We start from the raw sequence: 71,261 nt of genomic DNA, 5'->3' as shown, positions 1-71,261 counted from the left end.
CTTGTTTGTGTGTGGAACCGTCAACACGTGCCTGTGTGTTTGTGCGTTTCCACGAATGCAAAGTCCCGTAAGAGGAGGTCACGTTGCAGACAGGAAGGAGCTGATGAAATCTTTATTTTCCAAACAGTGCACTGACAAAGCAAATAATTTGCCTGTTGAGAGTATTTGTTCTCAGAAGATATAGTGGAGACGGTGGGACTGAAACCAAACAAGAAAATAAATAGTCAAAATGTTTTCAGAACTAGAAGTCTTAGAGTCCTGGAGCTGGTAACTGAAATGCTGCGGCAGTTGTGCATGGTTTCTGCTGGCTGACCAAGAAATTAACCCTCAGGAAAAATAAGCATTTATTGACATATATTGAAAAATATATTATAATATATATATATAAAAAAACCATGTTAATAGTCCACATATAATTTAACACTAACAACAACAGAGCAGCTGTGCTAAATCAATTCTTACGTGCCAAACTAGCTGCTAGGCATAAATTATGTAAATGTGTGACATGGTGACGTAGTGTGATGTCATGGAATTAAAGGCTGGACTACTGGCGAGGCGTTTAAGGAGCAGTGTATTCTGTGGGAGACTTTGACCATTTTAACTTTCAAGATCTTTTACATGAACAAGAACATATAAACACTGAAGGAAAAGAAAAAACACGAAAAAGCTTTATAGGTTTCCTTCGAACTAGAATGACACCGCCATCAAGGCTCTACAGTCCCTTTTTGTACACATACATATAGATCCATACTTTATTCCCTGAGAAAATCATGAAAATGTCCACAAAACCCCCCCCCAATAAAACTCCTTATCTCGCAATGTTAAAGAAATTGAGAAAAAAATCCTGAATCTGTCCCTTTATCTGGATCCGCACCAAAGTTAATGGGGTCTATTTTGGGCCGAGACCCATCCTCCATCCAAGTTTGCGGAAATCCATTATGTAGTATTTGTGTTATCCTGCTGTAAACCAACCAACAAAAAACGGACACGGATGAAAACATAACCTCTTTGCCAGTAGGATGAAAAGTATCACAATTTTCTGCGTGCTGGTGCCTTCTTTATTTTTTTCTCCACTGCCCCTCAAACGTCCTTCATATCCGTGTAACATGTAATTACCGGGTGATAATATCGACATAACACTGTTCAAATGGCACACACAGTGAAAAAAAAGAGAATGCTAATATATTAGATCTACATTTATGGAAAATATATCTCCGTTGCATGAGGTAAGATAAAGATACCTTGAAAACATGACTCTTCTCTAGAGAATGACACCATGTTTGATGAACTTTCTTCTATTGATATTTACTGAACTCTAACCATATTTGAACAGAGACACTGTTTTGGCTCATATCAGGCACGTGTCAGTGTTTACGCCAAACACCAGACTGAAAGCCATGTGAGGATAGGGGATATTATAGTGCTATTATTTAGTAAACACCAACTATCGTGACACATTTCCCACGCTGAGCTCTTATCACTCTGGACAGAGGAGATATAAAAGCTTCCAAAGAACCAGAAAGTGTTGCTATGACCTCTCCCAGCTGTGACATTTAGACTTTCAAGTGATAAGAACACAGAGCCAAAAAACATAAGAATAATGTGCTCAGGAATATGTATGCCCTATATAGCCATAAGTCTGATATTTGGCATGCAGACTGATACGTGGTTTAAAGCCCTGAGCTGTGAGATAAACCCCTGAGATTGGGCTTAAAGGGGCTCTGCTCTCAGTGGTGTGACATGCCCCTTGTTTGCCCTCATTGGCCCGGCAGGGGTGTGTAATCTCTGTCCAGCCCTCCTTCCCAATACTTCTCATGGGAGTCGGGGGACCAATGTGAAAGAGGGATGTCCATCAAATGTTTTTTTTTATGTATAATCTATGTTCAGACTAAGATTGTTAAATTCGAGCACATCTTTTTCTCTCAGCTTCAGCCTCTCAGTGTTTTCACAGCAGGAAACTGAGCTCCAGAGAAGATAAACTTTTAAAAGCCAGCAGTGCTGTAGCAGCAAAAGTTAAGGCTCAGCGACCAACACTATGTCATGACTTTAAAATAATCACCTCAGTCAGTTTGGAATGATCTCATCATGTGATAATATCAGATGACTTTTCAATCATAACTCACATTACCAGCCACTTGTTATCACAGTTAGCACCGCTGAAGTATCATCAAATACCTATTTTCTGCTTGTTCAGTTGCCTGACAACAAAAACAGGATAAGAGCCAAAACAGGATAAGAAGGGATTTAGGAATTTTGTGTGTGTGTGTCTGTGTGTTTTGGCTGTGTGGACTGGCTAGAAACACCTGTCGTGTTCTCAGTTTAACTGCATTTTCAGATTCAGATTTATGCTTCAACATATTAAGCTGACATACAACGGCTCAGATCATCTAAAGATAAACGTGTTATACCTCCCATTATTGCCTCTTCCTGGCAGCGTTTCACTGCCTCCATGAGAGTTCCCTGTATTTTATGTCTTTGTAGTGTTTTCAGATGAATTACACAATGGAAATGCACCTGTGAAAGGAGTCGGTCATGGTTACAAAACCTACAGAGAATGCTGCTCTCTGTAGAGCATCTGCTCGGCTTTACAAAGTTTTGTATTGGGGAGGTCGCTGGCACAAACAAGATCGGCAACTTTCCCTTCCGGCTGCACACCTCTGTGGTCGTCTGCTTGTTTACACACTCCAAACCCCATTCACAAAAAATGGCGCTGTCACAACCTGCCTTTAAAACCCAAAATGGCGCTGCTGTTACCATAGTTACACAACGTAAAGAGGCGAGTCAATACTGACTACACGATTCTATTAACAGTTTATGTTGACGACCCTGCAAACATGTTTTGGGGAATTGACCACCACGGCAGTAAGTTTCAGTTCATTGTTTAGCTTTCCGAAACCGCGACTAACTGAACTCTCACCGCTCTCATAGCATTGTTTAAGGCTGCAGCAGATGGCTGCTGCAGCACATCTGAGGGCATCCCAGAGCTGTTTTTATTACACGCTCACATGATCACACTGACACACAGGCCTCTTTGCCCTTATCTTTACTGCTGGAAGGGGCTCCCTCTGTTCTATAAGAGAACAAAGTCCACCAGTTTCACCGTAATAACCCTTCAAAGAGAGAGGGAGTGTGTGTGTGTGTGTGTGTGTGTGTGTGTGAGAGTGCTTGACTTCCAGTAAATGCCCTCACAGCTTTTCGCAGCAGCAGCCATGGTAAGCAGGTGTCCTTTGTTAGGCCTAATCCTCACAAACCTCTTTCAAAACCGGCCTTATATTTACTTTTCTCCCTCTCACTGAGAGACTCTGACGTCAGTGCTGCAGAGTTACTGACAAGGCTGAAGTGTGTGTTCCACAGCAATTCATCCTGGGGACAGTTTTTACAGCCTCTGTTTCACTAACTCAAGATTTATGAGAATGTCTCTCCTCAACTTCTCTCCTTCTTCTTCTTCTCGATTTTCCAGGCTTTTTTTTTTCCCAAACTCACCTCCCACCTCCTTATCTGTTCCCTCTGCCCCCTCTCGTCTGCTTCCCTCCCCCACTTGTATCCTCCTTTATCTCCCTTCTTGAAACGCCCCATTTCTCCCCCGACCTCAGCTTGTCTTGCCCGGAGTTACACCATTGTGCCCATCATTTACTTCTTCTACATCCCCTAGTTATGTCATCCCCTCTGTCTGCAGCCCCAGGGGCTTCTGTCAGTCATCAGGCCATAAAGCAGCACTCATCACCCGACCCTTCCCACTTTCCATCAGCATGTAGACACTTACATAGTGTCACTATGCTGTTTTCCTGACCTCCTGTCTTTAGTAGTAGGTAGTAAGTTGCAGTAGTTGCATGTCTATTTCCAGGTGAAACTATGAGACAGCATTTGCATTAGCCGGCGTGTCTTAAATAGGCCACCGGCTTTATATAACGCAGCAGCCTCATCCAGCAGCTTGTCGGGTCTGTTTATCTTACTATATTTATGTTACTGGGTGTTTCTAGTGTCTGATTGATTCACTCTCTAGTCAGTGGGGTCTGCAAGCAGCTGCAAGTGCTCTTATTAGATAAATGTCTGAGCAAAGACTGTTCAATAAATTTAGATGATAAACCACTGAGGACATTTAAAATTATGAGTACAGCACGTCTGCTTTTTTTCTGCAGAAGATTGTGGGTTGTGTGTCTCTGTCACTCTATTGTTCAGTGGAGTGTGTGTGTGTGTGTGTTTGTGTGTGGATGAATAGTACATTGCAGTGAAGTTTAGGGTGGGTTATGTAACTGGGGGGGTGGAAGAACAGAGTAATGCATAAGGGCAGACATACGCCGCGCTGTCTTTCCATGCTGCGACATGTCGGGATGAGAGAATGCCACTTCTTGTTTATCTGCACTCCGCAACACATCAATAAGGCTCTTTGACAGACACACAGATACACTGTATGTCATCCGTCAACCTGCCGCTCACTCCCACCAGCTGACCCCTAATGCCCCCTGAAGGCATTATTTTCCATCCCACCTCCACGAAACAAAACAAAACATCCATTCACAAACCAGAACACACTGAGAATAATATTTTCATAGACAGCACCCCACCCATGTTTCTTAAATAACATGTTCTGTTTTTCAAGCTTCAATACTTGATTGCCATGTCAACACAGCTGATAAGATATTGCAGCTTACCATTCATACAAATGTACAGTGTGTACAATTATCTGAATACACCTATCTCAGTCCAGCCCACAGTAAATGGTTTTAGGCTGTTTTGAAAGGTTGCAGCCTGAATTGTTGATCTATATCTTATCAATGAGCTACAGGAGTTTGAACACACTAAGTTATATATTTTTCTCACCTGATTTTAATGCAATAATAAGCCCGTAGATGACCTGTAACTGCCTCTGTTAGCTGGAAAACACAATGGGTCCACATCAAACCCAAATTTAATAACAAAATCACTAAAAATGGACACTTAACACATGTTTTTCTGAAGAAATATCCAGACGACAAAAAAACAAAACAAACAAAATTCAAGCATACATAATATCATAAAGTCTCACTCTCTTCCTTTTGCTTTGTGCTTCTACCTACCTCCCTTTAAAGTACCTGCTGGCTCAACTACTACAAGTGCTTGTTCAAGTATGGAACAGCCTCAGGATATCTTCCAGTTTCTCGTCCACTATTATATGTCTGTTGTCATGACAGTCAGCAGCATGCTCATGGTTTGTATCCTTTTAGACACCAGATTATGAATCATTTAGCTACAATAAGACACATTGTTGTTCACACAGACCCAGGTGGAAGAGCAGACAGATGTCCTGATGACAGCACTGTTTAAACAGATGTCAGGTGTCACTTGGACTCAGGTTTTCCACGGCTAGCAGCTCAACTGTAACTCACTCGCTGACAATGTGATACTATGACAACAATCAGGTTAGTGTGGCATTTGATATACTACAATGTAAAAACTGATTTTATGCATGGCATTGTGCTGTGGGGTCATAAAATATCAAGTGACAGGCTGTGTGAGCACGCACTCACGCATGTTTTTTGAGTAGCGTGATATGTATCTCTGCCTTAAATCCGTCTGGATTTTGCTGCTTGAGTGTGCCACATTTACACTGTGTGTGTTTGTGTGTGTGTGTGTGCTTAGATGAGCTGATTTCAGCATGGAGATTGGCCAGCCAGTCTAGAGTGATTCTATCTATAGACCCACTGAGACATCTGCAGCAGCTGGCCAACGCAGTCACCGGGCTCATTTTAGGCAACAGTCGGCCACACAGAATGGCAGGATTGCCAAATGAGAGAGAAGGAATAGACGGAATAAGTGTGTTCTTCTCAGTGAATGACAGGGGAGATATGAGATTCACGGAGAAGGATAACCTACTATTAAGGCGAACTGGGAAATGAGTGTTTGATGAGACACAGAATGAGCTGCGTTATAGTTAAACAAACTGAGAGGCTGTCCACAATGACAGGAGGTCTGTTAACCTGTTTGTTAAAAAAATGCACTGCAATACATAAAAGGTATCTAAATTAAAGAGAGCTGAAGCAGTGCAGTGGGCAGACATGACAGACTGTATTTGAAATCACATTTACATACTACTAATTTGAAACAACAGTTTGAATGAAGGTAGAGACCTATGAATTACGTTTTTGGCAACATTTTTAAAGTAATAAACCTTAAGATTTTATTCTCTTACAAGTGTGTTTGAATATGTCAGGAAACACTCGCTGAGCAGCTTCTTTGTCAGAAAAACAACAGAAGAGCCACTTGTGTTGTTTACAGTGCAGCCAAACAAAATCACATTGTTTTAATAAGTCAGTTGATAATAATTGCCGTTGCCATCTGACTTCATCCTGCACACTGTCAGTAGTTTTCCATCCAGAAGCAAGATGCTCAAAAAGGAGTCGGCTCCCCTTCCTGAGGAATTGGAGGTGTGCAGCCAGTCGCCTGTAATACCTCAACCAACAGCTCATTGTTGCTGATCTCTAATCTATTAATGTCTTTTAACATGTCCTGTTCTGACTGTGATATGTTGCATTTTTATTGTACCTTTTGGCACATGCAAGCAAAGACAAATTCCTGCCTATCACGTATTTCTATTCTTTTCTATTCTAACTCCCTCCAATGTTTTAAACTGCTGTTTTAAAATGCACAAAAAAACTTGAAAGACTGAATTTTAAAGGATCGTGGACAGCACTAATCCCGGAACAGAATGGTGGACCCCGCCATGACGGAAAAACATATTAAAGAGAGATAAATATAGATTGTAAATACACTGAATGGCTGCTTTTGCAAAACTGCTCATCATAGTAACCAATAGTAATTAAAAGGGATTTGATTTCATGAAACTCTTAAGGATTCTAACTTCTAACTAAAAATGTATACTGAATATATAGCATAGTTCTCATTGACAACATATTTCATTTGTTTTTCCTACTAAGTATGCTCTTTCAATACAACATTGACTGATAGCAATAGAGCATATTGTGTTAGGTTAAAGCTCTCAAAGTACTTGGTGAAAGATTATAACCTTGATTAAATATTAAAAAAGTGCCTTGAACCCTGTGATGTGACGTGTTTACTAATCTACACGAACCATAATCTTTTCCTGGCCACGTCCCTATGAATTGTGTGCAGTACAAAAGCTTAGCAATCATGTTTTCCAAGCAGCACATTTGTTTCTCTCAAAATATCATTGGATATAAAAAAATCTGATAAACCTCTCATATACACTGCAAGAACATACAACCTAAATGTCAATCCAGTAAAGTCATCAGTCATCACTTCAAACTTACCACAACTACGCCCAAGGAGGGAGATAATTGGCAGAGAAGACAGAACGAGAAGGAAAGAGAAAGATAGCGAACACTAAAAATTTAAAAGATGGATAGATGTTGTGATCTCAAAGAATGTCCTGAATGATGTATGATTACAGAGCAGCATGTTGTTCATGCTGGGTTGATGAAGGCAGAGTTGTGTATGAGCTGTGGCACTGACTGGCCTGAGGGACCTTTTCCCTGCTCTGCACTCAAGCAACTAACAGGCATCCACTGTGTGTGACAGCAGAGAAACAGGCTGTAAAGCTGCACCATGTACACACTGCTCATGTATGAGCTGCTGAAGTGAAAATATATTTGAGAAGGAATGTGGGTTTGTAGGTTTACAGCCACAGCCTCAGTCCATCTGGGAAATTGAGTGTCAGATTACTGTGGCTGCTGGCTCGCTAATCTAGCTCATTGAGTTTTCATGTGTACTTGGCTGTTTTCATGTGAAGAAAAAATTTTACACGTGAAAATAAAATTATTTCCATCATGTGAAATCAAAATAATGTCACATCTAAATTACACATTTTCACAAGTTATATACTTTTTTTTACATGTGGCCTTTCTCCACATGTGGATGGCAGGTGAAATCACCCGACATTTGAGTTGCACATTTTCAAACATTTTCACATGCGATTGTCTGTTTTCACACGTGAATTTAAATCTCAACATGTGACAAAGAAATAATGTCATGTGGACATTCCCACAAGTGATTGGCTTTTTTCACATGTGAATGAAAATTTTCCTCATGTGAAATTTACATTCACACATGTGTATTATATACAGTCATACAAGACTGGCATATGTGGATTTGAATTTCCAGATGTGTAAACAAAACATGGTATGAAATCACATGACATTTGCTTTTATGCATATGAATTCTACGGAAGCCCTAAAGGGCCATGCATTCATACATTTTATTTCCTCCGTTTTCCCGTGATAACAAGTTAATTTCATTTGTTTTCTCGAGATCTCGAGTTATTATCTCGAAATAACAACTGCCGTTTTCCCGAGATAATTTTATTGAGATCTCGAGATAACGAAACTTTGTTTTCTCGAGATAACGATATAATTTTCTTGAGATCTCGAGATAACGAAACTTTGTTTTCTCGAGATAACGATATAATTAATTCAAGATCTCGTCATTAACTACATAGCTGGTCAGCTATGTAGTTAATGAAGAAATTGAATGAAGAAATTGTGGAAGGGCTCGGTCCTCCTCACATTCAGTAGCAGACTGGATGTGAAAATAAGTTTCTATGTCAGTGTACCAGATTTACGTTGAACACACATGGCCCAGTCTTTCTTGAGCACACAGAAGCACCCATGAGCACACACATCACGCTCATTCATTCACATTTATCCACACACACACACACACACACTCACAGAGGCATGCACTGGTTGACAGAGAGAATGGTTGTTCCTCCAAGTCCTGCCTTGCTCGCAGCTCTGAGACGCCATGGGTCTATATTTCAAAGGCCAAGGTCAGAGCGGCACGCATTCACCAGGAAGTTACACAGTAATGAGACCAATTAGGAGGCTGCCGCAAGGAGGTATTCAATCTCTCTCTCTGTCTCTGTCTCCATCCCTCTCTCAAATCCCACCAGGAATAAAAGCCTCACTTTGTCCTCGGAAATGATCCACATTTTTACGAAAACCTTAAAAACAATAAATACGGCCTCTCCTTGAATTTAGCTGTCGGCTGCAGCTGTCACATGACTCTTTTCCCACAGCCGGGCAAAATGGCACCGCTTTCGATTCACCCTCTCATTTCTACTCACATCTCACTCCCTCACTGTCTGCTCTGCGCCGTCTCTCCCTCCCTCTGTCTCTCTCAGACCCTCTGTATCTCATTTTGTCCTTCCCTCCCTCCCTTCTTGTCTCTATGTGGTTCACTCCCATCAGCCCAGTGTCCCATATGAGCGATCACACACACACAAACACAGGTTTGATTTCCACAGAGGCCAGCATGTGTCCATTAACAACCATGTGTGCTGTTCAACCTTGACTGAGACAATGAACCTCTGTGCTCATTTTATCATCCAGTGGTGAAAAAAGTAAAATATTGGCAGAAAAGGAGTACAATATTATCAGCAAAAAGTATTTCATATTAAAGGATCTATTATACAGTGGAGTAGGCCCTGCTGTGGTTATGTTGCAGTGCTTACAAAAGCCTATTTGATCATCATTCCTAATGCATTAACATTTAAAAGGGCGCTTCATCGATTGTAGTTGTTCAAATATCTTCTGTGGCTCTGGCTTGCTCTCTTTTTTTATAGAGGGACTGCATAACTGTGGTATTTTAAATATGTGGGTATATACGAGGCACTGTAGGGTTTGAATGGGAGATGCTACTGCGTGGAGGATCCAGATTATTTGAAGCTTGAAGCATATCAGGGACAGAAAGTCAGGACATCTCAGACTCTTCTGCTTTAATTATAAACTTTTTTTATTTCAATCTGTCTTCTGTGACCATGTTGTGAAAGTAGAATATTAAATGCTTTATTGGCAGAAACAGGCTGAGCATAAACACAAAAGACCATCTATGCATTTACATCAGGGAGAGTGTCATCGAAAACATTGTGGAAATCTACAGTAGGTTAAATACAGTAACCCAGACGTGGAAGGTAACTGTTGAGGCTTTTAGTTCAAGTTCAAGCATGAAGACAACTGTCAGCCTATTTCATCATCACATTGAAGCTTCACCCCTCAACTGTTATTCCAGCGACTTCACTGGTTTCCTATCATCCAACAATCATATTTGCTTATGAATATTGATCCACCATATTCATTTAGTCTCTCTTTGCTGTCATTGTGGCACCCCCTCTTCACCAAGGCGTCATCAACTGGGTGGATCTCTGCTATTTTAAGGCTCTATCCTTACACATCTATCTAATTGATGGGGTCAACACCAACGTCTTCATCAAGCTTCTGCATTCATGTTTACTTGTGCCTTTGCTGACTGAAGTAGCTCTAACTGTAAAATACTATACAGAAGTAAATGTAGTGAAGGAGCAGTGTAAAGTGGTGTACAGTTGAAATAAAGTACAAGCAGGTCAGCAAAGTACTTCAGGACAGTACTTGAGTAAATGTACTTCACAACTTACACTCATTTGGATGGTTAGCTGCTGAACATTAAAAATCTGAATGTTTGCAAACTGAAAGAAAGAAATACTGAACACAGTGAACTTTGAAGAAGTTTCACAATGAGAACTGTTTCCATTTGCCAGAACAACACATCATATTAAACTGTAAGTACTTAGACTCAGTGAAATCCTGCAGCAGGTCTTTGTTCTCATTCTTCTGTTGGTGAAAGCAGCTTTGTTGCTGACACACACCAGACGTCATGACCCCGTTCCCAACGCGTCCAAACCCTCTCCCTGTTCTTAACAACTCAGCTCTTCCTGATGTTTTGTTGGCTGACGCTGTGCAGACCAACAAAGGAAAGAATCACCGGTCCAAACTGAAAAGGAATCGGACAAAAACACCTCCATCAAAAGCATCAAAGCCATTTTCTGAAATGAATAGAGAAGCTTAGATGGTGGTTTGACTACCTTTCAGGGCTGCACTAAGGAGAAAAGCCTAAGCTAAATACAGCGACAAAAGTAAATGAATGATGTGGATTCACATTGCTCAGTGGCATCACAAAGTGAGTTTGTTCTTATAAACTTTACCGGCAGTGACTGGATACATTTATTATGTCAAGAGGTGAATGGGAAAGAAGAGTTTGAGGAGGACACGGAGAAGATGAATGTGGCTTAATGTTTTAATACACAAAGAGGATAATGTGAGGGAAAAAGTCATACTTAATCAATGCTGGATTAAGGAGCATAAAGTATGATTAAAACCCCTTTTCCACATGACACAGTGTTTTAAGTGCATGCAAGGCAGTTAGTCATTAGTTTCCATTCATGTCAGTATGGCAGGAAAATCAACTTGCAGTTGCTTGGGATCAGTAATCCATCACAGTTAACATCATGTCTGTCTGTTGTCAAAGATATGTTATCATTGCCTGGTAGTACAGTGGAGCAGAGACTTCACATCCATCACCTTCAACTGTTGAACTAACGGTGACAGAACTACAAAATAAAAGGACATATGAGGTTTCTCTGGGATAGGTTACCTAACAAAACTAACTGCAGTGATGTAATGTCACTAAGTGCATTTACTCAAATACTGTACTTAAGTACAACTTTAACGCATTTGTACTTTACTTGAGTATTTCCATTTTCTGCTACTTTGAAAACTTTAGTTACTAGTTATTTTACAGACTGCATGTTGCATCAGACCCAGAGTAGCATGTTTTTCAATTAATCTGTTTTATCGGCAATCAGATTAGAAAAAAAACAAAAACAAAACATAGTCAGAACAAATGCTGAATATTGGATCCAATAATCGACCATGTCCCATAGTATGCACAGTATATACATATACTGTATATAGTTTACTTTTACTTGTACTTTGGATACTTAAATACCTTTAATAGCGGATACTTTAAGACTTTTACTGTCACCAAATTAATATTTACATCCGTCAAAGAGGTTGTTGTTTCCGTTTCTGTGTCCGTTTATTAGTTTTTCAGCAGGATTACACAAAAACTACAGAACGGATTTCCACAAAACTTGGATGGAGGATGGGTCTCAGCCCAGAATAGTTTTTTTTTTACATTCTTCAACATTGAGAGATAGGGAGTTTTTTGACTTTTTCATTAATGTCTCGGGAAATAATGCATAGATCTTGATGAAAAAAAATCTGCTGTATTTAGGTTGATAGTATCTATGAGTAAGTACAATTTGATGAGGATCCTAGATCTGGTCAGTTTAAATTATGGTTAAGCAGTTATAGGTGGTTTACTGTAAAATTTAGAGTGAAACAGGGCTATCAAGTTTGATTTTGGATAAGGCTTGATGAAGGGGACCGTTGGGCCTGAGTGGAGGTATGTGCTCTCCTGAGTGCCATACGAGTTAAACCTGATCCCTTCACTTCTACTCAAGTATGACTTTTTACCCATATGTTACTTGAGTTTTGTCTCACTCAAGTAGCATGGAAATTAACTGTAACCAGTGGTTGACTGAAAGATCAGAGAAACTTAGACACGACAAACTAAATATAACTGATAGTAAATAAACTACAACAGGACATAAACACAGATTGTTCCTTTAACGCTTATCTTAACCTTTTGCATCTTGTTGTCAGGTCTTGCCAGTCTCAGATCAGTTTGGTCCAGACACTTAGTCTGGACAGTGTCTGGGGTCAAGGCCCTCCTACAGAGCTCCTCTCGTAGGTCACATCCTGTCCGAAGGGGGAGAAATCAGGGGCTCTTCTTACCGTGGGAGGTGAGAGGCTGGAGGTCAGAGGTCAGGGCTGCTTTCTCAGGTTTCAAAGCTTGCTGGGGGCTGAGGTCGCTGGGTCACAGCTCTAGTTAGGGCCACTGTGTCTTTGTGGATCGCAGTAATGGCTTCCGCAATTAAACACTAAAAATGGAAGCGTTTATATCCTCTGGTGAATGAAGGGGAACAGCGATGATCATCAGGCTGTTTCGGCCAATCATGTGATCCGTCTCTGGGTGCTCGTTACCTGCTGCGTGGTGGAGCTGCAACTGTGTGTTGTTACTGTGGGATTACTGAGCAATCAATCACTGGGGGCAGCTTTGCTTTTGACTTCAGTGGACAAACACAGCCTCAGTGTGAGCTCACTGTCGGGAATTAGACTACTAGGAGTGTGTGCGTGTGTGTGTTGGTGGTTTTGGAAGATGGATTGGTAAATACTCATGTAGTTTATAGAGGAGTTCGACTGGGAAGTATAGGACAACAAAAAGGAGGGGAAAAAAACTTGAAGAAACTTTGAGATGGAAAGTGAAAAAAGAGGAATAAAAGAAAGGGACTGGGAGGGCGGAGAGAGGAGAAGGTAAAGGTCATTCTGCTGGCCGGGGCCCGAAGAATAAGTCATTGTTTTTTGTATTTGATCGGCAAAGTGAATGCTGATATTCAGAAGTGGGATAAAGGGCAACTCTAGAATGAGAGCAGAGTGGGGGTTGGAAATGGGAGTGAGTGTGGGTGTGGAAGAAACAAAAGAAGACAAGAGAAAGACTGCCAAGAGTGAGGAAGATAAAGAGGGTGAGAGAGAGTGCACAAGAGAGCACAAATCAAGGAACCTGTAACAAACTGTGCAAAATAAAAGGCAGGGAAGAACTACAATGTCGTCAGAGGTACAAGTTGAACCCTGTTGTTTTCCATTGAGCTGTAAAATCGCTCCACTGTACAGGGACGGGGAAGTGGAGCGCTTCTGCAGGTGTTATCTCAGTTACTGATAAAGAGCTTTATGCGCAGCGTGGCGTGAGGCGAGGAGCTGGGCTTCACAGGGATAGAGGGACATGCTTACATAACTGGCCTCGTAACTGCCAACAGCTGGCTTGGTCCTGGCTTCCAGCACTAAAGCCTCTATGGGTCCAGATCCAGATTTCATGCGTTCATCAGTAAGTACATTAGAGACGAGAGGAGAACAGAGAGTCCCCTGGACATGAGAGGTTCTGTTTCCTGTCAAGATGCATCTTCTCAGTCCGAGCGGGAGAGCATATGTGTTGATCAAGTGCCAAGAACCACACTCACTTCAATACGCTGACCCACTTGTTCATTTCAAACAGTTTGAGATGAACGATGAGGCACTGTAACACACCCCAGCTTCAGGCACTGACCGGTTATTAAAACGTATCACCATGAAGTAAACTGTATATCTTCGATGCATCGTTGCGAGATGACGAAATGAGGATATAGGGAGAAGTGGAACATTAAACCTGCTAGATTTATGGCAATAAGTGTTTCTACTAAATCTTCAGTTTCTACAGCAAACATTTCCAAAAGTCCTCGAAATTAAATGACAAAATATGCGATTTATAGTTGTTTTCCAGAGGCATTTAATGATCTGATGTCTCTGATCATCTGCCTTCCAAAAGTGCAACAAATCACTGTTGCACATATAAAAGTGTCTTCTGATCAGACTCTGCTGTGGTTAAGGTTTGGTTAGGTTTGAGCATAATGACTTGGTTCGGGTGAGGGAAACCTTATGGTGTGGGTTAAAATGACTACTTAGTAAAAAGGTAAAGGACCTTTTATCATCATGAATCTACAGCCATGGGAGAGAATCTGTGAGGATGCTAACATGCCTCAGTGACAATGCTAACATGCTGACGTGTTGCAATCAATTTGAACTGTCAAGTCGGAACTTCCCAGTCAGTAGTTTCAACAGGAATGTCCCCTGAAGTTGTGTTAGTTTGCCAAAAAGGCGAGGGCCCAGATGCAGACACAACGGCAGGCAGCTTATGAAACAAAAGCGAACTTTAATAACATGAAGTCCAAAAATCAAAATCCAAAGTGCAAGCAACAAAAAGGGCAACAAGGAGAATCCAAGTACACTAAAGAGTTAAACAAGCCTTGGGAAACAAATCAGAAACACTGGGAACAGACGAGGATCAGGGAACAGACACAGGAGACGCAGAATGAAAACAGATGAACTGAAAAAGACTGAAGGAAAAAGACAGACTTAAATACACAAGGGCTGATTTCCCTTCAGATTTTCATTATCCACTGTCTTTTCAGTTGCTGATCAATAAGGAAGCAGTGGAATTATAACAATTTGTTTATAGGATCTGCAACCTGGAACGCAGCTGTACACATCTGAGCTGCTCTGCTGGCGCTAGAGGAAAAGTCACGGGATCACTAAAGTCATTGGGGATCATCCTCTGGGGACCATCGATGTCATGACAATCCATCAAACAGTTGGTGAGATATTTCAGTCCGGACCAAAGAGTGACCAACACGCTGACATCGCCCACTCATTGTCTAGCGCCGACAGCGTGGCTAAAAATACCTGCCTGCTTGAGGAACAATAGTGGCCGCCGTCAAAAACAAACAATGTTGATTGTCCTCCCATGTTAAATACAGACGTTTTGTTGACCCATCCCTCGACCTGACCTCCACCCTCTGCGGACTTTGCGTGTCTATAATAATGTCACACTATTTCCTCCTTTGCTCCAGACGGAGCCAAGAGTCTTATTCCTACAGCCACTCGCTGGCTTTATCGCTTGCGCATTTGCTGAAACAACAACGCTTTCCTTCTGGGAAGGGCAGTCTCAACATTTCTCTAGAATTGATGACCACAAACTCATTTGATCTTGCATGTGTGCAGCAAAGTTATCTATGTTTACTTTTGCAGCAAGGAACACTTTGGTCCATCGGTCCTGTTGAGCTGGTCAGGCCCCTAATGAGTCACAGCGTTGGGTAAATAATCAGCTTCCACCTCTGACATTATCAGTGGGCACGAAAACCTGTGGACTGACTTCATTTGTTTACTCTGGGAATAAAATCACACTTTTGTTGATAATGTCAAATCTGCACGGATGTTTGGAAACACCGTGTCAGGGTGTGAGATCAATATTAAAACCAGTGAGTCACCCGTACGTTATCTGAGGTGTCTTTGTCCCGTGTCACTCAGTCAAACCGAAGGCTGTGGGATTTGCAGTCCAAACAGTGGTAAACCACGGGAGGACATCAAGGCCGGGAAAAACAAGGCATAAATGTGTGTGTACGCATATGGATACACACACACACCCACCCTGTACCCTTATCTGTACCATGTGAGGGATCAAAGCACCACGAGCTGACAGCGATCAAACAGAGAATGAGGGAACGCCAACAAAATAAACTGATGAAGAGAGAGAGCAAGTGAACGAGGCAACAAAAAGAAAGGGGAAGCACAGGGTGAAGAGATATAAACAAGTGCAAAGGGGAAAGAGAGGGGGAGAGAGAAGATATTCACATATGTCCCAGAGTAAATGAGGTCACTACACCCATGAGCCATTTCTACACAGAGAACAACGTATGTCCCCAGAGGCCAATCAGATAACATCAGGCTGCAGCTGTGAGCCAATCGCAATCTCTGTCCGTGACATCAGACGTACAGTTGGATTCAAACCAGGGAATATGATCTACTGAGGAAACGTTACAAAGGTCTCTTGGAAATCAAAACCTTATTGAATTAGACCCTAAAGTCTTTGCTCATGTGCTCCAGTTTCTTCTGCAATATCACTTTCCGGAGTCAGGGAAGGACTACTTTTCATGCCCCAGATACAATTTGGCTCCAAACACCGGAACCGAGTACAGTGCAGGCAACTTGAGACGCTCTGCAAACAGCAGATGTTCTCCTTATCAAGAAGCACACAGCATCTGGTTAGTGTCTGAACTCTGGATAATATAGATCCGAAACGTTTACAGCTGAACCTCAGAGACAATGGGTGAAATTCTGACATAATTCAAGTCAATTATTAACTGCAATCCTCTGTGGAGAGGAATTTCTATTGTGTAGCAGAACTGCAGATAAGGAGGAGATATGGAGCCGCTTCTGTCATCTCATTGTATCTGAAACAGCTTAATTATCTTTTCAGCTGTGTGCTCAGCCATAAACAAAGACATCAACAACAACCTTCCTCTGTGTTTATCTCTCTAAAAACAACGTGTTGTAAAGGCAAAGACACGAGACAAGACCATGTAGCTGTGTGTGTTTGTGAATAAAGCAACAAATGAATGTATGAACTGTATGAGTTTGTTTAATGGATCATCAGTCCATTTCAAACCAATACTTACCTCAGATGTAAGCAACGCAAAATTAATCAGCCACTCAATGCTAAAGTTGTAAAAAAGAAGGTGACAGACGTGTCAGACAGGTGTAATGGCTTTACTGATTAACTTATCACAGATGTCCATAGGAACATACTGTACTGTATGAATGAGATATAGGACAAGAAGAGCTCTAGCTAACTTGGATTAACCCTGGTGAAGAAGCTCTCCTGCTTACTTTAAATGTAATATGAAACTTTTAAAAGTGTCTTTCTTTTCATTTGTGCAGAATAAAGGACACCAAACACAAGACAAATCTAAACAAAAAATAATTTTGACGAGAAGTTTCCATTGCTACAAATTAAACACAACTATAAAGTTTACATCCACCCTAGCTTTGAAAGGCTGGCTGTACTTACACAGACAGGTGCGTCAAGCTAAATGCTAACATGGTCACAACAGCAATGCTAACATACTCCTGTTTAGCAGGTATATTGATTTTTCACCATCTTAGTACAGCACAATAAAATGCTAATGTTTGCTAATTAGAGCTAAAAAGAAAGTATAGCTGGGTGCTGATGGGAATATTTTAAGTTCAGCCAAGTCACCAGAATAAAATGTTATCTCCCAGTAAGAGGAGACCACTTTTCAAGACAGTTTTACAACATTTGTAACAAAATCACTGTTTTAATCAATTAATTTATGTCGACATTTTCCAGCCTTGTTTGTGGCAATAAACCAGGTATTTTAAGTGAAAACTTAATCTTGTCCTAACCCTAACCAAGTAGTTTTGATGCCTAAACCTAACCAGACCATAAGCACAGCGTGATCACAACTTGACAAAGTTTCAACATATCAAACGTAAAGTTTCAATACATCCGTTGTTTGCAGAAAAATGTTCCCTGGTGAATGTGTTGCTTTAGTTTTGCAGGCATTTTGTCATAGGACTTGATAAGTAAAATGTTACCCGATGATGTTGATAGTTGAACAGTCAGGGGATCAGTGATTACAATTCATCCTGAGGAGGACATGAATGTCTGAACCAAATTTCATTGCACCATCCAATAATTGTTGAGATGTTTCACTGAACACCACAAGTGTTTTCTTAGTGTCACTAGAGGAAAAGCCAGAGGATCATGACAAACTTTAAGATTTATCCTCTGAGATCATAAATATCTCCAAATATAATTAAAATCCGACCCAGTTGTTGAGATATTTCAGTGTGGAGGGCAGTGCTGCTAGCATGGCTAAAGATAACAATGAGAATTAAATATAAAAGCATGCAGACAGACCACAAAGCTGTCTTTATGCTTAGCCTACAAAGGCTCAATAGGACCAGTCACAGACTGGAGTGAAACAAGGACAGAGCACTGCGTCAGGTTGAAAAATGGCTTAACTGCCTTGCAATGAATATGCTTGAGCAGCAGGGTGTCGTACTTTATAGTCGTTTTCATAGTTTTCCTCAAAATGTGAATGAACCTGAAGGCTACAGTAACAGCAACTATACACAAACAGACTGTACATGTGCAAGTGCAAAGATACAACAATGTGCAGGTCCAAACAGTTTGCCTGAAGAAAAGACACATGTTCCCCAAACCACAGGACAGATGTTCTGGAGGCAGAGATGGGCCTCTTTAAAGCAAAACACTGAGCTGTTCAAAGAGGACCCGATGACCCCGAGACAGAGCGACTCAATTAGCTTCCCATAATGAGACCACACTGTGGGGGGTGTTTATATAAGCTTATTAAAACATAATCCTGCTAGCAACGCCATACTGTAGCATGCCAGACAGGCCACTCCTGCAACCACAGCAGGTTGGTGGCTGTAGAGAGCTAAGACAAACTACTCTTATTCATACCTATATACTTAAATACCAGCAGGTTCAGCCTTTTTTGGGACTAAAATATGATTTTTTTTCTCTTTCTATTCATGACTTATGACTTTATTTTGCTTTGTCTCATACTGTGCATTGTTTAACAGTACAGACGTTCTGTTTTCACCACAGCAGGTGCAGTACAGCACTACAGTAAAGTGCCTGTGTAACACAGTAACACACTGTTGTCACACAAGACCAGCAATGAAGCTTCAGGTATATTTGAGAGTGAAAAAGATCTTTATGTTATATGAGTTACTGTGTTTTGGTTTTTATTTTCAGTCTTGTTGTCTTATGCTTTTTGTAGCTCCGTGTCTCTTTCTGTTAACAAAATAAAATAAAAAGTGACCTGCTGTTTCAGCACCAAAAGCGATTCTACAGAAAATATTTACGTCTCAGATTCAGAGACTCAGAACCCAAGAGGAAAACTCAACTAATTGTGAACTAAGTCTGTCCAGATATGTGAATGTAATTATTTCTGTAATATCCTCTAAACTGTCATAGATACCTTGTATGCCTATCTTAGAAGTGCTAAATGAGTTGCTAAAAGTTAAAAACAAAGTTAAAAAGTGAGAAAATGTAATATTATAGATAACAGCCAGTTTGGTTGTTTAAAAGCATTGTTTTTGTATTTGTAATCTACTATGTAATGTGTCTAATCTTGTTGTTTGTTTTACTCTCAATGAGCAGCACCACCACTGAAGCTTTCCACCACATAGGCCTCTGAATCTCCTCCACTGAAGGGGTTATTGTCTGGCTCTGATTTCCATGTGTTTCAAAATCCACAGTAGTGGGCAGACAAAAATGTGCGTCTGAATGAACTTTTGACTTTGAAACCTCAGTGAACTGGCACTTCACTACCTACACTATGTGGAGCATTTGAGTCCCTCAGCAGCAAAGTGTGCAGGAGGGATGACTGAGCATTGCAGGGATCTATCGGACGGCTGAGAAAAATGTCTACGTAATATGTTTTTTAAGTCTGACACCGTGGTTCCTTCCTTCAAAAGTAATCAAGACAACTGTGAGTTTGTCACTCAAACTGTTATTTATTTTTATTTTTTTGTCTTACTTTATTTTGGGGGATAATCTCGTTGTAATCTTTGAAACTACTGTCCCCACAGTTTGGAGACTGTAAACAGGAAGTGAAATGTTGCCATGGAGTCTATAAATTGAACCCAATTTTTTCTGTCTATATTTGTTTACATTTACATTTACAATGACACCATTAGAAGTATGCCAAATTAGCTATTAGCAGTTCCTGTTTGACCATTTTGGGGATCCGTACATGCACACTGAACCCTTTACACATTTACATTTAAATTTAGGGAATTTAGCAGACGCTTTTGTCCGAAGCGACTTACAATAAGTACATTTGTCACAAGGAAGAAACCACAACATATCACTGTCGATAAAGTAGAGAAGAAAAAAAAAAGAAACCATTTTCAAGCCCTCATCTGAGCAAAGTAGCTGCTATTACACCATCTTACCTCTCAGTAAACCTATGTGTCATAATCGCATACTGACCCAGCACTTAACACGCATGGTCCCGTGAACATATGAGAACATGGGAATGAGTCACTAAAGTAACTTACAAGAGCGAAACTGAGGTCTTTAACATACTTTGAAAGCAGATTTCTGTCAAGAATAATGAACTGTACTCAGTCGTTGGGTAAGTCTATGTGTGGGTGTCTTTTAATCAGCGCCCCAGACATATTGCATCGCATTACAAGAGCTTGGGCAACAGTTAATCCTAAAGACAATGTACAAAGTGGACCACAGTCTACGGGTTGGATCCCTTCCCACCCCTCAGACCTGATCGACATTGTTAATGTCCCTCAGTAATCCCGCCCCATGAGCTGAGCTCCAGTCATTACGCTGGCAATTATCTGAGGGGTGCCGGAGAAATCCCTCGCCAACTTTAAGACATCAAAACTGATTACAGAGCTGCTCTTTCATGTGGAGTCAGAGTTCAGTTGTTACCTAAATGATTCCCAGAAGTTATGCAAGAAAGTGGGTTTACAGGACTGAAAAGTTCAACGACCGTCGGTTTTTACAGCTGAGGCAGGCTACAGCTGACTGGGCCACCCAGTTCACACATTTATCTCACCAAACATTAATTAAGAGATATGTTATAGTTTCCATCCAGGCGCCTTAGATACCCGTTACACTTCAGTGATGTGAGGGCTTTGATGACATGAACACGAGTTTACATTTTTCACGCATAAATATGCTTTATTTCAGGCTGATTCCAACATTTTTTATACTATATCTTAAAGAAAGACTTCAAAACATTAAGGAAATATTATTTCATATACAGTATATAAAATAGTTTAGCATAAAAACTGGAAACACAGGCAAACAGCCACCCTGGCTCTCCCTGAAAGTATCTAAATCCACCGGCCACTGCCTTTAAAGCTCACTAATTGACATGTCATGTCTTGTTTGTTTAATCCACACAAAATATGTAAAAATGAGAATTTGTGGTTTACAGGGATTATGTGTTGTAAAGAGTCAGACTAGCTACTTCCCCCCAGTTTGCAGTCTTTATGCTAAGCTAGGTTAATGCTATGCTGTCATGTGAATATGGTCTATAGGGTATTTACCAAAATGTTGAACTATTCCTTTAGGATTTGACTCTTTCTTAGCAAAACCAGTAGTATTTCAGTGCTAGTATTTGTCACCACAACACTGTATGTTTGGACAATACTGGGAGATAAGATTTACAGAATACGGTTGATAAATAACGTGTTTAAATACTCCAAAAATTGTACAGAGTTTGGTGGGTAGCAAGTCAAAAACTTTCTTAGGTTGGTGGGACTGTGGTAAAGGAATTTGGACTCATGACCTCAGCCACGTACTGGCAATGGATGCCCATCAGCAGTTGTAGTTGTTGTACCTCTTTAAACCAACAATACTAGATACTAATCAAATCAAATCAAATCAATCTTTATTTATATGGCACTTTTCATGCAGTTTTGCAGCACAAAGTGCCTCACAGAGGATAAAAACAAACAAACAGAGCAAGACAACATCATAAAAACCCCAAGCCTCCCACACCCATAAACATACACACAAATACACAGTTACATACACACTCACGTACATACATAGACATACTGACATACATACACCCCCACACACACAAACATACACACACCCACAGACATACACTAGTTATTGCTAAGGAGACATGGCTCGGCACAAAGATCAGAGGTGAGGAACAGCTACCTTTGGGGGCCGTGCACACCGAGAGGAATCAAGGTCCATGACTGCAGGGGCGCCACCAAAAGGACCGCCCCAGCCCAGGTAGACAGGAGGCTCCACACCAAGGCGTAAAGCTCTCCCGCCACTCCGGCCAGGGCCGTCCTCGGGACAGCACCCCCAACGGTGGACCAGAAGCAACTCCCGGTGTGGTAGGCCCCCAGGAGGAAACCCTGGAGAATCGAGGGGCTAAAACAGTAAAATAAGATAAAAGGTATAGAAGCTAAAACTGAGGGAATAGAACAATATAATGTATAAAATAGACCATAAATAACGACTAAAACATTGAAATAAAACATTGAGATAAAACAAGTAAGTAATAAAACAGGATTGGCTTAACTAAGAATTAATATAAAATAGAATAATAATAATAAATAAATAAATAAATAAATAAATAAATAATAAAAAATGCCGGTAATTAGAAAGAGTTAAATGAGCTCAATTAAATGCCTGATTAAAAAGATGGGTCTTGAGCCTCTTTTTAAAAACATCAACATTCTCTGCGGCCCTGAGGTTCTCCGGGAGGCTGTTCCACAATCGGGGGCCATAATAACTGAATGCCGCCTCCCCGTGTGTTCTAGTTCTAACTTGTGGTATCGTTAAAAGGCCAGCACCGGAGGACCTCAGGGTCCGCGAGGGTTGATAGGGTAAAAGTAATGCAGATAGATAAGAAGACCCAAGACCGTTAAGACACTTAAAAACAAGTAAAAGAACCTTAAAATTAATCCTGAAGCGCACAGGGAGCCAATGCAGCGATTTTAAAACAGGCGTAATATGCTCCCGCCCTCTGGTCTTCGTCAGCACTCGTGCAGCTGAGTTTTGTAATAATTGTAAGTTATGCAAACTCTTTTTGGGAAGACCAGAGAGCAGGGCATTACAATAATCTAAACGACAAGAGATAAAAGCATGCATCAGCACCTCCGTGCTGGCCTGGGAGAGAAACGGGCGGACTCTGGCTATATTTTTAAGATGGTAAAAACCTATCTTTGTTATGTTTTTGATGTGTGGAATAAAAGTGAGGTCAGAGTCAAAAATCACGCCCAGATTTTTTACTGATTTTGAGGGTTTAAAATCCTGTAGCTTTGGTAAAAGTTTCTCTCTCTGGCCTTCAGGACCAATGACTAAAACCTCTGTTTTGTCCTGGTTGAGCTGTAGGAAGTTTGCTGCCATCCATGACCTAATGTCTAAAATACAGTTAAAAAGGGCATCAATTGGCCCTGTGTCATCAGGAGACGCGGCAATGTACAGTTGTGTATCATCAGCATAACTATGGAAATTGATGCCATGCCTCCTGATGACGTCCCCAAGGGGAAGCATGTAAAGATTAAAAAGAGTTGGACCTAAAATTGACCCTTGGGGAACCCCACACTTTATCTTATGGGTTCTTGAGGAACATGTATCCATACTAACAAAGAAACTTCGATCAGTGAGGTAGGATGTGAACCAGTTAAAAACAGTACCAGAGAGGCCAACCAGGTTCCTCAGTCTATTTAATAAAATGTGATGGTCTACTGTATCGAAGGCGGCTGTTAGATCCAGTAGTACCAAGACTGTGAGTTTGTTGTTATCTAAATTACACCTGATGTCATTTAAAATCTTTAAAAGTGCTGTCTCTGTACTGTGGTTCATCCTAAAACCAGACTGATGAGACTCTAAAATATGTTTTGAGTTTAAAAATTCATTTACTTGATTAGAAACAAGTTTTTCTAAAATTTTACTTAAAAATGGTAAGTTGGATACAGGCCGGTAGTTGTTTAAAACATTGGGGTCTAAGTCACTCTTCTTCAGAAGGGGCTTCACCACCGCCGTTTTAAAGGAGGTGGGGAAGACACCCGTCTGAAGAGAGCAATTCACCAAATACAGCAGATGTTCCTCAAAGAATCCATAGAGTGTTTTAAAAAACGGTGTGGGAATGGGATCTAAAAGGCAGGTTGTGGGCTTTACCTGGGAGAAAACTCGACCAAGTGTCCTCGCATCAACCAGGGCAAAACTCTCAAGTGTTTCCTCAGGTAAAAGCAATGATCCAGATGTTAAAAGCTGTTGGGATAAAAGACTGGATCTGATGTCATTGATTTTTCTTCTGAAGTGGTCTGCAAAATCCTCGCAGAGGGCGTCATCTGGTATCCTGGAGGATCTTTTAAAAGTTTTGTTTGTTAAAAGATCGATTGTGGAGAATAAGAATTTGGGGTTATTTTTATGGTCATGGATTAAGTTTTGGAAGTGGGAGATTCTTGCTTGTTTGACTGTGTTATTGTAAATTTTGAGTCGTTGACGTAGTATGTCGTAGTGAACTGTCAACTTGGATTTCCTCCATCTCCTTTCAGCACTCCTGCATTCCCTTTTTAGTTTTTTGATATCCTCAGTTCTCCACGGGGGTGTAGATCTTGTTTTAACTGTTTTGATAAAAAGTGGAGCCACTGAGTCCAGTGTTGTCCTTGTTTTGTTGTTGAAGTTGTCAGTAATAAAATCGCAGGGTGCTGGTAGAATTTCGGCAGGAGTGCTCTGTAAGATCTGGATAAAATTTGCAGCCACTTCAGAAGTTAGGTACTAGACCTCCAGCTCTGCTTCGAGAGAAATTGAGCAGCTCTATTGAACCTAATGTCTCTCACAGTGGACGACACAAAGGCCATTCAAATGTTGCTTTTGCCTCCCTGAACCTGTGACCATGAAATGCTCCAATGCATACATTAGATTACCACTGGATGATAATATTTGTACAGTTCCACAAGTACCCTCAGTCTTGATGTTGGCTCAGTGACGTGTTTTACGTTTACATATGGTTACACAAATACCCCCACGTATGTTTGCTTAACAATGAGCTCTATGGAGTCTTTATTCAACTTTCCTCCCTCAGGGACAATTTTGGTATTTGGATTCAGCGGAGCAGACTAAATTAGTGGATAACTTGCACATGGATACACAGTCTTACGACCTCACCATGAAACTTGAGAGACATGTAGACCTCTTCCCTGATGTGTTTCCCATCTGTTAGTCTCATGATTGACAGCTGAAGATTCCCTCCACAGACGATAACCTTTACTTCTAGCAGACAGGTAGGTATTACAGTCAAACACACAAGCCACAAGGCTAAATCACAAGACGTTTCGCAAGATGGCTGCCTCGCTGGGGCACAACAATGGGGTTTCCTGCTAAAATATTGGTGGAAAGTGGAGCCATCTTGACTATCATAATTAGACCACTTTGCACGACTCTTACCTTAGTTTCACCCACTCTGAGGCCGGACAACGTACTCATCTGCAGTCTGCCAGATGACACAAACTCTCTTTTAGCTGCCTACCCTATCATTAGTGCTTCTAAACAAGTACAAGATACCTAGCTAACTGTCATTCTCTGCCCATTGTTGTATACTGCGGTGCAGACATGCAGCTATGAATAGGAGGAAAAGCCTATTTCAGGCAATTATAATCATCTGATCCTGCATAGTTAGAAGTCTCGGTGCCGACAAAACCTCTGAGGCGAAATCTTTGAAGTCGCACTTAACTCTTTCACAACTGAGTAAAAATAAAGTTTTTGGTTAATTTTAGCAACTGGTTGTTCACAACTCTATTTAGAAAATTCGACATGTAGGGGAATGTGTTGTGAAAAATAATAAAACTATTAAGATCATTTCATAGAGCAGTTTTCAGTCTATATTTAGCTTTTGTTCTGTCTTAGCAATGCATGATGGTAGTTTGCAATACACTTCTTTTTGTGTTGCATTATGGGATAAGTTGTGTCAAATAAATAGGTATAATATTTCATAACAGACATAGTGAATATTTTATCTTTAACCATGAAACCAGTGGAAATAAGGCTAATAATGTAAACAAAACTAAGCTGAACAGTAAATAATTTGTATTTTATATTCATTAACGTAGGTTTTCAAGCCTCTTAATTAAAGGTGCAATGTGTAAGAATTGGCTTCCTGTCGAATTCATCCTCAAAACTAATAGGGGGCAGCACATCACCAGAGAAACCGCTAACTGCTGCTAAATGTAGACGTTAGCTAGTTAGCTCATTTAGCCATGCAGCTAGCAGGAGTGTTGGTGTTTACACTTCTAGAACAGGAGCTTTGGACCTTTAGCATGCTAACTTCAGGAGATAGCTCTGCAACACAATATACAGTATAGATGTCAAAATGTCCAAACTGTTATTTCTTCACATTATGTCGATGATTTAAGTTAATTTTTTAATGTTTTCAGCTAAATTTTCAAATATTGCACCTTTAAACATCACTCTCAATCTACTAATACTGTATTTTATTCACAAAGGTCAGTGTGTCTTTCCAGTTAAAGCATGTTAAAGTTTTGTAAGGCAGCATGTACACCTTTGGCAATAGCCTACTAACCTACATTTTGGTTGGAAACCTCTATATTTAGACCAGGTGCCTCTTTTGTTCCTTTTTAGCCACTATAATAAAAGCTTTCTAATATTTCCTTTCTCGTTTGACACAGTTTCTTATATTTGGAGTGCCTGGATTACCTTCTGGTTATTGAAGTACTCTTTTCTCTGATTTCTAAGAGCACCCAACACAATTTTAGTCTCGCTTTTCCAGGTTTATCCGTCTTTTTGGCAAATCTCCTCACTGTAGAACATACACGACATGTCAAATCTGTCAAAACACCTGTTCTACGCATGTGACGCCAGAGAGCGAGCTTGTAACAAACACTCCTCCACTCTTATCGTCACATAATCTTCTCTACAGTGTGACAGTAGAGATAACGTATCTCCATGGAAGAGTCAACAGCGAAAACAGGTTAAATATTTCACATTTTATTGTGTTTCGCTCACACAGCTCAACAAACTGCTCTCAGACACCGACTGAAACACTCACACTGTTAAGTACCATTTAGAGTTGGACAGCCAATGACTGGAGTCACTTATATATGTACACAGATTTATCCTGATGACATTACAAACATCATAAATGATTACTATGTAACATACATAATGACATACAATAATTCATACATCTGCTCTGTTTTGCTTGCTGTTGATCAGTTATTGGCCCAGAAGGAACAGATAAATAGACAGAGCTGAAAGACAAGGCTTCTGAAAAATAAGAAGCAAACGTAGAATCAGACTCTTCATTGATTTCACCTCATTTACTGTCATCATTTCAGATGAGGAGAGAGCTCCAATACACGGACAGACAAAGACGGATAATTATCTGTTCAAGGCCGTGACTACGATGACAAAGAAAGACCCTGTGATCATCCAAACCAGAGGTGAGTGCAGTGAACATGCAGATCGACCACTACATCTCAGCGCTTTTACCTGCTTTATGTCCAAGTCACACCACCGGTCCAAAGGCCATTGCATGGCGAGACCTCAGTGATGAGTTTAGACTGTGTGTGTTAAGTGCAATGTACAGTGGCACCACCCAACTTATTGCTGCAACCTTGTAACAGTATAAAAACTAACAAACTGACTTAAGGTCACGCTTTTTGGTCAACTGAAGCCTCCAAAACCAGTTGGTCGGGTAATCATCAGCACCAATAGGCATTCGGTGTACTCTGTTAATGTTTTGTGGCATCAGTCTAATGTAGTAGGTGTGTGGCATACAGACCTATAACAGTGCGACAGCTGTGTCAACACTTCAGATTGTAGCACAGACACAAGCTGGTGTAGAGAAATCCCAACACGATCTTACAGAAGTGAACGGCTGGATTACAACATGTTCAAACCACAGCGTCCCATCCCCGAAGAACTCAGATTATTTAAAGAATATGTTCCCAGAGCTGCAACGATTAGTTGATTAATCGATTAGTCGATTGAAAGAAAATTAATAGCCAACTATGTTGGTGATCGATTCATTGTATCAATCATTTCCAAGCAAAAATGTACAAAAAGTCAAAGGATTTTCTGCTTTTCTTTGTCATTCATGAGAGTAAATTGAAGTGTTTGGATTTTTGGACTGTTGGCTGGACATAAGAAGCGATCTGAAGACGTAGCCTTTCTCACAAATGTTTGACTTATGTACTAAACGATTCATCTTCAAAATAATGAAAATAATTTTTAGTTGCAGCCCTAATTTATACTCATTTACATGTGATTGTAATCCAAAAGAGCATGAGTTAGTTCTGACTTAGGAGACAAGGTGCATGCCTGGCTTCGATTTTCAACAGCAGAATTATTGCATTTCTTTTATTTGGGATTTAAGCTGAGCAGCTTGTGTTAAAGGTCCTGTTTGTCAGAAAACTGATTGCTGAGTGTCATTCCCAACACAATGTACCAAAACTCGGTAGATCAGGCCGACCACCAACCCAACTCGTCAGTATTTGACGAGAATGAGATTCAAAAATCAACTATCTTACAAACTGGACCTTTAACTTCATGTTCTGATTTCAGTGAGATAAAAAGGATCTATCAGAAGTGTTGAGGGGCTGAATTACAGTGTATAACACATAAAATAATATACTTTGTTAAAGAAGGGTATCAGATCAGAGACACAGGAGGAGTATACTTTCAGTACATAACACCACCATCTGAACAACTCAGCTCACGTTTCCTTTGGACGTGTCCAGTATGACATGCAGTCCATGTGCCATAAAACTTTATTAGCTCCATAACTTTTGGTTGAATGCTGGTCACAGTCTCATTTAAGAGTTCAGAGGAGCAGGCAGAAGTTACAGTCTTACACGCTCTGTCTTTTAGGCATCAACAAAGGTATCCCAGCTCAGGCAGACACACTCTGCCTCTGTTGAGCTGTTGCTCCACTGAATCAAAGTCATTCTGGCCGCCACATCTGCAGCCGTCCAGCTGAATGTAAAAACAGTCCTTACATCCAACTCAGTCCCCGCCAATAAGTCAGCAGTTCCAGTTTAATCATCAGTCACAGGACAATCCTTTCCTCCCTCTCTACTGGACGCACACATACTTCTTCCACCAGGACTTGGAGAGCATCTTCATCTTATCAGCTGTGCTGCGGACCTTCCTCTCCCGCCTCACTCTCCTGTCAGAGTGACGCAGACCCACGGCGATGGCTGCGTCAAACACCTCCTTCAGATTCTTTTGTGTCAGCGCCGAGCACTCGATGTACGTCACCGCCCCAATTTTTTCCGACAGCGCCCTGGCGTCTTCCTCCAGCACGGGCCTCTCCCGCCGCCTCGCCAGCTCGATCAGTACTTTGACGTCCTGCCGCAGGTCGCACTGCGTGCCCACCAGGAGGATGGGCGTGAGAGGGCAGCGGCGGCGGATTTCTGGGACCCACTTTTCCCAGACGTTTTGAAAGGAGGCCGGGCTGACCACGCTGAAGCAGAGCAGCAAGGCGTCGGTGCGGCTGTAGCAGAAGTGGCGGAGTTTGTCAAACTCATCCTGGTGATGGAGACAGAAACAGATGGTTAGCAGTGTGTAACAGTTTTTTAGCTTTAAATCTTTCCTTTTGATGAATTATCACCCTCCACCTTTCACTCAGGCTGACCACACACTAATGCATTTTCAGTAATCGCTTCACCGGTCAACACACTCGCAGGAAAGGGAATTGTGCCGAAAGATAAGTCTAAATGGTGTTTATATTCTGTTAATATACAGTATACACAAGCCCTGCCCACTCACTTATATCACCTACAGTAAATCTGTTAAATTAACACTTTGGAGCCACACAGCTGACTAACAAGGGCCTCCCACACCCTTGTGTACACAGATTAGGGTTGAAACCAAACACAAACCTCTCCTTATTTCTCTTAACCGTCTCCTTTCCAGCACATACAGTATCTCCTAATCCATGTCGGCTCCTTCTGACTTTAAAACACAACCAGAGCTGCAGAAACAATCAGCAGTCTCCAGCAGTGGACACTTATCAACTTTTCCCAGCACAAGCTTTGGCTGTGCTTTGCGATCCCATGACGTAGGTCCATCTGCAGAGTACACAGACATCAACATCTTGGAGTAAGGAGCAACTCTGTTTATCAGCTCTGGCGGCAGCTGTTATCATTTTTCTCCAGACCGTTTCTTTCTGTCTGTCTCGACTCTCTCCACCTCACTCACTCTCGCCCTCATCCCTTTTTATTGGCACACCCCAACCTGTTTCTAGCACGAGCTCCCCTCTTTTGAAATTGCATAAGTACAGTAGGTGTGCGCCGACTTTCATCTGCCCATATTTGCCCGAGCTTGTCTGCGTGTGTGCCTCTGTGTGTGTGTGTGTGTGTGTGTGCAGTTTCAACAATGTATGCAGCTTGCAACACGCTGTGAGGTTTAACACGTATTACGGGCTTGTTGAAATGCTTCGCTCCACTTTACAGCCAAGTTCTCTTTGATTCTGTGTAGAACTGGCAGTGCCCTCGCAGCGTTTGTGAATGTCAAATATGCTGCTCCCAGGGCAGGGTTCTATTGAGCGGGATTATGAAACAACCACACACGCTCTGGGGAAAATAAAAACACTCTTTCGCAACATGTTCCTTCCAACATTGCCCTGCGGTGCCAACAAAATAATGAGTCAATAACTTTTGCAAGCTCCCCGTCTTTCTCCGTCTCTGTGCCAGGACTCGTGCCTTTATTTTTCAGGGTTTTTGCACCATCACCTCCAGTTCACAGCCTTTCCCCTCTCCTTCAGCAACCTGTCACTGTGTCCTATCGTGTGAAGCAACATTATTATCATTGCAGATGAAGACTGACAGCTGAGCACAGGAATTTTTCCATCTACATACAGATGAGCTACCTGAAACAGCAGGAAAGAGGCCCACAAAACCGCACGTTTGTAACCATTTTTCGGGCAATCAAACAACTTTTTTCAGTTGATTGTTCATTGGTTTAATCCACTGAATGTCTAAAAAGGTGAAAATGACCTTCAAAAAGTCCTAGAAATCAAGGTTTTGTGCTCAAATAACTAATTTCATCAGACCAACATGTATTTAAAACAAGAAAAGCAACACATTTTCATCGCTGCTATTTGAATTAAATTACATGATAATCCATCCAACAACCATAAACGTGAGCCTTATGTTGCCTCTCGGTGAAAAATCAGGGCATCAGCAAAGTCAACAGGCTTCATCCTCTGGGGATCATGAATGTCCACACACAATTCCCTGCCATTCCTTTCAATAGTTGCGGAGATATCTCAGTTTGCACAAAGAAGTGGAGCAACCGACCAACTGACGTCGGCATCCACGGAGCCACGCCACTGACATGGCTAAAATGTGACATTTAAAGAGCGTATGTAGCGAATGTTTTGGCCAAACGGCCGTGCGACATGTGTTTGAGAGTGAACAGAACTCACCTGTCCTGCAGTGTCACACAACTGTAGTCTGACCGGGCTTCCATCCACCTGAACCACAGCTGCGGACACAGAAACAGACACACACAGAGAGTAAGTCACAGCTGTCAACATTACTTTAAGCCTGTGTGTAATATACAGCCCCCCACCTGACGCTTCAGAAGTTAACACACACACACACACACACACACACACAGAATATAGTGTGGCATAAACAAAAGCCTGCCAGTTGAAAACACAAAGACCCCCTGCTCTGCTCTCCCAGCTCACAGACGGCCTGCTCTGTCTCGCCCACCCACTCTGCCAGTTACTGTTGAGACCACAACACTTTACTGTTGCTCCGACCACTCTGCGAGCTTTGTTCTCTCGCTTGTGTTTTGACAGAGGCCATTCCAAGGTTGTCTAATAGGGGAGGGGGGTTAAAAACAGAGCAGATTTTGTTTGTTCAGTGACTCTCTTCCAATAGGCCTCATTTCCAGATTGGAAAAGTGGATGAGTCATTTTTCAGCTTCATTACAGGGCCATTTATTCTTTTCAGGAGAGTGAACACAATGCAGAGCAGCAGGCACATGGAAACATTTACAATACGCCTGGAGTGTGTGTGCTCGGTCATACCACCTGATCAAAGAGTTTGCCGGGGCTATTCAAGCAGTAGGACAGGCATCGTAGCACCAGGCTTGGAGAAGAAAGAGCGGGACGAGAGAAAGAACGAGTGAAAGAGAGAGCTGCCATTGTGTAATAATTTCCTAATCCCTGACATATGATACGCCTTTGATTTTTTTGGACCAAAACTCCCTCTTATCGTCCCTTCTCCCCCTGCGTCTCTGCCACCTGTGGCATTGCGTAACAGCTCAGAAGTCAGCTTTCAACTCTTGAGTCCGGGCACCGAGAGATGACATCACCATTAAGGGCCCCCAACTGCACAATCAGTCTCTGTCAGGACCGGGGCGAAAGACAATCTCTGCCTCTGAGCCACTGCAACAGATGTGCCCATTCCACTATAGAGGAGAGGGCTCGTGGGTCAAGGCTGACAACAATAGGCAGAGTTGTGCAATCCAAAACCCCTGAACCAGAGACGCTCTGTGCTCTGTGGTATCGTCCCAGGGCGGGTGTGTGTTCTTCTCAGCGAGTGTTTTATGGGTTTGTGTTGGCTGAGTTATTAGTTGTACTGCTAATGAGTGTAAAGTATGAAAATTAACAGAGATTAATGACAAAAATTCTTAAATTTGCAAGTCAGGTCAATGTCTTCAGTCAAAATGAGGATAGAAATGTGTTCATGTTGGATTATACATTTATTTTCTCAAGAAGAGCTAAAGAGGGACTTGATCAACAGGTCACAGGTGTATTTTCTTCCGATCAGTTTAGAAAAAGTTCCCCCTTTTGAGGGATTTTGTTCATCTCTGCTAATTTTCCAGCGCCCAAAGCTTGCTGGGACAAGCGAGACAGTTTGGAAAGTGGAACTGTGCCAAGTGGAAACATCAGGGAGGATAACTCATGTGCTTTTACACTGATGGGAGACAGATAAATAGGAAACACAAACTCATCCATCATAGCAGTGGAACAAGAGGACAGGAGGTGCTGTACAAACATGCAAAGTTGAAGAGGAGCTCAGTGGAAATTAGGGAGATTAATTAATTTACACCAATTTGATCACAGGCTTCAATCTCTACACACTCATTTGCACTGGATTTGTGCTGTTATACCATTATATCATCTTTGCAAGTGCAGAAGAGTCTGTGAAAAGCCCCGATCAATAAAAATGAGGGGTATTAACTAGTATAAGATCAATATGTTTCCTCTGCTCACCTGAGAAGTCATCAAACGCAGTGGGAACATATTTAGTTGGGTAGCCGTTCGTTGTGTAGCTGACCACCAGGCTGGTTTTGCCCACCGCTCCGTCTCCGAGCAGGATGCACTTCAGCAGCCGCTCCTGCGCCTGCCCTGGCCGGGCGGGTACGGGATTGTGTGGGGGCACCGGAGGGGCCATGGTCCGTCCGTAATCCATGGTGACTGGAGGTGTCATTCAATCGGCCAGCACTTCACCGCGCTCTCCTCGACGGGCAGATGAAGAAAGGATCCACCATGAGAACACAGGTCGCTTCTCTGCTCGTCCAAATGCTCATAAACGCGAGCGGGGGGCCGTGCGTAAAAGTGTCTCCTCCCGTCCTGCGCGCTGCCAAATCCACTGTGGCACGTTACCATGAGCGCTACAGACTGGGAGCCTGCAGTTTACAATGAGAGGGCGGGTCTAAAGCGTTATCCTCGGATTGATTTGACTGATCCCACCCACTCCACCTCCCAGCAGCGCAGGGCTGAGCGCACACACAGGTGGATGAAGCCTGAGAGTCAAGAAAATGTTTCATCTTTGAGAAAATTAAAAGATTTCTCTTACCGGCCTCTTTAGGGTAGTGAAACAGAATAGAAGAGCCCTCATTTATTTGTATACATCTGTAATTAGAAGCACAGTGCGACCAACTGTGTTACTGTGAAGGTGCAGACAAGTCCAGACGTGTCCTCCTCACAACTGAGGGGACAACCCTGATGTCCATTTTGAACATGACACATAAAGAGCTGAAATTTCAAACCCACTACTCAGACCCCGTGACCTACTTTAAGAAGGAGCAGCCAGCGGCCACAGGCTGTAGCTGCTGGAGAATGAGAAAGAGTCAGTCAGGAGGAGTCCAGATGTTTGTGTGAAGAAACGGACAGAAATTCAAAAGTAACTTTGCTTCTGATTGGGTGGTTTTTCAAACTGTCCAGTGGTTGAGGTGAGAAGTCTTCCTCGTCTTATCAGACAAAGTTGGGGAAAGAGAAAGGGAGTCATGTCTTGACTGTTGTCGCCTCCTTGTGGTTCATACTGGAACACTCACAGGGCATGAAAGTACGAGCTGAAGGAGGCACAGGGTCCCTCTGTGTAGGCACAATCATTATAAACATTCATTTGCCCCATTATCAGTTCAATTGATCAGGGCAGCTCCTGGAGAGCAGACAGAAGAAGTAACTCAAATGTAAGAGAAGTTCAGGTTTGTTTGTAAGCATGTAAGTGAGACATGTTGCTGGTTGTGTTGATGTATTTATGTTCTGAGAAATATGCTGTGTGCACAGTGTGCATGACTTTGGGATTAACTTGCTCCAGGCAGTTTTTTTAACCTGTGCTCTCGTGTGTTTTTGCTGTAATGTCTGCTCCGATGCTGCACTTCCTTTAATCCAAGACAAGTTTCTGCCACGGGAGACAATAAAGTAACGTTAACCTCAAGTGATGCTTACCTGGGGCCCAATTTATATGGAAATACCAGCAGTGGAGGGAATATTCAGATCCTTCAGACTGTAGAAATACTGAGTCACAACGTAAAGTCCTGCACTGAAAATGTTATTTATATAAAAGTTTGTAAGTGGCGAGGAAAGAGAAATGTACTAAGAACTTAATAAAAAATGTCCCCTTTTATATTATTAAATCATTCTGCTGTTTTACTCATGCATGAATGCAAAAGCAATATTTTGCAGTTGTAGTTTGCTGCGGTGGAGCTCATTTTTAATCATTTTACACGGGACTGCAACTAATTATTTTTCTTCTACATTAATCTCCTGATGATTTTCTCAGTGACACTTTCACAGTATTTGTTTTTTTAACCAATAAGTCGAAACATTCTTTGAAATTAATTATATTATCAAAATAAACGCAGGGGAAAGCAGCAAATCTTCAAATTTGAGAAGTTGGAACCATGAAAATGTTGGTATTTCACTTAAAAAAATAAATCAGACCATTATAAAATTAATCGTCCCGCTGTACTATCTGCAAAGTACAGATATCATAAATGTAGTGAAGTATAAAGGGCAATATTTCCATCTGACATGTGTGCATGAAAAGAAAACACTCAAGTAAAGTGCAAGAACCTCAAATCTGTGTACTTGAGTAAATATAACTTGTTCCACTCTACCACTGGTAAATATGCAACAACTTCACTTTATGTATCCATGGTGAGATAGGATAAAAATGAAAGAGGAGACCCTGGACTGGGTGCAAAGTTACCGAAATACATATAACCTTCAACACAACCTTACTATTAGTAGAATATCCTTAAATCTAATGTAGACTTTCTGCTCTGACAATCATCTTTATGAACTTAAAGACATCTCTGAGGGTCGAGGTTGAAGATCCGCTGTGTACGATTAGTATAAATGTGTCGCCCATTACCTCCAACAATACAAATACCAGTCTGTATCTGTGTCCAGTCTCTAACACACTGAACATCCCTCTGAAAAAGTCACACTACGCTTGTTTTATCTTTTCAGTGTGTTTATTTTTCCAAGATTAAAACTCTAGTTATTTTCAAGAATACAAAATGATCAGTGTACTACTGTAATGCATGTAACGATCTAAACTAAAAGTTACTTTCCTGTTTGGATTCCATTTATCTTTCATCCACGCAGCGAGTATATAAAAACCTAAGCATGTGGGTAGTCTAGACTAGTGAGACAGTGCTACGAAAAATGATGAGTTTGACTAGTTTAACAACAGATATAGTTCGACAGGACAGATCTCAGAGAATGAAACGTTTCGTATATGCCATGCTGTGTGGATAGGTAAGAAAATTAGTGCCTTTAATTTCACTGTTATCGCCATTTTTCATTATCCTTGGAAGAATCCAAGACAAAAGAAAGAAAAACTGCTACAGAGGCCGGCGTGCGTCCGATACGAAGCAGCACATGATGTCTAAGGCTAACAGGTGTCATGGATGATGTCTGTTAACATAACAAACCTTTCAATGCAACACACACAGGTACATGATGCAACGATAAGGCATAGAAACAGACACATTTTGGTGAGAGCTTTAAGAGCAAAGCGCTAAAGGGAAATGTGGACTTGCGAGCTGCAGAGAGTATCCTGAATTATTTTATTATTTCTAAAATTGTTCTACTTACAATTCTGTATAAGATACCTTGATCATGGCACACACGTACTGTCACACGAGTACTGTACACGTACAAAACTCCACTCTCAGGAAGGCAATGGTCGGGGGAAATGATAAGTGGTTTGTTAAGAGAGGAGAAGTAAGCTGTTGTCAGCAGTTGTGAGTACTGTGAATCAGATCATGCACTGTAACCTGCAGTTAGAAAGGCACCTGCTGTATTTCACTCCCACATTCCCTCACATCACACTGAGAGATGATCTCAGTCTGAAAGCACTTTTTGTATCATCAATCCATCCAAAGCTAAAGCGAACACGGACACCTTAAGTACCTCCAATGTTCCGTCAACTTCCTGTTGAGTGATTTCATTCATTTTATGATACATTTTAATTACTGAACTTCTAGCAGAAGAAACCATCGTTATCTTTCTGATTATTATGCTTCCCATTTGCATCAATGAATTACACCCAGTGGTGTGAGTACAGAAGACGATTAGGGCCACTGTAACAAAACAAAAAGATACAAAATTTGAGTTTTGCCTTTTTTTTCTCCAGAATTCTGACCTTTTTTTTCAGAATTAAGTCATAATTATGAGATTAAAGTCAGAATTTTGAAAAAGAGAAAATATCTCTCAGGATTCTGACTTTTTTCTAAGAATTTAACTCCCAAAAAATGTCCAGTGGCCCTAAACCTCTTCCGTATGTAAGCGATGAAGTGAAATGAAAAAAATGTGACGAGAAATGTAAAAACAAAAATCCTCAAATGAACGATCTGTGTGAATGAAAGTGCGCACTTGTGTGGATGAGAAAAAACAGAACGTTGTAGAAAATAAAGAAGAAACGTGACTTTAATTGCTTTTTAGGTTTCCTTTCAGCGAGATGTATGTCAGGAATTACACGCACACAAACACACACGCACACACACACTCTCACACGCTTGCATACACACAGATAAACCATCATGAGAATGAATATGCATTCACAAACGAGCATGTGCTGACACATGCATCCTTAATTGCCAGTTTTATGCTGCCATGAATAATGATCAGCCCTGTTTTTTGTCTCCTCACTTAAATCACCTTAACGCCTCGCTCCCCTCTCGGTGTGGGAACTTTCCTGTCTGCAGTATCTCATCTCATTTGGACTACAGCTCTCAACCGTCAAAGACACTTCTTGAGTCATTTTTTACATATTAAAAACAGTGATTACTTCCAAAAATGGTCACATACGACAAGCTGTGTCATCGAATCTTTCCATCTCTGACGTCAGCAGCGAGAGTCTCATCCACGATTCATAAACCTTGATTACATTTGAACCCCAAACCCCAACCTCCAACCCCATAACCTAGATACAGTTAGAGTATAAAGTACCATGCGTGATCCTCGTCATTGTCCGTCTAAATAATCTCCCTTCCCTTCCCCAGTCTCTGGAGCTCAACTTCTCTGGAGTTTCGAGCACAGACTGCTGGGTAAGACATCTGAGTGACAGCCTGTAACTCCGGGAGCTTTTCTTTAAGTCCTTGTCCATCAGTGTTTACTGGTTTTTGGGTTTGGCGCCGCCGGGAGTTGGGTCAGGAGGTGGGCCACCACCATGGGCAAGTCTTTGAAAGCTGTGAAAGAGAAACAGAAGAATAGTTGATACTAGGGCTATCACGACGATGACATTTTAACTAATTTCAGCAATTTCCTGCTCATTTATATGCCACTGTATAAAAAAAAGTCTCATATGAGCAGCTTTTCTTAAGGAGGCAGGAGTTATAAGGTTTGTCTGCAAAATAATCACTATGATAAACACAGGGTAAGATTTGGCTTTAGATATCCCAGCAATATAATTTCATTTTGCATGTGTGGTTCATCACTTTTTAGAGTCTCCTGGAAACACTTGTTGTTTCACTCTGCAGCAGTTTTTTTTTTTAATTCTGCACGTGTCGTCAAATTGGTGAAGCTCTCTCCTTACTTCGCTTGTCTTTTGTCTATTTATGTGTGTTTTCTTCAGTTGCAGTACACTCAGCTCACAGGGCCACCGTACTAACTGCTTCAGTAACAAAATACCAGTAAACCTGTGCTGATGGCAACATTATGCCTGAAGATGGCGCCATACTCACACGTCCTTGATGTTGTCAATTTTGGCCTGGATTTTCGCAACAAAGCTGTCCACCTCCTCCTGTGAAATAACAGGAATACAGGAAGAGTTAAAGGATAAAGGAAGTGTTGAAGGAAGTGGCAGTACAAAAAACAAATTCAGAGAAATACCTGGCGCCGTTGGTATAAAAGAGGCAGAGAAAAGACAGCGATCACACCTGGAGGAGAAAGAAACAAAAAAGTAAAGTAGTTAATGTGACAGTCACAAAGCACCTTAATAGATTTCCACCAGGAAATAAGTGTTTCTTACTTATGATGAGCAGAGTAAGGCCATTGCACAGTTGTCCCAGGTACGTCACAAGGTACATCAGAACCAGGAGCTAAGAGGAACAGCAGCAGAGAGTCAGTTTACCTCCCATCAATGATTTGTGCAGATGTCAAGCAAATCCTCCAGCAGTGCTCCACGTGGTTTTAATTTCATTCTTGTATAAAGCAGTAAATCCTGCTGCAGTGCTGCATAATTGCTTTTTATTGTGGATATCAATCACATGACTCCATAAAACGATCCATACTGACATCATTTCCTCCTCGATGAGGTAAAGAAAATAGCTCCAAGTGCGAGACTCCCAATATGGCCGTCGGTGTTTCCTCTTATATCTCACAGTGTCACATCCACAGCTGCCCTGATATGGGACACCCCTTTCTCGGATGGAAAGAGAATCTCGGGGCGTCTCTGCGTACATACCTCCTCCTGTGTGTCATGTCACATACCGGCCAGGTCAGGGTTGAGACTGGGAGGTCTCTGGGGCTCAGCTCACACTGACTCAACATTTACTGTAAATGTGTTAACTCTGTCTGCTCACAAACTGCTGCTGTTAATTAGTGAAATGCCCAAATTATATTAGGGATGAACTGCACTGAGTCTTGCCGGGGTCTGATCTGCAACAGTTTACACTGACATCTGAGAAGTTTACGTACAACACGGAAAAAGTGATGGTTGGTACTGGCGTGCGGTGAATGCTGCATCAGTACCACCTGTCCTAATATAGTAATGAACACACAAAGCAAGTGCCTGTGGTCATTGACGGAAATGTGCATGATTATTGATTATTTCAATTGAATTCTGAAGTAAAATCATGTCATATTTAGTAGTTTGTTATATTTTTTAAATTTATTATGGAATATTTATTGATTTTGCAGGTTTTTTGGCTTAAGTTAATGTATAAGATCTTTTTTTACCACTTGTACTGTCAGCTGAAAACTAGTTTTTATAATTATTGGAAGGAGAAGTAGAATAGAAAAGTTGGCAAAGTAATTGCTGCATTTACATTGATCACATTGTTAATGATGACATGATGTAACAATTAATGTATACTGGTCATTTGATACTGGTCCTTACTTTTTATGGTGACAAGTGTTCGATATATTCTTTCTTTGGATGCTGGTATTGATAAGATGATATGGCATTATTATACACCTTGTATGAGGTTTGTGCACAATGTATCTGCACTTTATTTTAACTGTGCTTAACTGTGCACATACAGTATGTATTAGCATTGCTTTATCTATTCATTTTTAGCAAACATTATTTATGTGTAATATATTAAAACATGTTCAAAGTCCTTTAATACTCCTTTTGTCCAGTTTGTGTACTTGAACACGAGGAGTCAGAGATGGAACAACCAATCCTATGATTAATAACTGCCTCGCTTTACCACCCCAGCTAAGAGTCATTTAAAGCAGCTACAATTATCATTTTACGTTGACTCTGGCGCCCCCTGTGGACAAAAGCCGTATGAGAACCAGAGCCTCGTATTACAAAGATCTTAATCTGGCTAGCACATGGATTTGTTTATAAGCGGTGAAAGAAAGACTCTTATTTTTAACACTATTTTCCTTTTTTAAGCACAGCTGTTTGCAGGATGCATGGTGATGAGGTGATGTATCTGTTTGTGGCTGTGTAAGATTAATAACTGTAATGTGATGATGGTGAAACAAATAAAACTTTGTTGCAGCCTCGTGCCACCAGACTACAGGGCAGCGTCTCTCCTCAAGCTGAGACCCCTGATTTAATCCTCAGCACTCTGGAAAAAATGTTTTATGACTTACCCGACACAGATAAGGACGCAGAATCTGACCCTGGGACCGGCATTAAGAATAACTATAATAACAATATAAAAATAGCCAATCGTCTCACTGATGGTCTCATTTGGTCATACAGAGGTTTCAGTATTAAATTAAGACTGTTTTATAACAAGTTAAAAACTGTGTTAAAAACTAGTAAATGTAAACACTGTTTAAGTTAAAAGTGTCTATGTTTGTGTCTATCACATATAACATAATGCTTTGGATGTGTTAGCAAGCGAGGCATACCCAGAGGCTGGATAAAAGGCATACATAAGAGGAGCGAGGCAGATGGCCTCATTTTGATGCTGTTAGTACAGTGTCTTTTTTCCAAAGGGACTGATTCCTTTCCACATTATGACCAAAAATATGTCATTGGGGCTGACAGTTGCCGTCACTGATATTGCCCTAATTTAGGAAGCAGGGACTTCAGCTCTGAGTTAGCATAATGAGAGAGATGGTTGGCATGGCGATGTCATCTCCAATGATGGAGGGAGTAAGATGACAAATGACAAATGATGGAGCAAAATGTAGGAATGTAGAGATGGACTGACGTCTGAGTTAATGAGGAGGAGAAGATCTGGACAGGACGAAGCAAAATCTTTGAGAACTGGTCATTAAGAGAATAAGAGACTGAAGAGCGCGCACACACACACACACACACACACACACACACACACACACACACACACACACACACAGTAAGACTTAATTTGCTAGCTTAGCTCACCTTAAGGGACTCAACAACGCTTTTGACAAAAAAGAGTCCCTTCAGTGTGTCGACAGCAGACAGAAACATGACGATGGCTCTGCGCATATAGCGGTCGGCCTCTTCTCCACTGAAACTGATGTCCAGGTCCAAGTACGACCTGAGAGGGAGTGAGACAACAAATAGAGGACATGAAGTGCAGAAAAAAGGAGGCTGAAAAAGATAGAGAAGGTAGACATTTATTGTAGTGTTTCCGTTTTTGGTTCAATACAGTTTTTTTTCCAAAGTCAAAACCATCATTATCGGCTTTTGATTTAGAAGTCAAACTCTAGTCAAGTTACAGGACTCAAATACTTTATTCAGTAAGTTTAGTCACGACTTCAGTTTGTCAAAAATGTAGCAGCGAGGCTCTTACCTAGGACTCGCCGTAGATCTCATGTCACTCTTAATTTAGCCTCGCTGCATCGGCTGCCAGTGAACTTCAGGATTGATTTTAAGATTCTTTCAATCACCTAAAAGGCACTAGATGGCTTAGCACCTGCCTGTATTTCTGTGCTACTAAAGCCTGACACCGCTGGACACCACCCAGACTTCGAAACGACCTCCATCCTCATTAGCTGAGTCTGTTGAGTGTTTGGAAAAACAAGTACGCTTTTCTATTCTTTTCTATTTTCTTCTTCATTTCAATGATTGCTCTGGGTGTTGTATGTTTTCTGTGTTCATGTGCATTTGTATGGACTTCTGAATGTTTATTTCTTTGCTTGTATGCGCCTTCCACTCAGTATTTGAATTTTCTTTTTCTGTACGGATGTTGATGCAAAGCACTTTGTGACCTGTGTTCAAAAAAGATGTTAAATGAATAAAGTTTTATTTAGTTACTTACTTACTCCTGTCAATCACAGGAGTGGAGTGACTTTAAGGTCGTGATTCGATTTAAACATTTTTTTAAATCACTGTCATTTCCATTTTCAAATTCTTTAAAAAAGATGCCACGCTACGGAGATGCTGTCAAATTTAAATAATTTGTTCTATTTCCACCTTAGTCTATTACATAATTTCTACATAAAATATATCATTTAATGCCAAGAAATAAAAGTAATACATTACATATCGACTTAGTTATTTAATTTATTCTCATCAACTCAACCGGAAGGAAATACTTTGCATGAAATGACACTTTAAATACTACTTCTGTAATCGAATTGGGAAGATGGGAATTTATGCGTGAAATCGATGCTGTCATATTTTGTTTTTTTCTTCGGACACATAAAGGACACACGCAAATAGGCTAGATTGGAGAGGACAAACAATTAATGGGACAATCGCTGATACTACTTTCGATTTCGATAAAAGACATCGAAGGCTGTTGTTTCGATAAACTAACTGCTTGAACCTCAGAAACACTGTATCAGTGAATAACCAGATTTGGAGGCACAAGCACACTAGAAAGAGGTGGATTTTAAAAATCAACCAAATATGCTTGATAAAAGAGAGAAAATCTAAATAGGAGTGAAAAGCTTTCGGCTGAATTCACCGAAGGTGTTTATACACTGTGACTGAATGAGGCGAATCGTCCTCTGTGTTGTGCCTTTTTACTTTTCCCTGTCTTGACCGCTGTCCTTGTTCTTACTTGAAGGGGTGCTCTCCGTCGCCCCAGTTGAGGGCATGGAGGAGTTGGTAGTAGATGCGCACTGAGATGGTGAAGCACATGACAGCGAGGGAGACTGTGGAGACCACGGTGATGATGCTGAGCTGGAACAGGGACAGCAGGCCGACCACTAACCCTGTTAGCACCATGCCCGTTCGCTCCGTCTCCTTCCAGTAGATCAGGTCCATCACTGAAACGCAAGGAGGAGAAAGTGATGTAGAAACAGTAGAAAGGATGAAGAAATAACAAGGTACAGAGTAAGAAAACCACTTGGGAAATGTGCAGGGGACGGTTGAGACAATTAAACTGATTATCAGACATTTGAATTGCAATATAATTGCAGATTTAGAGACTTCAACTGGTCTAGAGAAATATTTATATACGATCAGTACTGCATAAATCACCAAATGTATATAAAAGTCTCAGAAATGCTAGCCGCAAGCTGGTTTATCATTTTCAGCTGACATCATTATGAGTTACTGCATCCTTCTGCTTTTCACACAGCAGCTGCAGCATCATCACTCCGCCTCCAGCCCCTCCAAAAGCCCTTTCATTTTTCGAGGGAACTGGAGAGAGGAAGAGTGGCAGGAAGAGACAGTAGTTCTGACATAGCGATAGGAAAGGGAAGAGAGGCCAAAGAAGTGGAAGGGGGCGACAGAGAAGAAGGATCTCCAGCCTCCAGCATGAGCGAGCACACACGCAGCAGCTCAGAGGACATGTCAGGCTCTGGCTCGGGCTAAATTTAGCCCTCAGATGAAAGAGGGAGGCAAGCGGTCGAGCAGAATTTAAATGCAGCCTTTCGCAACACCTGCCGACACACGTCAGGCCGTCAGCAGCGCCTCTTCCACACCCCGTTGCTGTCTCTCTCTGTCACCCAGCAACAGCTGCTGTGGAGACTGAGGCGTCCATAGAGTCACAACAGTGAGACGACTTTAACATACAGTTTAATGTAAAAACCTTATGCTGCAAGACAAGAAGTGGACAACCATAAAACTAAAAACTATAGCACACAGCCCATTGTGTTATGTAATTACAGGGTATGTTGTGCGGTGCAGCACTGTCAGACAGGCTTTGTGCTTGTCATTCAGTGAAATGCTAAGCCTCAGTGTTAGAATAATGGGAAGCCTCTTTGAATAGAGTGCACTGACAGCAGGTGGGTTATTTATAAGCATTACTGCAAACAATTAATTCCCATAATGCCCCTGGAACACACCTGTGCAATGTGTTTGTTTGTGTTGCTGTCATCCTGGGACATGGTGTCGGGGTAAACGACTAATTTCATAGAACAATAGAAAGAAACGAACACTGGTGTAGTGAAAGCATCTAATCAATGGAAAATGTCATCGCTGAACAAAGGACGCATGGATGAGACTATCATGTCTAAAAACATGGCCCCAGTGCCGTACAATTACTACCTTCACCCTGCATTTACCCTGTACTCCTTTAGGATTTTCCAAACACAGTGAGGAGGAGCAAATATGCAGCAGCACCAAGCACTGTACTCTCTTATTAATGTGGACGCTAGTTAGCTTAGCTTAGCTTAGCTTAGCTTAGCGTAAATACTTTAAAAGGGGGAAACAGCTAGCCCAGCTCTCTCCTTAAGGTAATCAACTCTGTCTACCGGCACCTTTTAAGACATTGTATCACATTGTAAAATGTCAGGGGGGTTATGTTTCTTGGCCGGGTGCAGTGACTTCCTGGAGTGCCCACTGGTTGTCAGGCATTTCTTGACATATTTACACTGATTTCAAATAAACATGATGAGAAATTAATTAGTGAACTTTATCAGTGCTAGTGGGAGGATTTTGTCACATCCAGACAGAGCCAGGCTAGCTATTTGCCCCCGTTTCCAGTCTTTATGCTAAGCTAACTGGCAGCTCACTCCAGCTTTACATTTAATGGACAAGTTTCCACTTCTGTGATGACATAATATTTTGTGAAATTATAATAAAGCATTTGTTTAACTAACTAAACTTAACCCAAAATTAAGCTGCCCTTACCTATAACATGAGGGAGAAAACATGCATTTTATATGTTGTAACAGTTTAGTTTTATTGGCTGTAGTAAATGTTGCAGCCTTTAGGAGCCCTTGGTGGGGGGCGGGGGGGCTCTAATCTTTATCTTTCTATTGCCTTCAACAGTATTGACAGAAACATACTTCAAGAGCAATCAGTGAGTAATAATTGCCCTAAATTAGGAGGCAATTATGACTCAGTTGCATTGACTCTCCGCCACACATTGGACTACAGCAAGTTACTTATTTTATAAATTAGCACCGAGCGAGTGATTGTATCCATGATCCAATCAAGCAACCGGCCAATCAACCAATGAGAACATTTATCACATGACTCATTCACACTTTAGCTCAACATCATCTCATTTTACCATCAACATCTATTTCATTTGACTCAGGTCCTGTCAGCTTAATCGCATGTGTCCAGGAAATCTCATCATACTAGAGTGTGAAATGTCCCTGCTGTTGCCAGCTCCGAAGAGGAAACGCTCAGATGTAAGTGAAACCAGCCGGCAGAATTATTATCTGCAAAAAGCATACCACAACAGGACAGTTAATACTCATTTGAATGGCTGTTGCTAATTCAAATAAAGACCACTGATACGGAGAATACCCTGCTACATCTGAACAGCTCATCAGTTAAAAGCCAAACACACCTCTAGCTGACAGGAGCTGCCGCCTCCGGATACTCTTCTTGTAAAATGATCAAAGAGAAGCGAGAAATCTGTTTAATTCCCACCTTCAGTCCCTTGATAGTCCGGCTTTCTCACCAATACAACGAAGTCACAAAGCTCAACAGTCCACTACTAGAGACTACAAATGGAAGAGACTACCCCTTCAGACTTGAATCTACAGCTTCTCTCCTCTCAGTGAAATCAAACAAGACTCTTTGCAGTCAGGTCACAGCTGTAAACGAATACCTAAACATTGTCTGCATAGATGGACAGCCTGAATTATCCTCTTTTCGCTCTAAGCCGAAGGTCTCACCTTTGCTGGCCATTTTGGTGTCTGCTCCAGTATTTGCCCTCGCACCCTCTGTCACCCTCTCTCTGTCCCGCTGTGCTCCCCCTCGCCCCTCTGAGCTGTTTTTGGCCACCCCCCTGCTCGCTCAGCAGTCCAAAGGCCTGACAGCCCAAAATAATCTTGTTCACAGCACCGCCCACCGCTCTTCAAGACTTCCAAGAGCTTCACACATAAAGGGATGATTCACAACACAATCACACAATACTCTTAAAACGTTTTCATTTAAGCAACAGTTCATTGTGAAACATAATGAATTCATGGGATTCCTTGGTAAAGGTCAGAAAGAGTTCACATTCATGTGCAATCCAGCACCTGAAACAGGAGAGTCAGGGTTTGATTTCTGTTATGTAACCAAGCCAAACTTTTCTGTGCAACCACGACTGATAATGAAGGGCTGAGGGCTTGATTTTCTCACTTTTTCGAGTGAAGCTGCGGAAAGTAAAGCATATTTTATTGTAAGATCTTCAAAGAGGAGGTTTGTATGCTTGGTAATAAAGTAATGCAATTATAATCTGAACGAATTGATATTTCATTTCACTTTATTATTAATCTATTTTTGAATTGCTGCAAAATTAGAGATGCTGGTAGTGATTCAAAGGTCTGGAGTCGGGTTAAGTAATGTGCAGATTTGGACAAGACAACCTTGATCAGTTTACCGAAACACAAGAAGTTGCAGTATGTGCACGTGTTAACCCCCTAAAAACACATGCATTTATAAAATCTTAAATCCTTTGCATGATACAACAAGTTGGCTTTGGTATTATTGTGCCGATATGATATGTGAGTTACATTACCAATGGAAATAACCAATGGAAATAATACACTTCAGGATATCTTTCATGTTGTTTTGCCAAACATTTACATTCAAATTGCATTGCATTGGAAGGTTTTCAAATGTTAAATGTTGTCGAAACACAATCGGCTATACAACATCTTGAAATATTGAGAACAGTTTGTCAAAAGTGTAAAATACGACCACAAATTTAATACCAGTTTTTTTCATATGTGACAGTTTGAGAGAAAACAATTCAGTTGCCAAAAAAAGCAATGAGGTTTGATATGCGGCCCCTAAAACATGTAATAAAACCAGGAGAAACATGATGCTCCAATTGATGCATGTGTGCTATTTATTCAGGACACCCTAAACTCTGTCATCAGCCCGACCAACCATTAATCAGTGGTTTGAACCCCCTCCCTCCTACCACTAAAATAAGACTGAGCTCCACTCTGACTGGAGGTCCACTTAAAATGCCATCAAGTTGGAAGACAGGATGTTATCTTGTGTTTGCTCTTTCTCTCATTCGCTCCTTAAGTGCTAACAAACCTGCTTATAAAAGAAACTGCACACACACACACATATACACCTGTCTTTATCTTTCTCTGTGTGTGTGTCAAACGGTGACACTCTCTGACATCAGCGGTGATGGTGTCCAAAATCTCAGCGAATGCCAGGAATGCTCTCCCCACAATTAGCCAATCATTCCTGAAATCCCCAAGAGAGGGTTACAATGAGGAGGGGGAGGGGGGGGGGGACTATCTTTGTCTGCCTGCTCGTGGACGTTCATGCTGAAATCTGATATTTTCTTCATTCAAAGTATCGATTAACAAGCTCATAGAAAGAATCTCGCTCAGTAGCAAGACAAAGACGTAGAGATATGAGGGAGGTAACAGGAGATGTAAAGGTGTGAGTCTTGTACCTGCTATGTGGGTGCAAACCGTCGGGTCCTCTGACAGGTTAAGTGCTGAAAACCAGTGATCGCTGACCAGCTGTTCCTGAGAGTTTAGACCGATGGCAGCTGGGCCTCTGGGTCGCACAGATGTGAGCAGCTTGACTGAAATGGTTTCCATGGCGACGGGAGACTCTGGCTCAGGGGTCGGTGAGGCTGCTGCTGGGAAAGAGAAGATGATGTCACAATCGAGGTGACATCACCGCCGACTTGCTGTAGCTGAGACATTTTTACCATGTTCAGAACTTTTCTTACAGAAACTCTTCAGGATATAGCATCCTGGGAAATATAACGCTTGTTGCAAGAGGCTGATAATATTGTAAAGCTTTGTTTTGTTTTTACTTTTCATAATTTTCATGAGCTGGATGTTGCTGTGGAGGAAATTAGACAGGAAATATATCACGAGTATGTCAGCATTTTTTGCTGCATCATTTTGGAGTACAATAATTCGTCAAAATTAAGTTTTCCACTCGGACGAGGCTGATAATAAGTAGGCTGGGCTCCTTTCATTATTCTCATAATGCGGCTGTAACTGCTCTAAAATTAGCAGACAGCATTAGTCATCATATCTTTTCATAAGTATGGACTGAATGAAAAGGCGGACTGCTTATATCTTCATGTTTCCAAAAATCACACGTCACATGTGTGATTTGTTGTACTTTTATGATCTGTTTTTGCAGGTGCGACACAAGCTAGTTCAAATATGAACATTTTTTATGATTTAACAGCTAAATATTTATTACACTGGCACACAGAAAGATCACAAACTGCCTCTGGGCCATTTTCAGAATAGAGGCCCACTGACTTTTGGCCACCAATCACTTATGTAGTCATTTCTTGTCAAAACTGGTAAATGTGCTTTTTGAAACCATGGCAGAGAGGAGGTCGTACTTCAAGCTGCCCTACTTGTCCTTCTGGATCCACATTCCTCACATATATTTTAAAGTCTACATGTATCAGACATTGTGTCATTGTAATCTGTATATTCTGTGGTTTTGTTGGTCTGTTGCATGTCTGATTACTCTACTATTGCTCTTCCTGAGGTTTCTTGAAGGACAGAGGGTGTGGTGAGATTTCAAAGACCCCTGAGTCATTGCGATATATGATGCTGGGCTGTATAAAATATAATTGACCTGACTTGACTTTGCCTCAAGAAAAGACATTTCAGATCATCACAAGTCAGACTATTTAACCAGCTTCTGGCACATCGCAGACAGGGAGGTGGAATTAGGAAGAGTTATAAGTGGTAAGAAAAAGGGTGAACACATGTTCTTTAGTGATCAATCTTCACTACAGGATTTAAATCTTTGAAGCATCGCCTGACTTAACTGAGCACAACCACAAACCTCGGTGAACTATCAAATGTGTTCAAATTAGGAAACCTCTCAGCACCCATGAAGACTGCAAACAGCCATGTGAACACATAAGATGAAGCACATTCCTACAACTACATGGCCTATTATTTCAAATTTAAGCAGGTGACAAGTTTGAGAGATATTTAAAAAGATGTTTTACTATGTTGAAAGCCAGAATTGATGGCAGCTCAGTTAGAGGTTCATTCATGTAGTTAATTGCAAGAAGGGTTCATGCTGATGTCTGAGGGAAGTACAGAACTGTAAATCATCTACTGAACCTTGTAGCCTACTCGAGATTGCGTGCCACTTCAGCAAATGGCCTATTGAGATTTAATTTGCTGCGAGCTATCACTAGGTCAATAAGTAGTCTTTGTGTTGGGGCGTCTTTCTCTATGAAATAAATCAACCTCTTCACACATTCCTCCTGCTTCTCACCCTGAAGTATCTGTGAGGGGGTCTGATGCTGGGAAGATGGGGACGGAGATGGAGGCTGGACAGCCTGACTGCTCAGCGTCTCCTCTCTTTGGATTCCTGCGTCCCTCTCCTGAGTGTCCGGGTCCAGATTTTGGGGAGAGGGCTGGATTGTGATAGTCTCAGTGTGTCTGTGCTGCTCCCTGCTCACCGCTGCGCTCGCCATCCTCTCCTGCTCACTCCTCTCTGATTCTTCCTCTCGATTGAGAAAGGCTTGAGGGTCCCAGTCCGAATCGGGGGAGTCCAACAGTGTCTCCAGGGTGTCCGTGCGGATCAAAGGCGTGCGACTTCCCCGAGAACCCGCCCTGCGTCGGTCACGGAGGTGACGCGAAGCTCCCACCGCCTCGGGCTCGGCAATGGCGATGTAAGAGAAAGTCAGCTCGAAAGAGTTCTGACGAGGCGTGCCCCAGATGGACGGGGACGAAGCCAGTCCCTCGTCATCATCTGGATCCCCGTCTCCCCCCTCCTCGTCGTCAGACCATTCCCTGGCTGTTTGCAGCTCGCACATCTCGGACTCCTCGTTTCCGCCTGAATGGAGACAAAAACAAATAAATGTGGTCACCAGCATGCAGAGAGTGACGTACAGACATCAGACAATGAAAGAAAATAGCAGAGCTGCTAACTGTGTGTTTATTAGCTAAGTGCCATACAAGGACAGTGATTTTGCTTTTAATAAATAGATTTGTCATATGAAAGCAGCCAGGTGTGTCACTTGATGTCTGGGAGAAAAAGGTGTGACTTTCAAAAAGAATGAAATCCTCTTTGATGATTACACAAACATCTCTGCTTCCAAAATGTGGCCGTGATCAAAACCTTCTCCTGTGTTTGCCCGTGGATCCTCAGTGCTTGTGTTTTTCGAGGTGAGAGAGGTGCTCAGCTGTATTCTTCTAACATTAGGTTCAAAAGAAAGGCTGTCAGGGAGCAGGAATCTCTGTAACTATTATATAATCTCTATAACTGCGTATCCTTTGGAGGGTTGCAGGGGGGCCAGTCGCCTGTTCATCAACCATTCACATCAACATTCATACGCAATTTAAAGCCCACAATTAACCTAACTCGTCTGTCTCTGGACATACAAGTTATGTTAATTGTGTGACAGTGGAAGTGTCGGCTTCGTTACCATCGGTGCACGGAGGCGTTGAGTCTGGAGTCGACGCCACTGAGCCATATTCCTCTGGAAGAAAACAGTCAAAAGTTTAGTTTATTGTACTAGTAAACATGCAGTTAGATTCTCAGAAATAGAAATCATTGGTATTGCTGCTTTAAAGCCATGCAGTAGCAAAACATTTTCAGAAACAGGTTGTTTTACATGCTATTAAAAGGGGCACTATGTAGTTTTGGAGAAGAAATTCAAACTCAGAATTTTAATGTTTATAATATTAATGAGGTAATGACACAAACTCAGAAATGTTTGTTTTTTTCCATAACTGAGTAAACAAGCTGTTCTCAGAGGAAAATAGGGTCCCCAGAACACTGTTTGAAGGTAGAAAGGTGGCAGGGTCCGCCACATATAAACAAAGTAAAACAGGATGAAGTTGTGTTATCCTTTTAGGTCAGTTTGTTTATTCAGTCATGAAACAAAGAGTTTGTTTATTAAGTTTAGTCAGTGAAGATCTTTCTCTTCTGATTCAAATGTCTTTCCTAAAACTACATAGTGCACCTTTAAACCATTTCTTCCACCATTTCACACGTGCATCTCAAAACATTTAATGTCAGTGTACCAATGTGAGATGACTAAGAGCATAAAAGCCCAAACAAGAACTCTGCAGTACCTTGTTATGATTCATTTTTAAAGCAGTAACAGCCGCACACTCCTCCATTGTATTTCACATTGAAGTATTTGCCGTTAAGCTAATCAATAAATACTAACTGCTATACAAAACAACATAACACTAGGTTTATATCAATTTCAGATCAAGGAGCGTGACAGTTTTAGTTGCGTACTATAGGTCAGTGAATACAGACTCATTTCCCCACAGAGCTAAACTGGCAGCAGTAAAAGGCCTTCACTACATTAGATAGCCAGCATGACAGTAGCCAATAAATCAACCCCAGGCTGGGCAAAGAACGCAGCATATTATCTCTTCTGTTCCTGTATGAACACATGCAAATCACAAAGCACTTTAATTTAACAGCAGAGGATATCTTGTTAGAAAGATGTGACATCACAACAGAAGCTTTTAGGGAGAAATAACTTGCATCCCTGCCTGCAGAGCCTCCTCGCACACAACCACATAAACGTCTACAAATCAATGGGAGGCAACAACAACAACAAAAAGGCTCTCCCTCTGCACCCAGCCATTCAGCCATGTGTTTATAGAAGGTGTACGCAGCAGAGAGGAATGGAGAGTGAGGGAGGAAGAGGAGGGGAGTCGATGCATATGATGCTTACAGCAGTTAGCAAGAAAAAGATGCTGAGCTGGAATATGTGACGATGGTATAGTGAGAGGAACACATGCACGACTCCCACACAGATGGAAAGAGCAGAACAAAAGCAGACTCACGGCAGTGGGAGAATCCTAAAACCTGGCCCATACTCCATCAAGGCATCGCTGGGCCCATCCAGTCTGGAAGCCCCCCCTCCTCCTCCTCCTCAGCTGCCGGCACTCACGTCCTGTGGATATACTCCCTCTCTTCCTCCTCCTCCTCCCTCTGTTTCTTGGTCGTCTGTTGAGCCACTTCCTCTCGCCCTCTCTCTCTCTCTCTCTCGCTCAGCCCCGCCCTGCCTGCCTCACTCCACCATCCTCCCTCCTCCCCTCATCTCCTCTCGCATCGTTATGACTGCAGCGGGAGTAACGCACGCCACAGCAGAGGGAGAGAAAGCATGAGTGTGTCCCTGTGTCTGCCTGAGCTCGTTTTCATCTCCCATTCATTGATGTCTCTGTCTCTCTCTCTCCCTCGTCATGTGATTTCATCTCAAGATCTCATAGGAGCAGCCTGTAAGAGAAGGAGTAATGAGTCATTAATAATGTACAACATGAACATATACAATACATGCACATAGAAGGATGCGTAAGAGGATGTGCAGGACAGGCTGAGGCTCCAGTCAGGAATATAGCTTACCAACATGCACTGTAGGGTTTGTCAGCTTTGTTACATCTTAATAAAATATATCATATCCCCATATCACATATAAGATATACAAGTGTTTTGCAAATCATACCTGTAAAAACAAACCACACCTAAATCATCATTAAAGCTGGAGTATAAATAATGTACAGCCTCAACTAAAAGCTTTTCTATAAAGGGAATTGAGGCCTGTGCAACAGTGAACAGCAGGGGGAAGCATTGTGTAGCTGATGCTTCCACACACCGGCCTCTTTGCTTTGATTTATACATACTGTATAACACATTTCATCTTTAATAAGGCCTTAAAGACATTTATCACAAATACAGCATAAGACATTTAAAGCGAGGCAATGTAACTTTTCATAGATGGGATACTGGACACACTGGATGCTTAAAAGAGAAATGAGTAAAAGGAGAGAGTAGGATAAAACTGAATGCTGAGTGATGGTGTAAGTCAGTCGTACGCTTTAAGTTTTCAGTTTTAATTATAGATAAATAATCTAGCTAAATAATGTAGTTTGGCCTATTTAACCAGAGCAGAGCAACAGTATTTAAATTTAACTATAAATAAAGCTGGCCGCTGTTTCTAATGTGTGGATAACAAACGTTGACGTCTTTGGTCTCACTGTGCAACACATCATGTTCACATTTTTCGCAAAATAAGTATTAAAATAAGCTGCTTTAATTTTGTAATCTTTCATTTACTAATGGGAATCATGACATCCACCCTCAGATACACTCAAAAAACAGTTTTATGAATAAATAAATACAAATGGTGGATTCACATTTTACACAATTACAATTACAGTGGTTCATGAGAGAACTGGTACAAATCACCACAACTGCAACGACACTTTTTTCTCAAACAAATGTGTAGCTATGGAAGTATAAATACACACATATCATCTAACTAGTTATACTAATTTGTTTTTTCTAGATGCAAATTTGACTCAAATAAAACGTTCTTCCTTACGAACATGCAGTTTTTCATAACAACTGTTTTTGAAAATAAGCTTTGATATTTGACCATGAGAGGATGAGGCTTCAGCTCGGCACAACCATATTTTGACATAATTCTAGTATTGGAAATATTATATGGAGATACATAAACTAGTTGTTCTTGCAGATTTGCACATCATAAGGGTGGAGTATTGGCCTTGATGGAGGTGTGTGCGGTTCTAGTTCTTAAATAAAACATACAGTATTAAAAAAAATAATAATAATTTTCCTCTGTTTTCACCACGCGTATGAAGTTGCACCACCCCAATGACCAATTCTGAAAATTAGCTGGCCCATGGCTCAAACTAACTGCTGATCTTAATATTCAGTTAAAAGCAAAGAGGAATATAAAAGTTTTAAACTTGATTCAAAAGGTTGCTGGCATTTGAGCGAGTTGTTGAAGACGTTTGTTCCAGCGGATCATAATAACTCAACTTGTACTTCCACATGTTTAATTTGGGAATAACAGCCAAATGACTTGACAGGCTGACCGACAATATTTTGATGATATACAGCGTTGCAGTCGTGAACCTTTAAGAGATGGCACCATCATCATCATCATCATCATCATCATCATCATCAACATCAACATCATCATTGATGCCAAGTTGAGAGGAATTTCAAAATATCATGTTAAATATAGACAGCCACAGGAGGATCAACGTCCTGTGTCATCCTGATTTGTCTGTTCTGGATAAATAAAGGTAAACACACGCTTCAACTGAAACACTGCTATTACAGACCAACATCAGCTGATGGCAAGGTTTAGTCCTACTTATAGCTGGATAATCACACATATATAGTCCTTAACACTAACACACGTCAGGGGGTCAAACATGTAAACCGGTTCAGAATCTGTAAATACAGCGCAGGTAATGAGATTAAGACACACAGCAGTCATACAGAGACAACAAGGAATCAGCAAGTTACATACAGAGCAGGGTGGAGTTTGAGCAGGTGTGTCAACATCTATTTTACCTTGTTTTAGTCTTCTAGTTTATTTTACTTTTTATATGCGTATTACAGAGTGCTTCTTGATTTATAAAACATTGGGAAGTGACAGAAACTCAAATAAGTTGAGGTGCTATTTGACCCTCCAACTGAGAGCACATGGTGGAAGAAAACCTGACAAAAAAAAATACTTTAAACTGTGACATTTTGGTGATGTTTTTGTCTCTTTAACAAACTATTATGAATATGAATTCATTTATTAATTATAATCGTGTGTGCTGTTTCTTTAAGTCGATTGGCTTAGGCTGGTTAAAGTGAAGCTGTTCCTGCCACCGAAGCAACAGATGAAAGTAAAGATAGGCCCAAAGTAAAAAACCAATATGGCTTCTCAGACCATTTATAATTTACTGAACTAATTAACACTGTGGGTGATTAAGATGAACCTATAATCATCATCCATTTGGCTGTTAGTGTGTTTAACTATTTTTCTGTTTGTTAGAAGCCCTTCTATCTCCCACATAATGTACTCATCATAATATGCGAAGTGGTTCTGTTGATCAACAGTATAAAATGTGGAGATATTGATGATCATAAAGGAACGCTTGATTCTGTGCCTCATATTGTTTAATTTGTTTGTTTACATGGTTACTCATTACGTTTCACACTTGGCACTTTTGTGAGCAGACTCTGGGTGTCTGGAGGTACGGATGAGTTTAGCCTTGAAGAGGCTCCAGACAACCTTAATAATAATAATGAGCTGGAGATGACACAGACCTTCCTGTTGACCTTCCTGACATGATGACACAAGAATCTGTATGACGTATGACAGACTGTAAACATGCCGTACTTCTTCTTTGACGACAGATCTGTGTTCGTATTAAACTCATATATCCATGTAAGAACAACCGAGACTCATCGAGTTTATTCTTTATACTCATCGAGGAAAAAACTGACACAAAGTTCAAGTTTTTCCACATCAACTTGCCGTTGTCAGCAATTTCTCCCCTAAATTCTCTTTATTGCTTGTTATTAACTCTCAATTTATTGTGAACTGTCTCCATGTCAGGATCGTGTCGTCTCCAGAGCTGGGTTAGTAGCTGAGTTATTATGGTGATGGCAATGCCAAGTTTTCTGATAGCCGAAAAGCTGAGGTAAGCCCAAAGATAGAGTATAATAGCTGAGTCCGCGAAAATGGGGTCTTCAAACTTTAACTTAAGGATTGTCATCCACGTTGACTTAAAAGTTGTTGCTCAAAATTACTCATTGAGGAGAAAACTGACACAAAGTTCAAGTTTTTTAACATCAATTTGGTTTTTATTTTCTTTATTGCTCATTATAACTTCTCAATTCATTGTGAACTCTGTGTCTATGTCAGGATCCTTAAGGCTCTGGAGCAGGTTAGCCATGCAGTACAGGTAACCATGGTGATAGTAACACCGAGGTTATACCAAGCCTTATGATAGCGGAGAAGCCAAGTAAAGCCCCAAAACATATATAGCTGGGTAACCCACTAATCTTGTTTTGTGTTACAGGGCCCAGGTATCAAGTCTGCTCACGAAGACCTTGTGATATAACCGAAAGCTTCATTAAACTGACAGAGGCACGTGTTTGTGTTGTTAACTGTTGTAACTGCAAGGTGTGCAGTATTTTGACTTTACTGTTGTGATCCCCCCAAACTTGACTGATTACAAAAGCACTTTGTGTTGTGTAAAGTGTTTCTACTCATAATCCATGCATGTGTGCAGACACAGGCCAGGTGATTATCCCACAGTGTTACACGGACAGAGGAAGAGAGGCAGTAGGTGGGGTCAGAGCAGAGGGATAAATCAACAGAACAGAAATAGACTGGCCAATAGAGGCGCAGGGCTGATACAGGACGGGTAAACAGGAGAAGGAGGGTGATGTAGAAACAGAAACGGAGACGCGCGGAGAGGAAAACATCTTACGGTCTTATTGTCAAAGAAAAAGGACAGAAGAAGGATTCCCAGACTCAATCTGCAGGCTGAAGAATGCAAAAATGGCCCTAATAATTCTTAACAGAAAACCAATTTTGTTTTCCATTTAAAAAGGTATCATTCTTATTTAACGTCGCTTTTTGTTTACCTGCTTGGGCTGCCACAACTTAACTGTTGCGCTGGACCTGTTGCGGAAAACACAGGGTCGAAGGAGGGGAACCAGGAGGAGACGGGCTGCTGCCAGGTCGAGCAAGAAGCTTGAGCACAGGCTCCGCGGGGTGATGAGGACAGCCAGGCGGGCCAGTAATGTGGAGGTGCCCTCTTTTCTCCGGCAGCTTGTCAAAGAGACAGAGAAGATGGTCACCTTCTTTTTCAAAGGGGGGACCAGGGAAGCAGGGCCCGAGGAGGATGACAGTTTGGATGAGGATGACGCGTTCCCGAGCCCATACCTGGACCGTCCCATCCTGGAGAAGCACGTGTCAGAGGGGAGTTCTGATTCGGGGTTGAACTATGCTGTGGCGAGCATGCAGGGCTGGAGGGCTCAGATGGAGGATGCCCACACCTGCATGCCCCAGCTGAAAGGAGAGTTGACGGAGTGGGGATACTTTGCAGTTTTTGATGGACATGCAGGCACCACGGTGGCACAGTACTGCTCCAAAAACTTGCTGGATCACATCCTGGCAACAGGTACAGAACAATTAGAGGCTAATACGATTAGTCTTACAATTCACGATGGTTAAAAATATAGGCCTATACGTATCTCTAAGCACTGGCACTGTGGCACTGAAAACACTTTCAGTTGATAATTGGATAATTGGATGTCTACTCAGTTATATTAGGACACCTGGCTCTTCAGACAGAGTTTAAATACACTTACTATAAGTTAAGTTGTTTACAAATGAATGTAATTTAATATCATGTAAGGTATTAGTCTATTTTACCAAATATTTAACAATTACTTTTTAAACTTAATGTTTCCAGTATATTTTAAATAGGTTTACAGCACTAGGTAGAGACATTATGAACTAAGAATGTCATTGCATTCATAATTTGTTTATCTCTGCATATGACAATAAAGCCTTTGGATCTTGTAAAATCATAATATTTTAACAATTATTAAAGGGTGAGATTGCCTTGGAAGTATAACATGCAATAAAATATATACAGTAATGAAGTTTATGAGACACATTCAATAGTTGTAGACATTTTTCAAAACAAGAATTCTGAATATTGTGATGTTTTTCTTCACTGGCCTGAAACACATCTTGGTGATCAAAACAAACCACAGCTGCTGACATTCATGCAGATATTAAGTTTTATACATAACATTTTGAGCTGTGAGCAGATTGGTTAGCCATATGAGAACATTAACAATCATATTACATGTTACATAATTACAGGCTGTAATCTTTAATCTGTAGCCAGATTACTCTTGAACAAAACAGGTTTTAAAAGCAGTCCTTTGGTCTGCATTACACCCCTATAACAGTTTTGGACTCATTATGGTCAGCATAACCAGAGGATATTGCCTTTATTATTCCAATTATTCTTCTTCCTTTTCAAAACTTGGCGCCTGCCTTACCCACAATGCAACTTGCCCACATCAGTGACATCAGTGGATGCAATTTATCAGATAACATGCAGCTTCCTCTGGAACCATTTAAGACTTTTTTACTACTTTTACTACTCCTCAAGACCTGTAAATGCACTTCAATGTATAAAATTGGTGGAGGTACCCTTTAATATGGTATCTGGTTTCATGTGTGTTGGCCTCTGAACAAATATGGAAATGCCAGAAACTAAACAGTATGGTTTAAATCTTAAAACCACAACGTTTCGCCCTCATTTCCCACAGGTGGAGTTAAAGCAACCGAGGCCCCCGAGCAGGTGAAGGAGGGGATCCGTGAAGGCTTCCTGGACATTGATACCCACATGCACAAACTGGCTCGCCAGGACAACTGGGACCGAAGTGGCTCCACCGCGGCAGCTGTCATGCTCTCACCACGCTACATTTACTTTATTAACTGTGGGGACTCCCGCACCCTGCTCTGCCACAACGGCCAGGTGGTCTTCTACACGGAGGACCACAAGCCGTTCAACCCTAGAGAAAAGGAGCGCATCCAGAACGCTGGGGGCTCGGTGACCCTGCAGAGGGTTAACGGCTCGCTGGCCGTTTCCAGAGCTCTGGGGGACTTTGACTTCAAGGAGGTGGACTGGAGGCCGCAGACAGAGCAGCTAGTGTCACCAGAGCCCGAAGTGTATGAGATGGAGAGGACACCCGAAGATGAGTTCCTCATTCTAGCGTGTGACGGTGTGTGGGACGCCATTGGTAATGAGGAACTGTGTGCCTTCGTGCGTAGCCGGCTGCAGGTGTGCGATGACCTGAGAGAGATATGCGCCCAAGTCATAGACCTCTGTCTCTATAAGGTGAGAAGTCGGAACTTTCAATCTCAGTTTTTAAAAGGATGAAAGATCAAAATAATGCTCCAAATATTGAAAATTCAAACATCTAAAATTTCACGAAGCTGCACAAACTCTACTTGCAGAGGAAGATCATCAGTATAAAACAACAAGCTTCAAGAAAAGACTGAATTTTGGCCACCTGTCAAAGTCATTCCTTAAAAAAAAAATACAGGGCAGAATATCACCAGAGTAACAGCTAACTGCTGCTAACTGTAGCTGCCCTTAGCTAGTTATCTTAGTTAACCATGCAGCTAGCGGTGCGGGCTGGGAGCTCGGAGCCCCGGGGGAGTGTTGGTGTTTACACTGCCAGCATGGGAGCTTTAGACCGAGATGGGCCGGGGCTAGCTGGTCAGTGGATATCTCTGCAACACAATTAGCAGTTATAATGTCAAAATTGTAATTTCTTCAGATTATTCAGAAAATTCTAGTTAGTTTTTTTAATGTTTCCAACTGAAATCCTTACATATTGCACCTTTAAAAATGTATTCAAATCAGGAACTGATCTAATCAAAGAATACATCGATGACAGTGTTTCATACAAAGTGTGACACATTGTGTTGAGGTTCAATATACGGCTGTAACCATGAGGGGAACAAAGTCAAAACATATAACTTGTGTTTATTAAGCGTTCGTCGAAGCAGTCATTCCAGATTTTCAAGTATGGTTCTAATCTCCATGATGACTAAAAGCACAGGTTAGAGTGCAGCAAGTAAAAAAAAAAAGTTATGGAAAAAACGTAATTAATCTACTTAAGTAGATGTGAACTGAAATTTCTACAAAATCAGCTGGATTTCTCTACGACACACAGCGTCACAGCGGGGGGATTCATGAATGGGAAGCTTTACATTAAAAGATCCTGACAGGTGTTGGCGGTGGGGAGGGTCTCTGTGAGGAGGAATTACATAAGTGGATTTCTCCTGCAGGTCTTCTTAGCGCTTGTTAGTAACTGCCAGTCTGAACACTGACGAGCCCTCAGCTCGCCCTATAAATAGCTGTATTAGGGCTTCCTGAGGACATGGGATAGGAGGGGAGAAATGCTACACATGGCACGGATTAAGACTGAATGTGCATCTGTTGAAGGCAGCTCTGTGTCACCGCTCTGTACACACCGGCTCAGAGGCTTTATCCCGGCTGGACAAGCTGCTATTTATTTCACCTGAAAAGGCTTATTACTGTCCTGTGCTGTTGTAGACTACATGTTCCAGGACGCACTGAGCCTCGCACCTCTGACGTCATAACCAACACGGCTGATGGTTGGAAAACTGCAATGACTTCACAGTATAGCCCAGCCAACAACAGATAATTAAAAAAATTGGATAACTTTATATCAGCTGTTTTTAAGATGAACGCACAACATAAACAAACAACAGCTGATATCAGCCTGGCTGATTTTTCTGTCTAGCTCTAATTATCAGTTGCATTTTTCCAAAGCCTACACTGAAGTAATGTGTTTAAAAAATCTGATTATCAACATCTTTAAGTACTTAACTGTGACATAATAAGGGGATTAATGTCATGTCCAAACCAAAATATATCTCCATCCAACCTGACACAGACCTCAGTGCTATTTTCCCAGTAAATAGGTCTATTTCAAGGGTCTGAAGAGGTATTAAGATCCTTTATTTAAGTAAAAGTACCGGTACCACTGTGTGAAAATACTTGACTACTCAGAGCTGCAATAATTAAAACAGTTAGTTGTCAACTATTAAATCACTCGCCAACTATTTTAATAATCGATTAATTGGTTTGAGCAATGTTTTACCGGGAAAAAAAGTCAAAATTCTCTGATTCCAGCTTCTTAAATGTGGTTATTTTCTGGTTTCTTTCCTCCTCTATGATAATAAACTGAATATCTTTGGGTTTGGACAAAAGAAGACATTTGAAGATGTCATCTTGGGAAACACCGATATTTGATAGACCAAATAACTAATCGATTAATCGAGAAAATAATCAAATAATTGTATAAGTATCATCAGAAAATGTACTGAACGTATCTAAAGTAAAAGCAGTTATTATGCAGGCATGAGTTATATTATCATGTGTTACATTATTGGATTGTAATTACTGACTTAATATACAAGCAGTATTTTAATGTAATACGTGGGAGAGGTGGAGCTAAAACAAAAAAGTAGTTAAATATACTGTATAACATCTCATAACATGTCACTAGACTGGTGCCTACAAGTCCTCTCTGGGATTACCAAAAGTCAAACAAAAAGCGTTACTGTTAAGGATTCCCCCCGCCTTTGAAACCATATTATATTAAATACCGAGTATTTCTATGTGACCTGAGTGTCTCAACACACCAAAGCTGTCAAGACAATCAATTTTCAGTACCTTCAGTTACCTACAACTGTTAATGTTCATGCAATGAAAAGAAATGTTAACAGAAATCCACAGGAAAATGAATGCAGTATCATTACATTGCATCATTACATTTTGTGATCAAACAAGACCTGATGGCCACTACAAGGGACAGATGATAAAAGATCAATAAATAACATTTTTGAATTTTTTTTTTGTCATTTTTTTGCGAAAACACAACATGTCATGATGATGATGAGTATTAATGTTAATATTAATATTATTAGCCTATTAATCAGTTATGTTCTGATTGGTGAGGCGGACTATATGCTAAATCAAAGTCGTTCAAGCCATAACAGAAGGAGTCTGTCCGTTTTATGTGCACAGATACAGACGTTTTACGAGCCACTGTGTAAAGGCCTTTAGATTTACACGTTAGACTTTGGTGGTCCCTAGCATCAAGAACACAATGAAGATTTTCTACATCCAGGTAAAGGATACAGCTCTGGTGCATATGCTCAGTATTGGGTTCCTAAATATTAATCTGCAAAGTAACTTATCAGTTACTAGCTGTCAAATAAATGAATTAGAAGTAAGAAGTAATTCAATAAAAAGTACATTATTTCCCTCTGAAATGTACTGGAGTACCTCAAACTCTGATCTTTCTGTCCTGTCTCCCTCCACAGGGCAGCCTGGATAACATCAGCATCATCATCGTCTGCTTCCCCGGCGCCCCCCAGGTGTCTCAGGAGGCCCTGCAGCAGGAGGCAGAGCTGGAGCAACAGATCGATATGAAAGTGGAAGGTAAAGAGTCACTGCAAACCCCAACAACAAAACACTCTCCACTCTAGACTACTGTTAGCTTCTTCATTTATAACCATTTTGATTCTCACTTCACAGAAATCATCCAGATGATGAGGTCCAGAGATGAGGACCCTGACCTTTTGTACGTCATCAAATTCCTGGCTGCGGAGGAGATGCCAGGACTTCCACCAGGAGGAGGCATCACCAGCAAGTGAGTCCGAGCAAAAGCAAACAAACAAAAAAGAAAGAAAGAAAGAAAACACGTGAAGATTTTTGGGGAATCAAAACAGAACTCCTTTTGACCTAATACCACTGTTTCTTTTTCAGGCGAGACTGTATCATCTCTGCATATCAGAAACATATCTCCGCTATCAAATCTCAGGAGCCAATGGTAAGACATCAGTCACATGACATTAGGTGTGGCTGTCAGTACATCAAGGAAATAATCACATTAAAACAATCTCCATACATTACTTTTTCTTGACCAATAAATCAATAATGAAAATTCATTAGTAGCTGCAGGAATAATGTAAATAAAATGTTAATACAAATTCTCCACCACCTGACCTGCCCCATTTACTCATTGTAAAGCATTCACAGTAAAGGTAACGCAGATATTCAAGGATTTCTCATGAAAGAAACTAAAGTCGTCGTCATGACCTTTGATTTTTAAACCGATGTAAAAGTACTTGTTGCTCTTTTGTAAGTAAAATATGTGTACAGTATTCAGCGTGTCTCGTTGCGTTTCAGGACATCGAAGGATCGGAGGAGGACTCAAACTAAAAGAGGGGAATCATCACCAGCCTCACCGTCTCCACGGAGACCAGCTTAAAGGGGAACTTTACATTTTAGACGAGCACTAAGCTAAGGAAGAATTTGTGTAACATATTCTCGATGAGCATTTGTTTTCAGGTGCATTAAAGCGAAATTTCAAATACCTGCTGTGTCATTTCTTTTGTAATATTGATGCTACAGTACGTTCTTTTTTTTATTGACAGGGAGTATTTAATAACACTTAACAGTAAAGTGTCTGAAAGATAAATTATCTGCACATGCTGGAGGCTTCTGTATAAGGCGGCTCATTTTTCTTCACTGTGTAGCCGATACTATATACAAACTGTACATGTGGAAACAAATGATCTGACATTCTTTACTCTCAAGCAATTAATCGCACAAAAACCCCAAATAGCACTGCAACGTTAAAAAACAACAGCTTAGGTTTCATCTATGTGCTCCACACGTGAGTCGCATGTGTGTCAGAGAGTCTCGTGAGGAAACGCAGCGTCTCTCACTAAATAATTAGTTTGCACAATGCTGTCAGGTAGCAGAGGTGACATGGATAGAGAGAACTTGTTATTGCGAAATCATGAACGTACGCCATGAGAGAAGAAAGCCAGAGGGGGAGACACAAAAGGATAAGGAACGCCGGAGAGAGATGGAGGGAGGGTGGAGGGCCATACGAGGGAAAGAGGATGAGATGTTCCCAGGAATTAGCACACATACCTCATTAAACGTGGACGCCTGTGGCACTTTAGAGGGGACGTGTCATGTGTTACGTCACAGTGCGATTCAAAAGTTGTTCTCTCGTTCTCTAGGAAACAGATTTGCACAAGACAAGGCACAAGACTCACTGATAGTATAGTTTGTTATTATTATACAAAGATACTATAAAATGATGGGTTTATTTTTCTTTATTCTTTGACCAATGTTTTTAGTATATGTTTCGTTTAATAATATTGTGTTTTCCACATCTCGACCAACTTATTTCTTTGAGATTTACAGTAATTTAGGGCTCTAACAACTTGGTTATCAATTAGTTGGCTGATGAATTTCTCAATTAATAGTTTTGTCTATCAAAAATGTCAAAAATAGTGAAAAAGTTTTGTTTGTTTTGTCTAACTAATAGTACAGTCTACAATGACGTAAGTTAATAGACCATATAAAATAAGAAAAAAGTACATTTTCAAGTTTTTGGAAGCTGAAACAGTCGTTTTGATGTTTTTCAAGCGAAAAATGTCAAACATTGGCTTGTTTCAGCTAGCTGGCATTGAATTTACAATCCTGCATTTCATTCAAACACTCCAACCCAAATAAAAGTGTGTAAGACATTCAGCTCACAGACTAAGAAGATATAAAAAGCATTGTCCTGACTACGACAGGAGGGTCTTCAGGGGGCTCCATCTCTCTCTGGCAGTCATGGGTTCTCCAGAATGTGTTGAGAGGGTGTGGTGAGGCTCAGCACCTCTGTATTAATTGACGGAGCAGCTCTTTTACTGGACAGAGGGTCCTTCTCACCTCCTCACTCCTGACAAGTCTGATCACACAAATATTCCACTCAGGTCGGTGCTGCTCAGCTGGGAACACTTGTGGACAAAGATAAAGAGGAAAGACGAGAAGGACAAGAAGAAACGACCTGAAGGGGAAGGAAAGAAACCTCAGAAAGACAGTGTGAGTAGTCATTGTGTTTGGGTGGTGCTTAGATATGTAACTTGAGGGCAAAGTGACCTCACAGCAGGACGGTCCTGGGTTTGAACCTGACCTGGTCAGCTGGAGTCTCTCTATGATCCGAGCCTACTGGTGAACTAAGCAGCCGTTTACAGCCTAATGGCCACCAGAGGCCCCCTTAACCAGCCACTGCTGTCAAGTGAAGCTTGTATTATCTTCAATGCATTTTTGTCATTATTGTCTAAAGGGTTTTTATGAGCCTAACTGATTTGAGTGGGATTGAATGATTTTGAGTGTCCAGGCCAAGATAGCTGCAGCCACAGAGGTTGCAAACATAGGTACTAATGGTAAAATGTATCTAAATGAAGAGTAATCAAAAGGAAGATGTGATAAAAGGGTAACATCTATTGCATGCCTGTCCTTCCTGGGAGAGGGATCCCTCCTCTGTGGCTCTTCCTGAGGTTTCTTCCATCTTGTTTTTCCTCACTCAAATCGAGGGTCTAAGGACAGAGGACGACGCACGCTGTACGGATTGTAAAGCCCACTGAGGCAATGTGACTAATTAAGGCTATATAAATAAAATGGATTTGATTAGAACTTTAGAATAAATGTTTACTTGAGATTTTACTTTACATTGTAGTTGGTTTATGAAGGAGGAACCTGTGACGATTAATTATTTCAGTGTACATATGAACATGCAGGTCTAGAGTGCACATTCTCATATTTTAGATATTACAACAGGTCACAAAGGCGCTCTTAGGTCTTCCCTCCTTGTCTGAAAGTAAATCTATTTTGAAGACTCACAGTAACTTGTATTATTCTTCCTCTTCTTTGGTGTTTAAGGCCAATCAGTTAATTAAATGAATTCAAACACCTGTGTAAGACAGGAAGTAGCAGGGGAAAGGTGGGTGCTGCATGCTGAGTGTTACCATCTATAGTGTCCCTGTGGTTTTTTATGGAACAAACTGAGGAGACAGGCAGCAAGGTATGAAGACAGAACAAGCAAACAAAAACAAAAAACTGTTTCCATGTTTATCCAAATGAAACCTGTCTATCTGTCCCTCACCTGCAGCCAGGCAGGATGCCTCTGAACGCAGGTGACACCGGGTACGGCAGCGTGCCGGGCTCCGTGCTGTCGAGCAGCGTGGCGGCCTCCGAGTCCTCCCCGCTGCTCATCCCGGAGGAGGAGCCCGAGCCCGAGGTGGTCTACCGCTGGAAGCCCCTGTCCAGGGAGCAGCTGGAGGCCGCCGCGGGGGGTCCGGGCTGGAGGAAGGTGCGCTGCTACCTGGTGCTGCTCTTCTGGCTGGCCTGGCTGGCTATGCTCGCCACCTCCATCGCCATCGTGGTGATGAGCCCCCGGCCGGTGGTGACTCCGCTCCAGTGGTGGCAGAAGACGCTGTTCTACCAGCTGCAGCCCGACACTGAGGGGCCAGGAGGCGTCAGCGGTGAGGAAACACAACGACAGCGTTTTATCAATATTTGTGTCTTATAAAACATGCCTTTTTTAGTTGCAGTCCATGTGCAAGTTAATTTCTGCACATTCAGAAGTTTGTCTGTCTGCCTGACTCCTGGTGGTCAGAGCAGACCTATTCAACTGGTGGCTGGAGGGCCCAATGCGGCCCTTCGACAACCTCATTCCGGCCCTCTGATCATTTCCTTTTGTAGGCAAATGAGCAAATTTATTAGTTATGTCTGTTGCTAAACAAAAAAAATACTCTGTCATTTAAAAAGTTCCAGCCCAGGCTGTTTAAGCAGCGAATCAAACAGACGACCGACTTCTAATATTAAAAAGGTGCTTTGTTTTTATTTCCCTGTACTTTTGTACATGTTAAGTTCCTTTTTGCAATTGAGAAAACTAATAAACAAAGCAGAGGGGGAAAAAAAGTGCATTGTTTTAACACATTTGAAATACAAGCTTCACACGTCAGACATTGGGAATGTAAAAGTCCGGCCCATTGGCACGGCACTCTTATTAAATCTGGCCCTTCTAACAAAGTAGTTGAATAGGCATGACAGTGTCTACAAAACATAGACCCTGAAAGAAAGTTTATATGGTGACATGTATGAGCCGTGTGTGGTAGTTTTTTAAAAAAAAACATATTAATTAAAGAAAATGCAAAATATAAGTGTAAAACTGAAATAATGCAAGTGGATTTGGACACAGAGGGGCGCTCTGAAAGACGAGGCTTCAAGATTATGCAATGAAGCAGAGCCTACTTTATGGCCCTGATCATGTTAAAGGAGAAGTTCACCCAAAAATGAAAATTTGGTCTTTATCTCCTCAACCCCATGCTGAACGAATGTCGAGTGAAGTTTCGTAGTCCAAATAACGTTTCTTCAAATTAATTTCGGGTCTCTCTCTCTCTCTCTCTCTCTCTCTCTCTATCTCTATGTGTGTGTGTGTGTGTGTGTGTGTGTATATATGTATATGTATATATATGTATATATATATATATGTATATGTGTGTGTGTGTGTGTATGTGTATATATATATATATATATATATATAATTATTTTTTTTAATTTTTGGGTGAATTCCCCCAAAATGTCAATTAAACCAGCACAAACAAATTGACATACAATGACCTTTGTCGGTCTTGTCTCTGTTTATTGCCTGGTTGGCAATATAGCCTTGCTCAGAGGTTGTTCATTGCAGTTTTTTTTGAGCTGCAGTTTCTTCCACTGAGAACCACACGGCTGATATTAATCTCATCAGTCGTGTTCACAATGTATGAGAACATTTAATTCAACCACGACCTTTGACGAACCTCAATCAGGCTCTTTGATGACTGTGGGAATATCTGTCTGAGGCTAATGTTTGTTGTGCTCTCATGAAAGAGTTGCACATGGCTCTCTAATCAGGGTGGAAAACTGTTGTATATCTCTCATCACTATACTTCCGAGTCAGTTGCAGGAATCATGTTGTGTGCTACCACATGATGGCAACAAACTATGAACAGAACTATGAAAAGAAAATAAACCTTTATTTGATGTCATGCAGGAAAATTGAGTCACTACAGAAAAAAGGCATAAGAATAAACGCAAACAAAGGAAGTTATGTTACTGACCTAGTCTAATGTTTAATCTCTGCAGCTCTGTGTGAGCAGCTTCCCTACCTCAGGTCTCTGGGTATCGGGGCCCTAATCCTGGCGGGTCTGTCTGACAAAGAAGCATCTCCTTCAAACGTCACTGTCACTGGTGAAAGGTTAAAGACTGTGGCTGAGATCCAGCATCTGCTCACAGAGAGCAACAGAGCAGGTGAGTGAAGGCCTGAATAAACTCTTTTGCTGCATGATCTGATGATTAATGAGCATTTAATTTGTCCTGCAGATCTCAAAGTGGTGTTGGACTTCTGTGAACTGGATGTAGCAGGAAGCCAGCGTTTGAACCTCTCAGCCACAGTACGCATATAAACCTATTTCTCTGTTCGTCCCACTGAACTGAGCTCTCAGTGATGCTGGATTTCCGATAATAACATGAGGATTCTTCTTCCACAGTATACACTGCGGTTCTGGTTGGAGCAGGGGGTGGCAGGGTTTGCAATCTGTGACACAGACGCAGCGTATTCAGAAAAGGTAAAATAATACTCAATAATGCAAGCAGTTTCCACAAACTCCTTTTATAATAATATATTTACATTTCAGACTCTGGTGGAGTGGAGAGGTGTCTTCAAGGAATTCAGCAGTCAGGAGGAAGAAAGGTATCACAGGCAGATGTGGATAGACGTTTCTGTTCATTTTGAAATGAAGTTCAGAGGTGGTTGAACATCTGTATGTGTCTCTGCAGGATACTGGTGGTGAAACAGACTCAAGACGTTCTGCCTCCTCTAAACAATGTTACGCTGGTCGATATGGTCATGAGGTCGATTCTGCCATCTTCAAATCACCTCCTGTCTGCCAACGAAGTCGCTGATGCCATAGAGACGCACCTGCAAACGAGAGAAGACATCATATGGCCCAGCTGGACAGTAAGACACGAAACACAGTGAACTTGATCAGTATACAAGTCAGTTTTATTCAAGTACTGTTATATTTTTTGATGGCAAAGTATGTAGAGAGCAAGAAATCAGTCCAGAGACGAAAGAGTAGCCTTTTGAGTAGCTATGCTTAACGTTACAACTATGGAAATCAACACTTTCCCTTTACATCATGTCAACTACATTTGTGTAAAATGTTCACCTGTTTAATGGGAGCTAGTGAGTTTTTGATTTGTGGTGTCATTGGCATCCTCAAGCCTTTACCCTGATCCATTGCACCGCTCCTCCGATGGGTTTTAATTGGTTTTAAAATATACCTACAATAGTGAGTAGGAGCATAAAGCAAATATAGTCTAAATACTTTTTGATGGTACAATGTTACATCAACATATGTAAATAGCAGTGAAAGTCTTTTTTTTCTTACTACATTCTTGACATTTTGCACCCATTAGTTGAATATACTGAATGTAGGTAACAAGTAACAACAACAACAAGACTACATGACAGTTTACAGTGATGTAACCTCACATTGGAGAGACTGTAATCAGAAAATAATTGCAATTTTTGCTGGAAATGTTAAATAGTTGCAATTTTATTGAGCTTTGGTTTAGGGGAGGTGTCCTTGTACAACTGTAATGTGTTCTTTTGCAGGTTGGAGGAAAAGCATCTCCTGACTTGAAGAAATTACTCCTTGTGTTGATGATGACGCTGCCAGGATCACCTGCCGTCCAGTATGACGAAGACCTCGACCAAACACAGGTGAAGTCCTGCTTGAGGACTTAGTTTGTTAACTGTCTGTTTCAAATGACATGTTACCAAATGAAACCTTTCTTCCACACAGAACGTGTCTCTAAAGGTCGGCTCGTCAAATGGAGAGGCGATAGAATCAGACGCAGTGAGTAATGGATGCCCTACAAAAAATATGAACGAGTCTTCTCTATTCATGTAAATCTACAAAAAGTTTGGTCTGGTCTGACACTTGTCCCACCATCCCTCCCTCAGGACAGGGAGAAGACGAAGCATTTAGCTGTCGCTCTCTTCACCTCCCTCAGTCGCTCCAGAGCCAGAGAAGAAGCTCTCCTGTACGGCAGCTTCACTTTCCTCCCCTTCAACTCCTCCACCAACTCCTCCTCCTCCTTTAACTCCACTCTCGCCTCTCCTTCATCACCCCCGATCCTGGCTTTCCTGCGCTCCTGGGGTTGTGTCCACTTCCTCATCCTGCTCAACGTGGGGCCCGAGCCCCACGGCCTGGACCCTGCCTGGGCCCCAAGCCTGCCTGAGGCTGGAGTGTTTTTCACCAGCACAGGGATGGACCGACTGGGGTCCATGACTCTGGACAAGCTGGAGCTGCGGCCCCACGAAGCCATCGTCATCAAACTGTTTAAGGCAGGAAGCTATTCGTAGAGCTTCTTTGTTTTCAGTTGTGTGGAGATTAAGATGGAGGTTTGAGTTTTCCTCTCACAGGTTGACAAATGTCTGAAACACTGTTTTTTTTTAAAGTTGTGATTGGTATGTGCTCCGAGGTCAAAGAAAATAAAATGATGGTTCTGTCTGGCATCATTTGTTGTCACTGAGCATGTTTTAGTCCGAGTGACATAACTTCATATATACATCATGTTGGAGACGAGCTGAGAAAGCCAGTTGAAAGCATTTTGAAAGCAACAAATTTGCTGTGAGCATTGTCGTCATTTGAGCTAACTATTAGCAATCTCCTCTGCTCTGCGTCACCACATTTGCACGACTCCTTTCTTTTTTTCCAAGAACAGTGTTTAGAAAAGTAATAACTGTTGGAATATAGAGTTATTTAACACTTTTTTGTTTGCAAGACCTAACATGAGTCTTAAATCTTTTGATCGTTTGCAAACAATTGAGCAAAACGGCCTTGTATTTTGATTTATGGCAGAGTAAGAACAAAGGGCATCAGTAAGTTACTAGAACTGTTACTAGGAAAGCTCCATAGTGCACCTTTAATATTTTCAGTGATTTACAGGCATACATTAACCTTCAGAGAAAAGTTGCAATAATAGACTCCCGCACTTTTATGGCTTAAATTTCTCTGCAGTATGTGTTAGTATATTACCTTGCGAGGCAGCCGGATTCACTAGAAAATGTTTTGAGTGATTATCACTGGAGATTTGTTCATTTTTATAGGCACCCGGGATTTTGGGTTCCTGGCAGCTTTAAACTTGGTGGAATTGACAAAACTCCAAACTTGTATCTAAGTTTTTGCTGAAAAACAACCCAGAATAAATGTTGGCGTACGTTTCTGCAAACCACAGATATGTTGAAACCGTACAATTCTTGTACAACTTAACATTTGTCGCCATAACATGGCTGAAAATTGTCTCAAGCCTTCCAGTGGTTTGGGGCCTTAAAATGTAAAAAATGAAACGCTGTCTTGAACAGTGGTCTCTGGCGTGGGAGCCTTCACACCTTGCAGCTGCAATGCCATCATCCCCGCTGCTTAACATGAAAGTCAGCTCATTTACTCATGTAATGTAATGTGAATGTGATATGAGACAAAAAAAAATATTCTAGACAGTTTACAAGGTTTCTAATCTAATACATAGAAATTCTGGTCTCCAGAGGTAACAGAATCATCTTTAATGATGTCAAAGTATTCATATAACAAAATAACTGTTTGAAATGTCATTATTTATTTCCAGTAATTCTTCCAAACATGTGGCCCGCAATTAATCAAGTTGTCTGAGCTGTTGATAAAAAAAACCACACTGTGAGCCACATCCTAATTGGTCTCGTATGAGTAATCGTGCTCTCTCAAAGCCTGCGGGGAATCTTTGGTTGAGCAACTGACGACTGGGAAGCACATAAAAGTTTGCAACTGCATTGATTTACAGCATATTACCGTAATCCTTTTTGCCACAATGCTGTCAGTGAAGAGTGGTGTCCTGGGGGGAAACTGTGACAGCGTCGGAAGCTTACACTTGTTAACCACATGATGGTGCTGCAGTACCA

The 71,261-nt window shown here is 41.4% G+C and overlaps 4 protein-coding genes and 1 long non-coding RNA gene across 7 annotated transcripts; 2 read left to right on the top strand and 3 right to left on the bottom strand.

The window, feature by feature from the left end:
- Nucleotides 1–26,801: 26,801 nt before the first annotated feature.
- On the bottom strand, nt 26,802–33,460 carry rhoub (ras homolog family member Ub). The gene is made up of 3 exons (XM_073482531.1): nt 33,065–33,460; nt 31,262–31,320; nt 26,802–29,361 (listed from the first exon to the last, which is right to left on the bottom strand). Exons 1-3 carry the CDS (start codon nt 33,279–33,281, stop codon nt 28,906–28,908), a joined length of 732 nt encoding a protein of 243 aa, XP_073338632.1. The 5' UTR covers nt 33,282–33,460; the 3' UTR covers nt 26,802–28,905.
- A 2,082-nt stretch (nt 33,461–35,542) lies between these two features.
- Nucleotides 35,543–56,522, bottom strand: rtn2a (reticulon 2a). 2 transcript variants are annotated; one of them, XM_073481768.1, is made up of 11 exons: nt 56,442–56,522; nt 51,824–52,256; nt 50,440–50,493; nt 49,284–49,847; nt 47,464–47,655; nt 42,712–42,919; nt 41,103–41,241; nt 38,559–38,628; nt 38,420–38,466; nt 38,272–38,330; nt 36,991–37,776 (listed from the first exon to the last, which is right to left on the bottom strand). In XM_073481768.1, exons 2-11 carry the CDS (start codon nt 51,852–51,854, stop codon nt 37,701–37,703), a joined length of 1,440 nt encoding a protein of 479 aa, XP_073337869.1. In that variant the 5' UTR covers nt 51,855–52,256; nt 56,442–56,522; the 3' UTR covers nt 36,991–37,700. The 2 variants fall into 2 exon arrangements, with proteins under 2 accessions (XP_073337878.1, XP_073337869.1); XM_073481777.1 differs by lacking the exons at nt 47,464–47,655; nt 49,284–49,847; nt 50,440–50,493; nt 51,824–52,256; nt 56,442–56,522 and adding an exon at nt 45,731–45,798 and having other exon boundaries at nt 35,543–37,776.
- Nucleotides 56,523–56,570: 48 nt separating this feature from the next.
- Nucleotides 56,571–62,647, top strand: ppm1na (protein phosphatase, Mg2+/Mn2+ dependent, 1Na (putative)). The gene is made up of 6 exons (XM_073481791.1): nt 56,571–56,980; nt 58,149–58,720; nt 61,747–61,864; nt 61,961–62,075; nt 62,192–62,255; nt 62,615–62,647. The coding sequence occupies exons 1-6, from the start codon at nt 56,575–56,577 to the stop codon at nt 62,645–62,647; spliced, it is 1,308 nt and encodes a 435-aa protein (XP_073337892.1). The 5' UTR covers nt 56,571–56,574.
- On the bottom strand, nt 56,885–65,462 carry LOC141009278 (uncharacterized). Of its 2 annotated transcripts, none has more exons than XR_012180130.1 (5): nt 65,376–65,462; nt 63,368–63,455; nt 61,954–62,046; nt 61,709–61,833; nt 56,885–56,970 (listed from the first exon to the last, which is right to left on the bottom strand). It is a non-coding gene; the product is annotated as an uncharacterized lncRNA (long non-coding RNA). The 2 variants fall into 2 exon arrangements; XR_012180131.1 differs by having other exon boundaries at nt 62,002–62,046.
- Nucleotides 65,196–69,842, top strand: LOC141009251 (amino acid transporter heavy chain SLC3A2). Its single transcript, XM_073481757.1, has 10 exons — nt 65,196–65,294; nt 65,382–65,754; nt 67,403–67,567; nt 67,640–67,710; nt 67,807–67,884; nt 67,954–68,009; nt 68,096–68,276; nt 68,937–69,044; nt 69,127–69,180; nt 69,288–69,842. Exons 1-10 carry the CDS (start codon nt 65,265–65,267, stop codon nt 69,687–69,689), a joined length of 1,518 nt encoding a protein of 505 aa, XP_073337858.1. The 5' UTR covers nt 65,196–65,264; the 3' UTR covers nt 69,690–69,842.
- The last annotated feature ends 1,419 nt before the right edge of the window (nt 69,843–71,261 follow it).

This window comes from Pagrus major, chromosome 2 (genome assembly GCF_040436345.1).
Source record: "Pagrus major chromosome 2, Pma_NU_1.0".
Classification (NCBI taxonomy): Eukaryota; Metazoa; Chordata; class Actinopteri; order Spariformes; family Sparidae; genus Pagrus; species Pagrus major.
Note: the sequence above shows the minus strand (reverse complement) of the source record. Positions and strands in the feature narration are given on the sequence as shown.

Coding starts and splice junctions, on each gene's coding strand:
- ppm1na (XM_073481791.1), top strand. CDS start 56,575: ATGAGGACAGCCAGGCGGGCCAGTAATGTGGAGGTGCCCTCTTTTCTC. Junction 56,981..58,148: donor GGATCACATCCTGGCAACAG/GTACAGAACAAT, acceptor CATTTCCCACAG/GTGGAGTTAAAGCAACCGAG. Junction 58,721..61,746: donor TAGACCTCTGTCTCTATAAG/GTGAGAAGTCGG, acceptor CTCCCTCCACAG/GGCAGCCTGGATAACATCAG.
- LOC141009251 (XM_073481757.1), top strand. CDS start 65,265: ATGGAACAAACTGAGGAGACAGGCAGCAAG. Junction 68,277..68,936: donor TCATATGGCCCAGCTGGACA/GTAAGACACGAA, acceptor GTTCTTTTGCAG/GTTGGAGGAAAAGCATCTCC. Junction 69,045..69,126: donor AAGACCTCGACCAAACACAG/GTGAAGTCCTGC, acceptor TCTTCCACACAG/AACGTGTCTCTAAAGGTCGG.
- rhoub (XM_073482531.1), bottom strand. CDS start 33,281: ATGACACCTCCAGTCACCATGGATTACGGACGGACCATGGCCCCTCCG. Junction 31,321..33,064: donor TGCGTTTGATGACTTCTCAG/GTGAGCAGAGGA, acceptor CTGTGTCCGCAG/CTGTGGTTCAGGTGGATGGA. Junction 29,362..31,261: donor TGTGTGACACTGCAGGACAG/GTGAGTTCTGTT, acceptor CTCCATCACCAG/GATGAGTTTGACAAACTCCG.
- rtn2a (XM_073481768.1), bottom strand. CDS start 51,854: ATGGGCCAGGTTTTAGGATTCTCCCACTGCC. Junction 47,656..49,283: donor CCCCTCACAGATACTTCAGG/GTGAGAAGCAGG, acceptor TCTCTTTCCCAG/CAGCAGCCTCACCGACCCCT. Junction 41,242..42,711: donor GACGGAGAGCACCCCTTCAA/GTAAGAACAAGG, acceptor ACTCCCTCTCAG/GTCGTACTTGGACCTGGACA.